Below are 69,803 nucleotides of genomic sequence, written 5' to 3' on the forward strand. Positions count from 1 at the left end.
CTACCTTGCGTCTTCATCGTTTCCATGCACGTGTGGTGCATATATTGCGGAACAATAATTTTTTATTTTAAAAAAATTGTATCTCCAAAACTGCTTCTCCGACATCGCTAAGCTTATGATATGTTATGTAAAATTAAATGATCTTTCAATAAAAAATACTAAAATAAGAAGTTGTTGAAGACCCTCGCAGTCAAAATCAAGAAAAAACATTTGTAACATATTTTTTTCCTACAAAATCAAATATCTCTGAGTGTTTCATAATTTTTCTTAAAACTACATTAAAACATCTTTCATTTGAAGGGTCAATCTTAAAAATCGGTTAAGAGGTTCAGAAATTTTTGAAAAAAGACATTTTTGAAAAAAAAAATATTTTTTGGACCACCCTAACACGGAAATGGTCACCCTAATGGCGCAATAAAAAAAAATACGAGTCTAATATTTTTGATAAGGAAGAACTATACCAATTTTCATGAAATTCTGAGACCCACTATAACTTTTTTCTATGGAATTGCTGTATATATATATATATATATATATATATATATATATATATATATATTATATATATATAGAAAGAGCAGGAATTAAGGGCGTAACAGCTTTTGTAAACAATGACTACCATCGATGATTTCTAGGAATTCAAGGCATGTCCACGCAGACCAACCTAACCATCGGATAAGGGAAGTCTTTCCCTAGCCGATGAGGATGTTGGTTTGCGTGGGCGAGCCTTAAATTTCTAGAAATCATCAGGAGAAGTCATTGTTTACTGTCTTCTTCAAATTCTTCGATTGAATTCGCTGCCTTAAAGTGTTCCGTAGATATCCCTTGGAATGGGCCCAAAAAGCTTCGATTGGCCGGGTCTCCGGACAATTCGGATGATTCATCTCTTTTGGCACGTAAAGGGAGGGTGTACCGTTAAATCCGCGCACACAGAATTCAAACTTTATCCGATTATCACCAAATTTTCAGGGAGTAAAAAGAAACAATTAATGTTAGTTTGGAATCATTCATTTAATTTATTTCGCCAAATGCACGAACCTGGGGCTTTTTTTTTTAAAGGCGTTTATTTTTCCAGGCTCATTTGCCGTAGCTTTGCGGAGACGATATTCATCGTTGGGGTACAACAGTCCGCATCGTGCTCTCTTGCCGTGCGGATCTATTTGCTTTTTGCTGAAGGAAGTGTTACTACTACCTAAAGCTACAACAAATTTTAACAGCACTTTTCAGTGCTCAACTTGTAAAAATTTTCTACCTTGTTCAACTCTTATTCTCTTCGATCCTTGTTTGGACCCTACCCGAGGTAATCCTTCTTGGATATCGATTTGGAAAATTCCTCTTCGATCCTTCAGATTCTTATATGTAGTAATCTGCTTGGAAGTCGATTTGGATAAAAATTTACTGCCGCCATGGCGCCTAAACGCAAAAGAAAGGGGCAAACTCTTGACCCCCCTTCTGATGAAATTAATTTGAGTAATCAATTTGATTTGCTCACGGATGATGAGAATGATCCATCATCCAAGAAAAATTCTAGTAAACTTTCCCGGCTTAATGCCAAGAAGGAAAAGATTCCCCCTATTGTGATAACCACTACCGATTTCCATGCTCTTCGCATGGAACTTTTGAATTTCGTGAAAGTTAAGTTTTCACTACAAATTGGACGTCGGGGTGAATGCCGTGTATTGGCTGAAACCTTGGACGGATTTAAATGTCTTCTCAAGTATCTTACTGAGAAGAAGCACAAATTTTTTACTTACGACACCAAAACTGAACGTGTGTTCAAGGTTGTCATGAAAGGACTGCCCAGTGGTGAATCCCTGGATCAGATCAAAGATGAACTGGCAAAATTACTTGGAGTTGTGCCACTCCAAGTAATCAAAATGAAAATGAAATCCCGTCCTGGCGATTCGCGCAACGGGATTTTTAATGATTTTTATTTAGTTCACTTCAAGTCTAGCGAACTAAACAACCTTAAGGCCTTAGAAAAAGCTAGCCTTATGCTCCATGTCCGAGTGAAGTGGGAACACTTCAGGAAGACTGGAGGAAATTTCCAAAACCTCACCCAGTGCCGTAAGTGCCAGGGATGGGGTCACGGAACTAAAAATTGCTACATGCCAGCTAAATGCATGAATTGTGGTGATTCCTCTCACGCAAAGGACGACTGTCCTGTGAAGGAAGATCCTAAGAAATTTAAATGTTCAAATTGTGGTGAAAACCACAAATCCAATTTTTGGGAATGTAAGACTCGCAAAGCGATCCTACAATCTCGTTCTAACCGTCAGGTAGGAAACGCTCCACGTTTCCGACCAGGTACAAATTCCTCTGCTGTTAACAACGGTCAGCGAGGAACAAATTCTACATTCGTACCCGTAGGTACAAATATCTCCCCTGCTTCAAATGTTTCATCTGTACCTACTCCCCTCGCTGCTAACAATGTTCAGCGAGTTAATGGAGCTACCTATGCTGCTATTGCAGCGGGTAGAAATCAAAATACTAACCAACGTTCTAATGGAAATTTTGACAATTTTGACTTAGGAAGCATTACTGCCCCCAAAATGGAATTTTTACAGAATTCATTAATTGACATGATTTCTGATATGCTTAAATCTAACTCCATGTTTGATGCTATTCAAACTGGAGTAAAATTTGCAAATAATATTGTCATGACTTTAAAATTCAGTAATGGATTTTAAAGCATTAAATATTGTAAATTGGAATGCTCGATCTCTTAAAGATAATGAAGACGAGCTATTTAACTTTTTAAGAGTTCATAACGTGCATATTGCCGTTATAACTGAAACGTTCCTTAAACCTGCCCATAAGGTTAAGAAGGACGCAAACTACTTGATTTATAGAAATGATCGTCTTGATGGACCCTGTGGTGGCGTTGCCATCATTATTCATAGACGAATCAAACATAAAATTCTTTCTTCATTTGAAACCAAAGTTTTTGAAACTTTGGGGGTTTCTGTTGAAACAAAATTTGGACAACTTACGTTTATAGCTGCCTATTTGCCATTCCAATGCGTAGGCCAGCAAAATAATTTTCTCAAGGGTGACCTCCAGAAACTTACCCGTCATAGGTCTAAATTCTTCATTATTGGTGATTTTAATGCAAAACACCGCTCATGGAATAATGCTCAAAGCAATTCCAATGGTAATATTCTGTTTGATGATTGTTCTGCAGGTTATTACACTATTCAATATCCAAACAGCCCAACATGCTTTTCTTCTGCAAGAAATCCCTCCACTATTGATTTGGTCTTAACTGATTCATGTCAACTTTGTAGCCAATTGGTTACCCATGCTGACTTCGGTTCTGATCACCTTCCAGTAACTTTTGAAATATCCCAAGAAATAATTTGTAATCCCAACAGCTCTACTTTCAATTACCATAGAGCTGATTGGGAGCAGTATCGAACATTTATGGAATATAACTTCGATCCAAACATTCCTTTGCAAACCAAAGATGAAATTAATTATGCTCTTGAATCTCTGACTACTTCTATAGTTGAAGCAAGAGCTGCCTCAGTACCAAAATGCGAGGTTAAATTCGATTCAATTATAATAGACGATGATCTTCAGCTCTTGATCCGTCTTAAAAATGTCCGTAGGAGACAATATCAAAGAACACGCGATCCTGCCATGAAAGTTATCTGGCGGGATTTGCAAAAACAAATTAAAAAGCGATTCTCTGCCCTGAGGAACAAAACTTTTGAAAATAATATTTCTAAATTAGACCCGAGTTCCAAACCCTTTTGGAAACTCACAAAAATTTTGAAAAAACCTCAAAAGCCAATTCCAGCGCTTAAAGAAGGTGGTAAAATTTTGATCACAAATTTGGAAAAAGCTCAGAAACTTGCTAAGCAATTCGAGAGTTCCCATAATTTCAGTTTGGGTCTTACTAGTCCTATTGAGAATCAGGTTGCTCGGGATTTTCTGAATATTTTCTCTCGGGAAAATATTTTTGATGATTCCTGGGGGACTGATTTGGACGAAGTAAGGTCTATAACTAAAATTTTTCAAAATATGAAAGCTCCAGGTGATGATGGAATTTTCTATATCCTCATCAAAAAACTCCCAGAGAGTACCTTGTCTTTCTTGGTACAATTATTTAACAGATGTTTCCATTTGGCATACTTTCCTGATAAATGGAAAAATGCAAAAGTTGTTCCAATTTTGAAGCCGGATAAAAATCCAGCTGAAGCTTCTAGCTACCGTCCAATAAGTTTGCTTTCTTCAATAAGTAAACTTTTTGAAAAGATAATTTTGAATAGAATGATGCTTCACATCAATACGAACTCAATTTTTGCAGATGAGCAGTTTGGATTTCGCCATGGGCATTCAACTACTCATCAACTCTTAAGAGTTAACAATTTAATTCGTTCAAACAAATCTGACGGCCACTCAACTGGAGTTGCTCTTCTAGACATAGAAAAAGCATTCGACAGTGTTTGGCATGAAGGTTTGATTGCTAAACTGAAAAAGTTTAATTTTCCACTTTATATTATGAAATTAGTTCAAAATTATTTAACTGACAGAACTCTTCAAGTAAATTATCAAAATTCCAAATCTAATCGACTACCTGTTAGAGCAGGAGTTCCTCAGGGTAGCATTCTTGGGCCTATATTGTATAACATTTTCACTTCGGACCTCCCTGATTTGCCTCAGGGTTGCCACAAATCTTTGTTCGCTGATGACACAGGCATTTCCGCTAAAGGAAGAAGTCTTCGTGTTATTTGCAGCAGACTGCAGAAAAGTTTAGATATTTTCTCTTCTTATTTACAAAAATGGAAGATTTCTCCCAACGCTTCCAAAACTCAACTTATAATATTTCCACATAAGCCTAGAGCTTCGTTTTTGAAACCTAGTAGTAGTCACATAGTCACTATGAACGGAGTTCCAATTTCCTGGTCAAACCAAGTGAAATATCTTGGATTAATACTTGACCAAAAATTAACTTTTAAAGATCACATTGAGTGCATTCAAGCCAAATGTAACAAATATATTAAATGTTTGTATCCTCTTATAAACAGGAAATCCAAACTTTGCCTGACGAATAAACTTCTAATATTTAAAGAAGTTTTTAGACCGGCCATGCTTTACGCTGTACCAATATGGTCTAGTTGCTGCACTACCAGGAAAAAAGCACTTCAAAGGATTCAGAACAAAATTCTGAAAATGATTTTGAAGTTGCCTCCCTGGTACAGTACAACCGAAGTACATAGAATTTCGAATGTTGAGACTTTAGCACAAATGTCCAACAAAATAATTAATAATTTCAGGCAAAAATCGTTGCAATCCTCAATTGCAACGATTAATTCCCTTTATACTTAGATAAGATTTAGTTTTAGTTTTTAGTTTTAAGATATCAATTGTTATACTGACATGCAGGTTAAAAAACCTGTTTAAAATACTGAATTGCCAAGACATGAACAATGTAAAAACACTTAGATATATATCATAACAATTAAGGCTGGTACGTTACTGCAGTAACTGGAGCACCTAGGTTAAAATGAAATGTAATTTATTTTGAATTTGGAACAAATAAAGAGTTAAAAAAAAAAAAAAAAAAAAAAAAAAAAAAAAAAAAAAAAAAAAAAAAAAAAAATCGTTTGGGTACAAAATTACTTAAAACTAACGTTAGTAAAGCGGGGGCCGATTACTCGCGGCTTTCTCGAGGTTAGGGGTAACAAATTGTAACAAACGGGTGGCAGGGTAGGGATTGAGAACACAAGGTTTTTTAGAGCAATGTGCTCTTGATCTAGAACTAAGCGACATACTGGAGAAAAAGACAAACATGGGGGTACACCGATGGAGACCTAGCAACTTGAGAGAACACAACCATGATCAAAGCACGCATGACCAAAGCACGTGGTCGATATCGTGATAACCACTACCACAAGCGCACAAATTGCTGCCTGCGAGCCCGATTCGGAAGAAATGCGAGTCTAACGAGTAGTGATTAGACATGAGCCTTGACATGACTCGTATAAAGTCACGGCTCATGTCCAATCCTTTGAACCATGGCTTGTTCGACACCTGTGGGAGAATAGAATGTAACCATCTTCCCAGATCACTCTCATTCCATTTTTGTTGCCAGTTGGTGAGGACGTGCTGACGGGTAATTGAAAAAAAATCCGCAAAGGTGATTTGTCGATCAAAAATATCGCCTTCCATAGCGCCCACCTTAGCTAGCGAGTCCGCTTTCTCATTACCCGGAATTGAGCAATGAGATGGGACCCAAACTAAGGTGATAGGTATAGGAGCAGCTAGACAAAGTACTCAATTTAGCTCGGATTTCGGTCAGGAAATACGAGGAGTGCTTCATCGGCCTCATTGATCGAATAGCCTCCAACGAGCTAAGGCTATCTGTAAAAATAAAATAGTGATCAGATGGTAGTGAGGCAATTTGCTCTACTGCGTAAAATATAGCTGCGAGTTCCGCAACGTATGCGGAGCATGGTTTCTGCAGTTTATAAGAGGCGCTATGAAATTGATTAAATACACCAAATCCAGTGGAAGCATTTATGGTTGACCCATCTGTGAAAAATCTTTTATCGTTACTTACATGGTGGTACTTGATTGCAAAAATTGAGGGAACAACCATCGACCGATGGTGATCTGGTATTCCATGGATTTCTTGCATCATGGTCAGATCAAAATTTACAGAGGAACTATAGAAGGCTTGAAAGCAATCACGATTGGAGATTAATGAAGAAGGACCAACCTCCAGCGTCATGTACTCATAGTACAAACTCATGAATCTTGTTTGAGGATTTCGGTCGAGCAGCTTCTCAAAGTGTTCTATTACCAAAGAATTCAATACTTCACAACGGATGAGAAACCGGAAAGACAGCTCCGCGAAACGATCTGTCAGTGGGAGAACACCCGCGAGTACTTCGAGGCTCATCGTATGCGTCGAGTGCATACAGCCAAGCGCGATTCGGAGGCAACGGTATTGAACCCGTTGCAGCTTAAGGATGTGTGTTTTTGCTGCGGATTGGAAGCAAAAGCTGCCGCACTCTAAAACCGAAAGGATGGTTGTTCGGTACAACCTGATCAGATCTTCCGGGTGTGCTTCCCACCAAGTTCCGGTAATTGTAGGAAGAAAATTAATCCTTTGCTGGCATTTTTGTTTCACATACGCATTATGTTTTCCCCATGTGCATTTGGAATCGAACCAGACACCTAAATACTTGAAAGATATACTTTGAGTGATTGTTCTACCCTTTAGTTGAAGCTGTAACTGTGCAGGATGATGCTTCCTAGAAAAAACAACCAACTCAGTTTTCTCCGGAGAGAATTCGATACCCAGCTTCATAGCCCAAGTAGACAAATTGTCTAAGGTATCTTGCAATGGTCCTTGCAGGTCCGGTGCACTTGGCCCTATAACGGATACAACGCCGTCATCTGCAAGCTGCCTTAGCGAGCAATTTTCATCAAGACAACCATCAATGTCTTTTACATAAAAATTATAAAGAAGGGGGCTTAAACATGAACCCTGGGGGAGACCCATGTAACTAATTCGTGAAGTTGTCGAGTTTCCATGAGAAAAGCTCATATATTTCTCAGACAACAAGTTTCTCAAATAGTTGTTCATAATTGGTGAAAGCTCACTATCGTGGAGTTTATCCGAAAGGACATCGATACAAACAGAATCAAAAGCCCCCTTAATGTCCAAGAAAACTGAACCCATTTGCTGTTTTTGCGCATAGGCCAGTTGAATTTCAGTTGAAAGCAACGCAAGACAGTCGCTCGTTCCTTTGCCTCTCCGATATCCAAATTGCGTATCTGAAAGTAAACCATTCGAATCGACCCATTTGTCTAGACGAAAAAGAATTATTTTCTCCAACAATTTCCGTATACAGGACAGCATCGCGATGGGACGGTACGAGTTATAATCCGACGCGGGTTTACCGGGTTTTCGAATGGCGATAACTCTTACTTGCCTCCAGTCATCCGGAACAATGTTGTGCTCCAGAAATTGATTGAATAAGTTCAACAAGCGTCTCTTCGTGACGTCTGGGAGATTTTTGAGTAAGTTGAACTTGATTCTATCCATTCCTGGAGCTGAGTTGTTATATGAGAGGAGAGCAAGTGAGAATTCCACCATCGAAAACGGAGACTCTATTTCGTTACTACCCGACGGACTATCACGAACGTTGGTTTGAACCGACACCGAATCCGGGCATACTTTCCGCGCGAAGCTGAATATCCAACTGTCTGAGTACTCCTTGTCTTCGTTGACCGGTGATGACGCGTTTCGCATTCCCTAATAAAATTGTTATGGTTATTTTGCTTAACGACGTGTTCCGGGTATCATCCAAACCATTTGGGGAATAGTTCTATTATTTGGGTTATCGTCTGTTTATGGTTATTTTTTATTAGGGTTCTCCTGCCGACATTCCAGAGCGTTCTCATGGAAGTCTCTCGTGACAAACCATCGACGAACCGACGCCAGTAACCGCGTTTTTTGGCTTTTATCAAGCTCTTAAAAGTTTTCTCGAGGTCGGTGTACCGCTCGAAGTCCCCGACCTAACCGTGTTTGCGGAAGCGTTTAAACGCGGCGGACTTCTCGCTGTTTGCGTCGGTGCAATCCTTATCCCACCACGGAGAGAGAAGTCGTTTGCGAACGGAACCACCCGGAACGCGTTTCGTCTGTGCTTGAAGAGCGCAGTCAACGATAAGTCGTGATAAAAAGGAGTACTCGTCCAGCCGAATCAGTACCACCGAGAACCGCGGACGCAAATTTTTGCCAGTCGATGTTTTTCGTGAGGTCGTACGCGATGTCAACCGAGCGAGTGGAAGATGAACCATTGGTAATAGAAATTTTTATTGGCAACTGGTCACTACCGTAGGGATCTTGAATTACTTTCCACGAGCAATCCAACGATAGTGAACTCGAACTGAGGGAGAGGTCTAATCTACTTTCTCTAGCTGGAGGTTTGGCCACTCGTGTTACTTCCCCAGTGTTTAGAATTGTCATATTAAAGTTATCGCAAAGGTCGTATATCAGGGTTGAGCGGTTGTCATCGTACAGTTCCCCCAAGCCTGAACCGTGGGAGTTAAAATCTCCTAAGATCAACCGAGGCTCAGATAAAGCTAAGCAGATATCAGAGAAACCTTGGCGAGAAATCGCAGTTCTTGGAGGAAGATATACTGAGGCAATACTGAGGCTTTTACCTCGAATATTTACCTGACATGCGACAACTTCAATGCCTGTCACGGAAGGCAGATCGATTCTATGAAAGGAATGGAGCTTATAAATCCCGAGAAGCACCCCTCCATACGAATCTGCTCGATCAAGGCGAATAATGTTAAAATCGTGGCAAGTAGTCAGATTTGACCTCCTTGGGTCCGGCAAGTACAAATCATTTGCCAATTTAAGAACTTCTTGACGAACTTCGACCTGTGTCCAGAGGTTCTCGGGAACATCACACTTATCCTTGGCAGTCACGTACAGGTTCCCTGGAATCTGGTTGAAGTCCGCCTTCACATATGTCTCGTCATCCATTACGCAGCAGTATGGTTTCGTTAACTTCTGGTCGTACAACGGTACAACCAACAATCAATACGAAACTAACGATTTTAAATTGGTTCACTACTTGACTAGCCTATTGGTCCCAAGCAAATCGACTAACGTACCCCATTCTAGTATAAATTCCAGTACTACACTATGTTTGTTTTGATTCGCTATGAAAGTTTGACAGATAAAATGAGGGGTTAGTGGATCTTCCTATGTTTCGAGGGGTGAATCGATTAGCTTGGGACCGAAGATAGTACCAGAGCTGAGCCAAAAAGTTGAGCTCGTTTCTTCGGGACCTTCTGGTCTTAGAGTTACCTCTATGGTACAACCAAAGATGAATACTAAGATGAAACTGTCGGAAGAAAAACTTTCTATTTTGGTGTTCTTTTTCACGGTCCCTTTCATCCAATGAATACCCCCCGTATGCAAGGTAATTTTGTGGTTTTGCTGCCCCCTCAGTAGAGATGAAATTTTGCGCACTTTTTTATCAAAACAATCACACCAAAATCAGAGATGTACCATTTTTTAATTACTAGATTAACAACTAATCGGTTATTTTTTGTTCGCTCTGCTGCCATTTTTCCACCAATGAGAGTGCAGCACATGTTTGAAACGATCGGTGATGATCCTCTGGAGATGTTAATGCTTATATCGGCATGATATAACCGATAACAAATATTTTACTTCTCGGTGCGTTAATCGATTAATCGACTATTCGAATGAAAATCGGCCATCACTAGATGAATGTGAAAAGTCATTTCAAATATAAGGACCGTACATAAATAATGATACAATTTGAAAGGGACCGGGGCTAATCGAAAATTACGTCCCCACGGTAACTGAAATAAACACGAGTGTTCACCGGTTGGTACAACTTCCGGGTACGGCTTTTTGCAACCGTATTCTGTTTCTCGTCACGGTTTGGGGACTTCTGAACCTTAAACGTACATAGTCCAGCTCGAGTTTTGGTATTCTGCACGAAAGTCTTGCTCACATACAACTTTTTAGCCACATCTTCGCTTCCGATCAACAGTCAGACGTTCCTCGAGCCGTTTTATGGTACCAGACACCGTTGAATTCACGATTCCTGACTCACATCCTTATTCTCAAAGTACTCGTGCCAAACTTTTTCGCGCACGCACTGTTCTTTAGTCGCCATTTTGAAAACTTTTGCGCACCTGATGAAATCAACTCACAGAGTGTAAACAATACACATTAAACTATGTCTACGCTAAATTTCAATTAATTTTACCCAATGCTTTGTACCAATCAACCGTGTCTTTCAAGAAGTGTATTGACACCAAGTCGAACCAAAACAGTACTGGGGCATAATGTTGACGGATCATGGGCCGCAGACGCCGATTCAAACACGTAAATTTCAGTGTACATCGTTTCCTTCGTCACAAATGGCTTTGACAACTTGTCACACTCACATATCGCTTGCCAAACCATGGCTGTTCCTTCTGAACTGGTTTTGTCATGGCGAAGTGGACTGTACTGGGCGGGAGCGAACGGAGTTGGCTAGCGTCAATCGAAGTTCTAAACTTAGGAGCTGTGAAAAGAGCTGGGGGGTTTTGACGCTGCTCTCCGGGACACCAATGGACATGCAGTAGAAATGACGAATGCTGTCGACTACACTAGACACTACCAAAGAGGTAACTCTAAGACTAGAAGGTCCCGAAATAACGTGCTCAACTTTTTGGCTCAGCTCTGGTACTCTCTTCGGTCCCAAGCTAATCGAATCCCCCCTCGAAACATAGGAAAAACCAATAACCCCTCATTTTATCTGTCAAACTTTCATAGCGAATCAAAACAAACATTGCGTAGTACTAGAATTTCGACTAGAATAGGGTACGTTAATCATTTGCTTGGGACCAATAGGCTACTAAAGTGGTGAGCCAATTTAAAATCGTTAGTTTCGTATACTTAAACTTAAGCACGCTACTGCGGGGATTTTTATAGAACGGCACCGACCGTTTGCTCGTTGCTGATTGGTCGATGTTTTCTCCTGTCTTTCGGCGGTAGGCGGAACAATGGCCTTCTTACCAAATTTTCTCCCGGAACCGTTTCATCGTCCATGATAACACACGCCAATTTTCCACACAGCAGGCTTTCATATAGCTTGCGAGCTCTCGGTTTGACGGGTGCGGCTTGTTTCAGCTGCTTCTGCTTCTTGAACGTTTTCAACCCGTTTCTTGCCTTGGTACGTTGGACCTTACTCTCCGATGTTCTTAGTTTTTTGGCCAAATCTCGAACAGAGGAACTTATCTTATCTAGGATCAGCATGGTGATCTTCTGGTCCATTTTACCATAGAGGTAACTCTAAGACCACTGGGTCCCGAAGAAAATCATTATTATTTTTGGCTCACTCAGTACCAGAACAACGGTCCCAAGCAGTCCCAAGCTATTTCACTCACCCCTGCATGTTCTGCATGAATCCACACACCCCTGATGTTATCTGTCAAACTTTCATAGCGAATCAAAACAAACATAGTGTAGTAATAGAATTTCAACTAGAATAGGGTACGTTAATCGTTTACTTGGGACCAATAGGCTACTAAAGTGGTGAGCCAATTTAAAATCGTTAGTTTCGTATTGATTGTTGATTTTACGGTCGACCGGTCATGTTGACATGGCTGGCTCTTGGCAATTTGGTTACCAAATTTTAAGATTGAGCCACTTTTTGAAAAGTATGACTATCTACTTTAGAACGGGATAGACAGGAAACCAATTGGCTAGTCGAACTAGTAAATCCCGTGAGAGGTGGCTCTGCGGAAATTCGGATTCACTGGGAAAATGGTCAATTCCTGAAAGTACCCCTAAAGATCCGCGATTTTTTTTTTCTTAATTGCGTACAATCATGTGCATAGAGGAAATATGGCATCACCATATCAATTCTGCTCCCGAGTGGCCAGAAAAAGGATATCCGCAATCACCGGGAAAATGGTCAATTTCTGAAAGTAGAAAAATGTATTACATTGAATGTTAGTTACATTTCCTACTATCCCCCGTAGTGAACGATATAAGTTCTCGATGAACAATTCAAAAGGTCCTATCTGCTTTGATCAATTCTTTCTTTCTTCATCGATTTTCTCTTTCTTCAATATCACAGCTGCAAAAACATTCTTTGATGTGTTTGATGTTCAGGATGCTAAATAGGAACCTCCTTTATCAAACTATGCGGCAAAAATAGCACCACATCTGTTTGTGTAGACGTGTTTACCAAAAAAAAAAGAGTCGATCGATCAAACCAGATAGGACCTTTTGAAATTTTCATCTAGAGTTGATAAGTTTCGTGTTCTGTCTACGCTTTCGACTAAAGGCTGACTAAAAGTAAATTGGTACGCTCCTCGCGCGCCGCTAGCACGCCTCTAGTGTTGGGAATCGAAAATCTTTGACAGTGTTGTGTTTACACTTTTATAGCGAACAACTGGTGCAAGTTTGATCAAAGTAGTCGGTCGCGTTCAGAAATAACGTCAAATCAAACTCGAAAGAAGAAAAAATATTGTGCACTTGGAAAGTCCGGTTTCAAGCTGGCTAAAGTGCTGAAGATGCCGAAATAAACAGTTTGTCGAGTGCTTAAAACCTACAAGGAAACCCTGAGTGTAGAAAGGAATCAGCGTACCTGCGAAAAAACTGGAACCAGGGATCGTCAGCTGCGCAGCAATGTGTTGAGGTGCGTTAAAGCCAACCCCCGTCATTCGATCCGAGATGTGGCCAGAAGCTTTAACGCCAACTTTCAAACGGTGTGGAACATCCTTGCCAGGGAAGGATACAAGTCGTATAAAGCCAGTAAACATCCGAACCGGCAAATGAAGCAGAATTCCGTGGCCAAAAAGCGTGCAAGGCTGTTATACGACTGTGTTTTGACGAAACCGGGCCGTTTGGTGAGTATTCCGGATACCTTATCGGTAGTATCGGAAGATGCTCGGGGTCTAACCGTACCGTATGTCAAACGACGGACACTACGGGGTCTGACGACGCCGTAGATGAATCTCTAGCGGTAAACTACGGGGTCCTGTGGGCATAATGGGGAATCATGATGGCGGTTATTGACGACCGATAAAGTCCCAACAAATATTGAAAGCTTGTTCATGCAATATTAGGTTCTTCAGCAATTTTTCAGCTTATTCAGCAGCTCAACTTTTTTTGTATTTCTCTAGAAGGGAATGTTACCTGGATGGTTCTGCACTTCACTCTCCGTCTTTACTTTTTTCCAGTCCTCAGGGTTCTATTCAAGGCTCTTGCCAATTTATAATGTATGTACTGCCGGTGGTAGCATAACTGTCCCATGTGACATTTCGATTTTTTTGGGATTATGATGCTTAAATATGGGATAAATGGGATAAATCAATACATATTTTTGAAATATTATATTCAAACATGCTGTTTATTTTAGAAAAATAAAAATAAATGTGAAGTCGTTTTGCCCCATTGCTAAAATGGACGCATATCTGTCCCACTGCTCCAATTTTTAATACGTATAAGAAATTATTCAAAAATGATAGGCTGTTATCCAAATAAATACATCGTAAACATATTACCAGCTCCAAACGATTGCCCAAATGGTAAAATTAATCTTTTAATTAATTGGATGATACCTCGATAACGTCGTAAGCACATTAACACTTTTTTAAGGAAAATTTGAGCTATCATTCTCAGTTCTGTTACTATTAACAAACAAATAAAATAAAAAGCTACTAATCAACTTGCAACACCCTATTTGTACTTTTTCGTGACACATATGATTATTTGGTATTGAAAAAAAATTATGAGATTTATTTTAAAAATATAAGAAATGCATACAACGGTTTACCTTAAATAACTATCATTCCGATGCATGTTGCTTGGTCGGAAGACCAACTAAAAATGATGTTTCGTCTTCTCCAATAACAGGTACGACAACTGACAACAGAGAGGCCTTCCTATCTACCTACTTCAATTCAACGAGGAGACCTTTGCCAGAGTACATTAGCTTCAGTAGAAAACGTATCCTTTACGATCAGCTGGAGTTGTTTCTTGGAAAACAGTTTGCAGTATTTAAGGTCCTCACTGTTGATGTTGCTTGCGTATCCTAGCTCATAACTTCCTTTTTGAAAAACCAATTTTCTCATGATGTCCACGATGGCTTGAATAAGTTCAACGTGTACTGTGAGACATTAAACTTGGATTTTTGTCAACTGCTGCGTGAAATGATTGAGCGGCCATAAAAGTATGGCCTGATTAAAAAAAACTTGAACAGTATTTGCTCAGCTTGAATTTCCGTACTGTTTATCAGAAGGATGATGTGTTGAAATAAATTCCAATTCTTGTTTTGGGATGAGCAACTGTCCAACCAAAATGTAAGTTTGTTAAGGTGAGCATGCTTATTAATTACTCTGAAAAAAAAACAACAACGAATGTCATTGGCAGTGCGACCACTGATCTACTCGGGCTTAATACATGCAGACACTGGAAATGATCGTGCGTATGCGCCAACAGGAGCAAATGTCTCGTTAAAGACTAATAGCTATCACTATCACTGGAACCACCGTACTGCTTTAAATATTCTATGGCAGACGTTTCCGGCCCACATGTAAATCAGTGTCAACATTTCTAAGGGGCGTAATTGCTTTTGTAAAAAAAAATCGCTTTAGCCGTCGATGTCTCGCAAATAAATGCTCACCCCTCCAAATTAACATTGCTAGCTGGTAGATGAAACATTCCTTAGCCTGTGTCTCTGTGGTGTCATTAATTTTAATGAGTGAGCTTTTTTAGTCGCGAGAAATCGACGGCTGAATCCATTGTTTACAAACGCAATTACGCCCCTTTGAAATATTAGCACTGAAATAAACAATTCAGTGTCAACATTTCAAAGGGGCGTAATTGCATTTGTAAACAATGGCTTTAGCCATCGATTTCTCGCGAATAAAAGCATACTCATGAAGATTAATGCCACCAGCAGGTAGAATAATGTTTCCTTTACCAGCTAGCATTGTTAATTTGAAGGGTGGGCTTTTATTTGCGAGAAATCGATAGCTCAAGCCATTGTTTACAAAAGCAATTACGCCCCTTTGAAATGTTGGCACTGAATTTAAAGAAAAAACTCCAAACATAATAACAGCAGCAACTGAGAAGTTGTTGACAGTGGGACAAATATGCGTACATTTTTCAACTCGTCAGAGAAATTCGCGGCATAAGTGTCGAAGAAGATTTTTTAATGGAAAAATGTATTTTTTGGCAAAATTTTGACAAACTTTCTATGGAATAGTTATATTACGTCAGTTTTTCGAAGTAGAACCAACAATCAATACGAAACTAATGATTTAAAATTGGCTCACTACTTGACTAGCCTATTGGTCCCAAGCAAATCGACTAACGAACCCCATTCTAGTATAAATTCCAGTACTACACTATGTTTGTTTTGATTCGCTATGAAATTTTGACAGATAAAATGAGGGGTTGGTGGATTTTCTTATGTTTCGAGGGGTGAATCGATTACCTTGGGACCGAAGATAGTACCAGAGCTGAGCCAAAAAGTTGAACTCGTTTTTTCGGGACCTTCTGGTCTTAGAGTTACCTCTATAGTAGAACGTGAAATTTTACGATAGCAGCAAAACGTCTGTTCAAACTTTAACTGCAGTTTTTTTTTCATTTTTGTGTTTTGTAACATGGGACAGTTATGCTTCCACCGGCAGTGTATGTATTGGCAAATCAAAGTTGGCTCCCGTGGAGAATAGAAGAACTATGAAAGTGATGATGGTTTCAACACTTTCCACGCTTTTATGCTTTTATTTTGCAAATGGAGCATTTTATTTAAATTTACATGAAAAAAAAACCTTGCTCTAAGGGGTACAGATGCAGCCGGGCTCGACAATAGATCTATTAATTGTTCCCAATCGTTCATGGTGGTAGCCGAATGTAAAACGCTCTAGTAAAAGTATGGACGACTGGCACCACAAAACTGCAAAAAGTTGTTCCAATCGAGCAAAGTAGTGCATTTTGAACTATAGCCGAATGGCAGTGATATTTAAGTTCCCGACATGATTCGAAACTTTTTCATTATTGTATCTTTATTGTATGCGTCAGGGACACTAATAAATAAATATTTGGAAACCAGACAGGTCTTTGATTGTTATATCAACGTAAAAGTTACATGAGAGCGAAGTACTGAAAAAATGTGTCTCATTGATATGATACAAATTTAGTAACGAGACTAACGAAACACAATTTAAATTATTCGAAACACATGAAGGTATTATAAACGTCTACCTGTTTCCAGGACGATTGTCTACGTAGCGGTGGTAACTGTTTCCGTTTGTTGTACTTCTTCCATAGGCTGTTCTTGCTCTTTCAACTCTGACGATTCAACGGCATCGACGACGACGACGGGGGGTTTCTCCTCCTCCACAATTACCAGTTTGATTTCTTCTACTGGAACAACCGCGTCAGCAGTTGCCACAGTCTTCGTTTCCTCTTCCAATGCAACCGGTGTCGTGGCTTCAACGGTTGGAACGACCACTTTGTTCTCGGAACTGCTGCTCTCAACTACCTTGGCCTCCGGTTTGGCTTCTGGCTCCGGAACCTTTGCAGTTGTTTGTCCACCCTTTCCCTTTTTGTCCTTCTTGCCCTTTTTGCCTTGCTGTTGTGTCTGTCCATTGCTGGTGGTAGCAGCGGCAGCAGTCGAGGTTTCGCCAGTAGTGACCTCTGCGTTCGCTTCGGCATCCTGAATCGCAATCAACTGTCCCTGCAAAGCGGCCAGGTTTTCTTTGAGCGCCGAACAACTCTTAGTCATAATTTCTAAGCGGTCTTCTTCCTTCTTCATCGGAACGGGGAGGAATGTTTCCGGTTCGGGCATTTGGCAAGGAACTTCAACAATTGTGGGAATTTCAACTTTGTTTTCCTCCAAGGCTTTGAAATAAGCCGATCGCTCGTTTTGCAGAGTTCGGCAGAGTTTTTGCAGCTGGAACAGCTGGCGAGCTGTTTTCATGATGTGCTCATCGCGGACCTGCTTCTCGGACATGAGATCTATTAGGCCAGCGTTGCTCCTTTCCCACTTGGTCTTCCAGATGGTAGTTTCCTTTTCCAAGGCTCTGATCTTTTTGGACATCTGCAATGCAAAAAATGTAGGTAACAAGCTCTTGAATAAAAAAAAACAATGTATTACCTTTTCCATGTCGCCTTTGTATCCCACGAAAATGTTTTGACTCTTTTTGAGTGAATCCTGGAATTCACCGTACTTATCCGAGTACATGTTGACTTGTTCGCGCAGATGGACTTCCACCATTTGCAAATCCTTCAGTTGTTTTCTCACCTTGGTCAGTTCGGTGATGATGATTTCCTTTTCTCTATAAAATAAGGTACAGGTCTTTGAGAAACGAGCATCGATTAAGGCTTGGATTAAGGCAGAATAGTTACGCTAGGAATTTCTCCTTCTCTGCAGCTGTTTCCATATTCGCCTTGGCTAGCTTGGCTTCGTTAAGTTGTGTCACTAGATCCATCTGTTTGTTCATCTTGTCCATCTGTTGGTCCCTCAGCTCGTACTGCTCTAGGATAAATTTGAACCTGTGAAAAGAAAATCACGATGAATATTTGCAGAGGTTCAACAAGATAAAGAAACTACTTCTTGGCCATCTCCGTATTGTCGTCCTTCAATTGTTGGTTCTTTTCGTTGTTCTCGTTCATAACGGCCTGAATTTCGTTCAGCGACTTCTGAAACTTTGCCTGCGTTTCCTTACGCTTTTCCTCTTCTTCCTTAATTTTGGCAAAGCTTTCGTCCTTGATCATCCGGTTTTGCTTCTGCAGCTCCCGGCAGAGCTGTTCCAGTTTGCTTTTGGTGTTGGCCACCTTGCTGTGCTCAAGAATCATGTTTTCGCGTTCCTTCTTGCTCGCCTCCATACTGCGCTCATACTGCTTATGAAGCTGCACCAGACGTTTGTTCTCCTTCTCTGCCTCCACCAGCCGCTTGTGAACCAGATTAAACTTTTCCTCCAACGATAAGCCATTCAGCTGTTTATTCAACTGCAATGGAAGAACGATATCAATCTATTTTAATAATTTTATCGCATTAAGGCTCATACCTGGTCCTGAATCTTGGCCTCTCGCTGTTTATCCTCCCGCATCTGCTTCTTCAACTCGGCCGGATGCCGTTCTCCATTATTGGTTGCTTCCATCTTGCTGCTAGTCCGATACCAAAAATATTCAATTTCACACAATCACAAATCTCCCAAAGATAAAAATGGAGTACAAATGCAATGTCTCTCAACGCTTTATTAAATCGATATCGAGAATATTTGCCACTGTCGTCGTCGTCTGGAAAAACTATCACACTGATCTAAAATACCTTCTACTGCGAATACTGATGCGATGCGAATAATGATGGCCCACAAGTAGACAACCAACGCGTCTGTTTTTTTTGCCTGGGGTGAGATAGTTTTCTCTTTTTTCTTCGTCTTGCTCGGAAAATGCCTTTATGAATGGGGGGTGGTGATGCAGAGAATGGGAAAAAACACCCGGTCAAAACTCCGGCTGGACAAACAACAAGCACAACAAAACGTTTTCCTTTTGTTTTACGCTTTCGAAGCTGCTGCCACTGATGGATACGCTGAAAATTTGACGCAACTTTGTTTGGGTGCGGGAGTGTCGTTTACAGTGCCGAAAGCACGTGAGTGTCAGTGTTTCCAGATATTCGGGTCAAATTAAAACCTAAATGCGGAACAAAAAAAAAGAAAAAGTCCGCGTAGTATCGTTCGCTAGACGGAGAAATCGTGGAAAATTGGTTGAAAAATTACATCCTACGGGAATAATTATACGCAAAATCGGTGCGCATCGTCCGTGGCTTGCGTTCGGTGTGGAAAAAGTCAAGAATTTCGTGAATTTGAGTGTGAAATCTTGCGATTAATATCTCGTCATCCAAGTCGAAGAAGAGTGATTGGACGTGACTACTTGGGAAGCCGTTTTGGTTTTACCTATAGAGCTGGGACTAAGAGAAGAAAGTGATTTGTACATATGCGAAAAGAAGAGGAAAAAGTGGAATAGTATAAAGAAACAGCAAAATATCAAAAATATAAATTAGTTCATAAGTGAAGAGAGAAAAATAAAAAAAAGATAGATTTAAGTCATGAGTCAGACATCAAGCAACAGGCAAGGAGAACCTATCACACGGTCACAAATACCAACCAAAATCGTCAGAAAGGGGAGTACTTCGGGTGGCAATCCCGGAACACGGAAAGCGTCCCAACAGGGACCCAATGCAGTGGTGGTGGAGTTAGCGGTCGTAGCGTATCTGGAGCCCATTGATTTTGAAAAAGAAATGGCAAAACACCCAGCGGAGGTCGGTCGGATTTTATTCGACGCAGCATTCAAAAGCTTCAAGGAGATAACGAAGATCAGAAAATTCAAGTACAAGATTGAGTTGACTAGCAGAAAGGACTATCCAAAATTGTCAAGGTTGGATCTGGAGCATAAGAACCTGAAGTCCTTCCTGCCAAACAGGAGCAAGGAAACGATATGCTTTGTGGACAACGTTCCGTTGAATTTCGACGCTAGTGATTTGAAGGACTTCGTATAGGAAAGAGAACAGGAGCAATTGCGAAAAGGCGGGAAAATAAATCGAAAGTTGTCATTCGTAATGGGAGACGTACGTACAGCGAAGCACTGACGGGATCACAAGGAAACAAGAATCAACAAACATATAGAACAACCACAGAATCAGAATCAACTTTGTATCAAAAAGAAGACCCCAAGGCTACGGGGGCGTAGGAATTTTGGGGCATAGAGATTTGGAGTTCCAGGAAATAGACATACCAAATGTAGGGTCCGTATAAGCAGTAGGAATCAAGGTAAAAGGAGGATTGGACCCGATAAACTTGATCTCAGTATACCTGGCCCCTGCAACTGAATCGAACGTTAGGCAAGATCTAGAGGACCTTTTCGTGTTTTTGAGCGGTTAGATGGAGAAACCATAATAGGAGCTGACTTGAATGCGCATCATGTTAGCTGGAGCCCCAACGTGTAGTCCAGAAAGAATTTCGCACGAGAACATCGAGGATTCGAAGTATGTTTTGCTCAACGATGGATCACCCACGATGATAAATACTTTGCGAGAGAAGGAATCTGCAATTTATGTAGGCTACGCCAGGAATTGGTACACAGGTGACATGGAAAACAGCAGACGAAGAATTCGGTAGCAGACTATGCTGCTGGAAATCGGAGGACAAATCCCAGTTGTCAAAAGATCCACTAGGCGTATTAACATGGACATTTTTGAGGAACAATAAGAAAAGGCGTCGTTTGTCGTCAAGAACAAAAAAGGGAACTACACAACTAACATTTTCAGCTTTGTAAGACAACTTTTCCAGCGTTGTACTGTAAAGTAGCTGAAAAGAAGCTGCAGATACAGCTACAAGCAAAAGCTAGCAAAATAGTTTTGGAGAGCGTTTACTCAACTTTCTCACAACCATTATTCAATTTGTCAGTCGCACTGAATAGCATCAGCCAATAAACGCTTATGTCACTTCTATACACACACTAATCAACTTTCAACTTGTAGCTGTAAAACAAAGCTTACAAAGTGAACATGTTACTCATTTGATGGCTTCTACGCAACCAACCACTCTTGCTGAATAACATAAACATCAAAAGTGCTTTTTCATCAACTAAACAACCTGTACTCAGCTTATAAACTTTGTTTGAGCAACTTCGGAAGCATTTTCACAGTCAACTAGGTTTATTTTTAGACGTGTGCAGTTTTACAGCTTTTACTCTGCTCTTTTATAACTAGTCGAGAAAAGTGATTCATGTGCACTATTATAAAGCCTCTACTCAGCGATTTTGCTGTAGAAGGGAATGTTGATTTGTTCACATATGTTCAAAGTGTTGGCGTAGCACAGTTGGTAGTGTCAAGGTTTGCCAATCAGGTCGTCTCAAGTTCGATTCCAGGTTCCTCCAGTGCAGGGTAAATAATTTCGTAATGATTTGTAACTAATTTCGATTAATCGCCTACAATTCAAAAACGGAAAGAGTTTAGATAATAGATATTTCAGGCATAACATTTGATAACGGCACCAACAACATCATCGCATAGGGGCAACTATCACCTTTCCGAAAGTGGTATTGGTTTGCGTAAGCGTACTTTACTTCGCGTGTAAAGGGCCTTAGAATGTTTGTTTACAAATGCTTTTGTGCCGTTATCAAATGTTATGCCTGATTTAATCAATTAAAAGAACTTAATGCTCTACACATGTATTCCGTCCACTAGCGGTCCTACGTCAAGCTTCCGTTTGTGCCCCTAGGCACAGACCTTTCTACTTTTTTTCCAATTGAAGAAACTGAACACTCGGACAACATAAAATCGAATTTCAAATCAGCTGCACATGAAGGATGTAAACAAACCACATAGGTCCAACCATCATCATGCGTAGGTCCAACCATGATCATATTTATCTATTCGAATTTCGTCAATTATTCAAACATTTTAGTGAAACCAATGGATAAATGGCGTACTAACGTGTTGTTTACACCTTAAAGCAGTATTTTACTGCATGAAAATAAAAATAAATGTAAAAAATATTCCTTTTTTGTATGTTTGAAAGTAAGGCATGATGACGAGCAAATGCATGAAAAGTGAACTGTTTTGAAAACACATTGAAACTCAATTGTTTTGAAGTTTTTTTCTATAAAACACCCATGCAAATTGAAGAAAAAGAGTTTTTTTTATGATAGTAAAGTGGTCTTTGAAAAAAAAAAAATAGCGAAGATTGACTAAACTAGCGATTGAAAAAATAGGTCCAACCATCATCAGTTTTTCGATAGGTCCAACCAGAATCAATTACCCTAAAATGAAAAAATGAAACCCAAACCCAAAATTTCATCAATTTTGGTACACTGGAACTATTTTAAATAGGTACGATTACAAATCACCTTATTAGCGCCCCTCGGTGTCACTTTGTATGGGAGCGAGCTGTCAGTTTGTCAGTTTAGTGTCAAACAGTGAAGTTATTATTTTGCTTTAAATCTTGATTTAAAATTCGAGATGAAAACGAAGCTCTTTCAGATGATATATAAAAACCGATATATTTTTCAAAATTAAAGAACCCAATAAACAAAACGTTGATTGTTCTTTCCTCGCCAATCGAACGCAAATTACCAGCATCATCGGATAGGGGAAACTTTCACCAACCCAACGATGTTATTAGTTTGCGTAGGCGAGCCTTGAGTCATTTAGAAAAGGGTTTCCGAAGTTTTGTGCGCAATAGCTGATGTGCTCTTTTCTGTTGTTGGTCGTCATCTGCTCGATTGGTTCCGCTACTTGACAGCTTAATCGGTTCCCGAGATTCTATCCGTCAGACTAAGAGTATAGCGACTATAGATAATATAACCTAATATTACTAGAGTTGATGATAGAAGAGTTACGCAGAGTAAAGCTTGCAACACTGTTGTCGATCAATGGGAATTTTTTTTTTGGTTTTTGTTTACACCTCGGATGACTTCACCTGGGTTGTGAAAGTTTCCTCTAGTTTCGATAACAATACTTCCACACGCAACAGAGTCAGTTTGTCTACACTCGGAATTTTTTTCACTTAGATGTTACATGAACATACATAGATAGATTCTAGTTTTTCAAGAAAATTTTACATTTTTCATATGAAGACCGCTTCAAAATTTTTGAAGGCCTTTTGAAGTAACTTTCACTTAATTTTCATGTAATATCTCATTGAAAATTACTCAGAGCAAAAAAATCTCAGCCCAACCCACTAGCAAGCAACATAGATTTTTTTCCATCTAGTTTTTCAAGAAAATTTTACATTTTTCATATGAAGACCGCTTCAAAATTTTTGAAGGCCTTTTGAAGTAACTTTCACTTTATTTTCATGTAATATCTAATTGAAAATTACTCAGAGCAAAAAGATCTCAGCCCAACCCACTAGCAAGCAACATAGATTTTATGGTACTTTATCAGTGAATTTTATTATATTTCCATTTGAATTTTAGTAAATTTCTTCGTAATATACACATTCCCCCTTATTCTGCGAGTCACGTGACTCTCTCTCACCGGTGAGGTGACAATAGTCACCTCGTGTGAGGTGACTCTCCATTTGATTTGCATGGAGAGTCACCTCACACGAGGTGACAATTGTCACCTCACCGGTGAGAGAGAGTCACGTGACTCGCAGAATAGGGGGGATTGTTTTTAGGTGTTATAAAATTATTTTTTTCTAAGCCGTACGCTGGAAAGCAGATTTTATGTCAAAGATATCCGGTTATTTATTTTATTGTTTATTAGAATACATATTAGTTCATATATCTATATCTTATGCCTTATATATTTAAGGTATTTTTTCACGGAAATAAAACTTATTGTCAATGCAACCGGGATGCTATCAAACATTTCAATCTCCATATCTGTTTTGTAGATATTACCTTTAAAATAAAGCATATTACTAATAAATTACAACTTACTTGATAGATAATTTAATAATTCCAATGGAATTTTCAAATTCAGCAGCAACTCGTCAGCAATGCACCATTCGGACGCCATGTTAGATTTTGTTTGTGCCATCACCACTTATAAATTTCCACACTATAAATTCATGTAGAATCTAAGTGAATTTATGTTATACATATAAATATCACTTGAAATTTATCTATATTTCATCTAAGCTTCAAAGTTTATCACATTGCGTTTAATATGATTTGTAATTAATGTTATTAGCGTCATGTGTATTACAGATTATTTTTAATATCAGAAGGATACGTATTTTTTCCAGTGAAATTTGTGACAAATTGTTTGAGTGTACTCTAGAGATTGCTAAAGTGTGATTGTGTCAGTGATTTGTTTTCATCAGGAAAATTTTCCGCTTTGAAGTTTTTCTTTCCTGATGTCGACGTCAAAGTAGCTTGATCAGGGCTGATAGCAGTGTTAAGCAATAAAAATAGTGAATTAGTGACTAAAATCATTATAAAAAGTGACCAAAATCATTTTAAAAAGTTACCAAAATGTGACTAACATTATCAGAAAACTTTCAGAAATAGAATTATGCAAATTGATTTGTCAGTCACCCAAAAAAATGTAGGCATCGATTTTCTATCTGTACGAATTCGTCAAAAGTTTATATTGCAAAATCTTGCACAACTAGATTAAAAACTAACAACACTGTGTAACACGACGTCCAATAACAGAGATATTTTACCATATTTGAAATGATTATGGTCTCCTGAATTAAAGTCTAGAGTAAATCTATTCTCTAACACGTCACGCGTTTTAGATATGAACTATGATAATCTTTATGCGATCTGCGAACTTGCATCACGAAGGTGCTCCGCGTTTGCTTGGTTACCTAATAAGAAGACATTACCTAATTATTAGAACTATTTACGAAGTGAGGAATAAAACGTCGAGATAGCGTTTTAAAATATTAAATAACATAGTTACGCAGATCTAATTCTTGAATTACTAAAAAAAACAGAATTCTTCTACAACAGGAGTTGCTATTCATGTGCCGAACATCTACTGGACCGAACAAGGCTGAATAAGTCATTAGGTCGTCTTGGGACAGGTTTTTCCGAATGTTTCTACAATAAAGTACCATAGTTTCACTAACCTATGATCCTAATTTCACGCATTTTTCGAAAATACAACCCAAATGTATAATGGAAACATTTTAAATTGAGCTAGAAATTCTGATAGGTATTATTGACTAGTGTAAAGGAAAAAAATATGATTTTAAAAAAATTTACAACATCTTTAGAGAACTATTTTAATTCACTCTGCAATGCTCATTACATTATTAAAATTTTTTGCTAGGAATTGCCTGAAGAATTCTCCTGAAAATTCACTTGGATTTCTCCTCAGCATTTACTTAATATTATGCAGAAATTCCCATGGAATTATCTTAGGAATATTTTTTTTAGTTCTGCTAGGAAATCCCAAAAATTCTTCGAAATGCTGATAATGATGATGATGATGGTCCCATCTCTTACCCCTACAAAGGTTTGAGCTGGACGATTTATGTTTAAGATTATTAAATATGACATTTCAACCAGGTTAGCAAACAAAATCGATTACATCTCAAAACCAAACGCATTATTTTATTCTGCATGCGCTGTAATCTCGATATTTGTGTTGCATTGGCCAGAAATAAAAAGGAAGGGCAAAAGTCTAGATGAGGAGAGATGATTGATTTGTATAGCTGTATTTGACTGGCAATAGTTAAATCGTTTTTCAGTGGACATAGAATTCCATTCTTCTTGGCAATTTTCTTGATGAGATTGTCAATGTGAGAGTTGAACTTAAGTGTGTCATCAATAATCACGCCAAGATATTTAATCTCCCGAACGCGATAAAAAGTCTCATCATCAATAACAACAGAGACGTTCTCATTTACTCGTTTCCGCGAAATTTCCATAAATTTAGTTTTACTTGTATTCAATTTCAACTGCTTATACTTCAACCATCTACTTAGAGAACGCAAATCTTCATTCAAGTGTAAAATGGCATCATATAAATCCTTAGCTGTATTGAATAACACAGTATCATCTGCGAAAAGATTAATATCGCAAAATCGTAAAACAAGTAATTAATATACATAATAAATAACAGGGGCCCTAATACACATCCCTGGGGCACTCCAAGGTTATTCCCCACGGGACTGGAAGCAGAATCATTAAAAACAGTCCGCTGAGTTCTGTGAGACAATTAGCTTTCAAACCATTTATATGCAGTACTCGTAATTCCAAAGCGCTTGATTGATCTTAACAATAAGGGCCTAGAAATTGTTTCAAAAGCGCGTTTAAGATCCGAAAAAAAACAGCAACAATCGTATCTTTACACTCCAAGTTATTTTTCCACTTCGCTAATACCAAATTCAACGCGGTTTCACAAGAATGACCTTCCCGATATCCCGATTGTTCTGGTATCAACAAACTATTACTATTTAAATACTCCAACAGCTGGCCTTTAACAACAAGTTCTAAAACTTTCTCTAATGTGTGAAAAATGTTGATGGGACGAAACTCTTCGGCTTTAATCGTTCCAGCAACTTTTTGAATAGGGACCACTAAGGATTCCTTCCAAATTTGTGGCACATGTCTAGTTTATAATGATTCATTAATAAGGTCCAGCAAGATGTGGCCAATGACAATGCTGCTGGGATTCTCGTTTGAATTATCTGAAAAAAATAAAACCAAAATATCCTTAGAATACTCTTCGAAATCCACTTGAAATTTAGCTCAGAATTTTCTAAGGATTTTCTAAGAAAGCCGTTGGAAGTATTCTTAAAATTCTAATTGAATATATGTTGGAATTACCGTTGAATTTTGCTCCTTTCCTTGGTATTCAACTCACAACTATGAAATTTTCACCTGAAAAATTACTGTCCGAAGTACCATGGTATTACATATCTCTAGAATCTATTCTAAAATCTGTTCAAAACTGCTTTGGTTAAGAGTTCTCGATGAACATTTCAAATGGTCCTATCTGCTTTGATCGATTCTCTTCATCGACTTTCTCTTTCGTTAATAACTTAGCTGCAAAACCTTTCCCTGTTGTATTTGACGTTTTGGACGATAGATAAGAACCTCCTTTATCAAACTATATGGTAGAATTAGCGCGAAATCTGTTTGCATAGCAGTGATTATGAAAAGAGAAAGTCGATGAAGAGAATCGATCAAAGCAGATAGGACCATTTGAAATGTTCATCGAGAGTTCTTTTAATAGTTCTTTAAAGTAACTGTATCCAAGGGTCTTGAGATTTTTTAAAGAGAGGAAGAAGCACCTTTTTTTCTATTTAGCATCGAAGTTCACGAGTTTATTCCGGTGACATCGAATTTCCGGCATTTTCCAGTTATCCCGATTTTCCGGTCACACTGATTATTTAATTTTACAGCTGAATTTGGACTCCTACAAGGTGCGAAATCTCAAATAAAAGTGTGCTTTGATGATGCATCGTCTTGGTTTCTTCTGCGTACTTTTTCGTAAGTTAGTTTAATGAACTTCCAACTAAGAACTAAGCATAGTGTAGCACTGTTACAATTTTTATTTATTTTTTAACAAATTTTACATTGCAATGCAAGCGGGAATGGCGAAAATAGTGACTTTAGTGACTTTTTGTCGAAAATAGGGACTTTTTAGTGACCACCTTCAAAAAAGTGACAAAGTCACTAAAAAGTGACCCGCTATCAGCACTGCTTGATATACTTGAATCATGCGAGGATAATACCGGTTGGAGCTTACCACCATAACAAGAGCAAATTCTCATTATGTCGTAAGTAACATTCGCACCAATCCGAGAAAAATAAGGTTTTGTTTTGATGACCGAAAAGTTATTCCTATTTTCAAGTTAACACATATAATCTCATAGAGATAGCAATGTTTAACATATTTAGCAGGGTTTTAATCATACAAATGCAAATCGCTAGCTTTCATGCTAAAAAATACTGGTTTTTTGAGTCAAAAGTTATTATACGTCGTTTGGTGGCCCCTATTGTTACTTAAGTCAAAGTGTATTTACCAGGATATTCGGGAGAATTATCAATTACGTCTCCTTACGTGCAGCCCATTCATCATTTTAGGACCACCGAAATCATCTTAGCAACAAACAGTTCGATTTATTCACTTTAATAATGAGAAAGCGAAACGACGAACGTACACTTTTCACGGGTTTCTCAGCGCTGTTACTTAAGTCAAACGGCATCTCCATAGAAATTGGGTGACTTAAGTAACATCGAAAACTATTTTGATCGGAAGGTGGGTGATTACGTCGAAAAGTAATTTGACTGGTAAATAAATTTAAAAATGGGGTTTGATCCTATATTCGGACAGTAGGGGAATTTACGTATTCTCGTCAATCTAAGCAGCTTCCGCACTTCTATTAGCATTTTCTCAGTGTCACGCACACATATGACGTGTCTGTTTGTTTACATTCATCTGCTGCTAGCTACTCTATCCATTCCAACCAACAAAACTGTCCAAAACGGTTTGAAAACGTTATTAAGGCGCTCCAAACTTCTCAGGTGAGTGTGACTATTGTCGGCAGCCTCTTTTACTTCGGCAACCTTTCCGTTCAAACTGCGTGTAAACCAGCTGTTCTATTATCGGCAACTCGAAATCAGCCGTATTTTGATGTGCTTATGTTTCTTTTGCAGAAACACCTGTCATAACAGGTTTGCTCAGTCGTAAAAATGTATTAGGATGGAAGTTGAAAGACTAAGGAATCGTTTAAATACATTCTGCGAAGTGTTTTAGTGAGAAAATACATCGAAATTAAAGTTTAAATTGTCGTTGCCGAAAACAGTTGATGGCTGCCGAAGCCATCATTTACCCTATATAGTGTAATAGCAGGAGAATCGATTGACACTGATAGCTCGACTTTGTTTACCTTTGTTACATTCGACGTAATGAAAATTTGCTCTTGATAAGAGAATTACAAGAAATCGGTTACTTTTTCAAAGGGACGTATCTGCTTTTGTAAACAAAGATTCAAACGTCAATTTGTCGAAATTTTAGCATACCCACGCAAAATCTCCATCAGACAAAAGCATACACCGAGAAACGTTGGCAACCTACGATACAAAACTGACAGCGTAAGTAAATATATACATCTGAAGGAAAAACCAAAACATTCCCACACAACCCCAACTGCACGAACACTCTCTTCCATCGATCACACTTCCACCGAGGTGTCGATCACGATCACCACCTAAGAAGACAACACTGCGAAGATCGAGACTGAACTCAATACTATAAATGTGTGAAAATTGCAGCACGAGGTAAAATCCCATACACTTTTCGATCGTTTTTAGCCGGTGTGATAGTTTTCCACGACCATCTACGCAGACTTTCCCCACTTACGAGTTTTCCGCACAGTTTCCAACACTTTTAAGTAATTTTTTACAACTTTTCCGGCTACTAAATTGCACTTTTTTATTCACTACTACCGCACAACCGAAAGGAAAAATGCGCACGAAGAAAGGAAAAGTTCTAATGTTATACCGGGAGGCAATTTAGAGAGAAGAGAGAGATAGAGAGAGAGAGAAAAAGTGGAAAATGAGCGATGAAAATGGTCAAGGAGGTAAAAATAGCTCAGGCAATGGTTGATCCCAGCGCAAAGGTTGTCTTCAAAGTTCGAATCGATTACGCATGCGCGTCTGTCGTTTTTCACCGATCAACTTTTTATTTATTGATTCATAAAAATTACTCTAACCAACTACAGAAAGGTATATTATAAACAAGTTTTCTCTTTCTTATTCTGTCTTTCAAATTGTTGTTCTCTGTTCCTTATACAAAACCGTCGACCCTTCGGGATCGTTTTTAAATGTTTTAATTTGATCTACACATTTTTATTTGTTTGTTCGGTTAATCTTAGATTGCCGGATTTTGGTTTCTGTAGATCACGGTGAGAAACGTAACTGCAATGCTAAGAATTCACTTTTCCTTGCGATCTAGAGTTATCCATTTAGTTTGGAGAATGTTAAAGATAGTTTTGGATGTTTTTCTTTCCTTTTTTGCATGGATTTTCTTTGTGTGAGCTGGATAAAGAACGAAACACGAGACGAAAAAATGTATCACCAACAACAGTTATGTTGAACAGTATTTGTGGTACTGCTACGAAATCTCCAATCGCACCGTTTTTTATCAGTTCTGAATGCTCCCCGCTTGGTTTTTGGATCAGACCGCAAAATTGTGGTTTTTTTTAACTAATATTCAGCTTATGTTTTCTTAATAGATGGCATCGTTCGCGGCGAGCTGTTGCAGTAGATTTCGGATGTTTCAGATCAGAAGAGCATTCGTGGAAGGTAGATGTACTTACGTTCACACTTTACATGCTCAGGTATCCTCGGGACCGGGTGCTGCGGCGTCCGGCCAGATAGGCGATCAGGACGATCACAATCAGCAGGATCAGGGCACAACCGACGGCAATCGGGACGATGTCGGGTGTATCGATGGCATCGCAGTCCTTGGCAATCGAGAACTTGGCGTTGTGTTTGTTGTGGAACGCCTCGAACTGCAGCTTGGATACGGTGACGGTCGAGTTGTATCCGGTAGGATCAACCGAGGTCAGGTTCAGCTGCTGGGGACGGTTGCAGTGGTAGGACATGTCCGTCGGGGTCTTGAACAAGGTCTGAGCATTGACTAGCCGGATGGTTTGGTTGTCTGAAATATAATAGTTTAGTCAATAAGTTCATGAATATGGCATTAAGTTGAAAATATGCCTTGTTGGATAGAAGATGAACAAAATCTCCCATGGTATGGCACCGAAATCTGTACACCTAAGATGTATACTGACGCTATTCGCATAACAGTTCTATGTCCTGTTCAATTCCTATTAATATGGGCCTTTATTTTTATTTTTATCATTAGAGTAAAAGGTGCTCAATTTAGGGCCAAATGATGCACTGAAGCAAGATCTATCCACACACTGACAAATGACCGCTCAGGGACTTTATTTACCCCCTGACGATAATAGGTTAAGATATTGCGGAAGCTACTCTTGGGTCATTCGTGACTTGTCCGGGGCTGAGATTTAAGCTCGTGATTTTGGCGTGACCGTTAACCGCTACGACGGGGCCGTCCTAGACATGGGACTGTTATGCGAATAGTGACAGTATACAGTTTACTACATCCCCTAGCCCCTATTCCTTATTTCGGTCGAAATACGTTTCCTATTATTATAATACCTGTTATATGTGTGCGAAATGCGTTTCGATCGACACCGGGAATATTGGTGACAATTTGCATGAGGCTTCCGATAAATTTCTTGGGTGTACGGATTCCAGTCCCATCAATATCTTTGATTACATTTTTATGAAATTACCTAAAGTTTAATACCGTTTAACAGTAAATACTCACCCTTAGCATTGGGGAACTGTTCGCCGTAGACCACCAGGGTGAAGTCCAGTCCGGCCAGGGAAAACTCGTGCTCGGTGGTGTTTAGCATGAAGCTGACCTGAAGGAGGCTTGGCACGGTCGATTCAGGGCCCCACCGGAGCACGATGAACTGGGATTCGCTGCCGCAGGAACCGTTGACGACTTGAGCGTTCTTCGGGACGTCGTACAGGGCATGAGCTGGCTTATCAGCTGCAATTGGTAAGCATTAGAAACGGAAAAAAAGTCAGCTTCAATTTGTTATGTAAAAGGTGCAGAGATACGGTGCACATGAAAAATATTGGAAAAAGAGAAAAAGACGAAGAAGAATTCAATCAAATACATATGGGCGATAGGAACAACAAAATAAACAAGCAAATCGATAGAGCTGTACGTTGCTTTCCGGGAACTGATAGAACGCTTGCAAGAGGTAGCAAAAATCAATGGGGATTATAAATGTTTTTTTTACTCGATGTCAGTTTATGCACATTGCAAAATTTGTTTGAAATGTTGTACGTCGAGGGTTGAGTAGAACCCATTCGAAAATGGCGCGAAGCGGAAGTGAATTGACTACTACAAGCGTAATAGAGGTTAAATATGCTTTATAGACATAAGCAACGTGAATATCAGCTATACCAGAGACATGTTATAATTTTAGTAGTAAATGATAATGATGATCCCACCTTTTACCCCTACAAAGGTTTGAGCTGGACGATTTATCTTTAATATAATTGAATATGACATTTTAACCAGGTTAGCAAACAAAATCGAACTGGTTACACGGCGAATGAGAACGACCCAAATTTGAGATTAGTTCACTCATAATCGCCAAAAGTGCAGGAACTCAGCGATGAGTAAAATTTGTCTCATGGTTTCCTGTGGCAAACCTAAAAAATCTTCCGGAAAATGAGGAAATTGACGAAAATTTTATTCAGTCTCGGAGTAGTACCAATAGACTGAGTGAATCCAATCTTTAATTTTCTCAAATTCGGGAATTTTCCCTGGAAAATCCTGGGAAAACATGAGGCAAATTTACAATTCACTGCGTCCTAGCAAGAAGAACGGTCGACTTGTTTCGCGCTCCGTTAATTTGGAAGTTTTCTCGCTATTATCTGACGTAAATAATCAGTTTTTTCTCGCTTAGTGATTCTTGGCATAATTCCCGATAAATTTATCAAAAAGTGAGTTTTTTTCTGAGAAGAAAGTGTGTTTTCGGCATCATCGGAAGGAAAATTGTTTTTGCGATTGCCAATTCGCCAACCATTTTGCGCACCATCGGTGCGTGGTCACGCATACCTGTGCACACGGATCATCGTCATCGAGTGTCAGCATCTGCCTCCACATTCAAACCGCTCATCCATCTCGTGTGTTCAGCTGAGTGCCGAGCTTCATACAAGCACACACCAACGAAGACCGCCCGCACACGCGGATCGAAGATCATCAAAGCTGCGCGTCGCTCCGCTGCTGCTGTGTAAACGCTCGGTGGTAGTAGTATAGGATTATCAGATAAGTTTTTGTTCTTGTTTCTTTCTTTCTCCCATCAGTTAAATTTTAAGTTTGTGTTTCTGTGTTTGTATTTTTTTTTTCTCGTGTATTGTGTCCGAGTAATTTTGATTATCGTTGCAGTGGTAGAGCGGTTTTCGCTCCCACTAGTACGGCAAAATGGACATTTTGTCGGAAGACGAAATGGACGTTTTGTCGGAAGATGACACCACTTTGCCACGCGATAGCAAGAAGGGTCGAAAACGTCTGTCATCCCAGAAATCAGATGATGCCATCCCTGCTTCGTCATCTCAGTCTGGTAATGGACAGGGACAGATAAGCCCCCGATCGCGAGCCTACCCAGAAGACTCGACTGGCCCATGGGTTGTTTACTTTCAGCCCAAAAAGAAACCTTTGAATGTAATGCAAATTACTAATGATCTGACGAAGCGGTTCTCGGCCGTGACCGAAATCTCGAAGGTGAGGTACAATAAACTTCGCGTTGTCGTCTCTAACCTGAAACAAGCTAACGAGATTGCTGCCTCCCAGCTCTTTCAACTCGAGTATAGAGTGTACATCCCAGCTCGTAATGTGGAGATCGAAGGTGTGGTCACCGAAGCGAGTCTGACCCCCGAGATCTTGGCGAAGCAAGCGGTTGGCCGTTTCAAGAACCCCTTGCTTCCCACGGTTGAGATACTGGAAGTCCAGAAGCTGAACTCAGTATCTTTCAGCGAGGGTAAAAAGAGCTTTACCCCCACAGACTCGTTTCGAGTGACCTTTTCTGGTTCAGCCCTTCCTCACTACATCGAGTTGGGAAAACTTCGGCTACCTGTGCGTTTGTTTGTTCCTCGGGTCATGAACTGCCAAAACTGCAAACAGTTGGGACATACGGCCTCTCACTGTGGCAGCAAGGCACGCTGTTCCAAATGCGGGGAGAAGCACGAGGATGGCGCCTGCACAGTCACTGCACCAAAATGCGTGTACTGTAAGGGAACTCCTCATGGTCTCTCATCGTGCCCGGCGTACAAACAACGCGGGGAGAAACTAGAACGCTCTCTTAAGGAGCGTTCCAGGCAGTCTTTTGCAGCAATGCTAAAAACAGCCGCACCATCAACCAACGACAAAAATCCCTTTGCTGTTTTGTCTGATGACGAGTCTGACTCTGACTTGGCTGAGAAGGGAGTTTCTTTCAGTTTTCCGGAAGGTTCTGCACGGAAACGAAAACGCATCCGTTCGCGGAAAGTTGCAGATAAGGAACCCCAAATCAGCTTGCCCAAATCAAGGAGTGATGGAAAAAAGGAAGTTTCAACTCCTCCTGGTTTCCGCGGAACTGACTATAACCAGAACTTTCCATCTCTCCCGGGGACATCAAAAACCCCTGATGGCCCATTTTTAAGAACAGAAGCCCCTTCTTCATCCGGGTTGTTCTCATTTGATAAAATTGTGGACGATATTCTCAAGTACCTCAATATTTCTGATCCTCTCAAAAGCATTGTTCTGGCAATGCTTCCTTCTGTGAAGACCCTCTTGAAGCAATTGACATTGAAGTGGCCCCTCATTGCAGCAATCATTTCCTTCGATGGATAATTTTCCAAACGAGGTCGGGGATTTGATCACTGTTCTACAGTGGAATTGTCGAAGTCTCATTCCTAAATTAGATTCTTTTAAGTTTTTAATTCACAATAATGATTGTGATGCATTTGCTGTTTGTGAAACTTGGCTCTCTTCAGATATCGATCTTCCTTTTTATGATTTTAACATTATTCGACTGGATCGTGAGGATTCGCGTGGAGGAGGGGTACTTTTGGGGATCAAAAAGTGCCATTCCTTCTATAGAGTGAATCTTCCACAATTTCCAGGTATTGAAGTTGTTGCATGTCAGGCTATTATTAAAGGTAAGAGCCTTTGTATTGCTTCTGTTTATATTCCTCCTAGAGCCGTTGTTAATCGCAAACAACTTTCAGATATCTGTTCGGTACTTCCTGCTCCACGGTTGATTATGGGAGATTTGAATTCCCACGGTACAGGCTGGGGGGAACTGCATAATGACAACCGTTCTACTTTGATATATGACCTCTGCGACAGCTTTAATATGACAATTCTTAACAATGGAGAAGTAACACGTTTGGCTGGCCCATCCTCGAATGGAAGTAGATTAGACCTCACACTTTGCTCTAACTCATTATCGTTGGATTGCACGTGGAATGTGATCCAAGATCCCCACGGTAGTGATCACTTGCCGATCAAAGTTTCAGTTGCCAGTGGGTTCAATCCGTCGGAACCCGTTAACGTCGCGTACGATCTTACCCGTAATATCGATTGGACAAAGTTCAAGAATGTGATAGAAGATGCCCTAACGTCGGTAGAAGGGCTTCCACCGTTGGAGGAATATAACTTCCTCTCCAATCTGATCTTGGACAGCGCGCTTCGAGCTCAAACTCGGCCGGTTCCTGGAACGTCTTTGCGTAGGAAACCTCCTTCCCCTTGGTGGGACCACCAATGCACAGAGGTTTATCGTAAAAAGTCCGACGCGTTTAAGCTTTTCCGGAAACGTGGAACACCCGTGTATTTCGAAGCGTACTCGGCTCTTGAACGCGAACTCAAGAGCCTCATCAAAGCCAAGAAACGCGGATACTGGCGGCAATTCGTGGACGGATTATCGCGCGAAACGTCGATGAATACGCTTTGGAATGCGGCGCGAAGGATGCGTAACCGGTCTTCAAACAACGAGAGCGAGGAGTACTCCGATAGTTGGATTCTCAAGTTCGCGCGAAAAGTATGTCCTGATTCTGTGCCGGCACAGATGATTCCTCGCGAAACGACGAATTCGGTAGACGAGATCAGCCAGCCTTTTTCAATGCTGGAGCTCTCACTCGCGCTCCTTTCGTGTGGCAATTCGGCTCCGGGGGCTGATAGAATCAAGTTCAACTTGTTGAAGAACCTCCCAGACGTCGCTAAGAGGCGCATGTTGAACTTGTTTGGTCAGTTTCTGGAGCTAAATATTGTTCCGGATGATTGGAGGCGGGTGAGAGTTATAGCCATTAAAAAGCCTGGAAAACCCGCGTCAGATCACAACTCGTATCGTCCCATTGCGATGCTATCGTGTATTCGAAAATTGTTGGAGAAAATGATCCTTTTTCGCCTGGACAAATGGGTTGAGTTGAACCACCTACTCTCAGATACTCAATTTGGTTTCCGTAGGGGCAAGGGAACGAACGACTGTCTCGCGTTGCTTTCCACTGAAATTCAGTTGGCTTTTGCTAATAAAGAGCAAATGGCTTCTGTCTTCTTGGATATTAAGGGGGCTTTTGATTCAGTATCGGTTGAAGTCCTTTCAGACAAACTCCACGGTTGTGGCCTTTCTCCATTAATTAATAACTTTTTGTACAATTTGCTGTCAGAGAAACATATGAGCTTTTCTCATGGAAACTCTACAGCTTCACGATTTAGCTACATGGGTCTCCCCCAGGGCTCATGTTTAAGCCCCCTTCTGTATAATTTCTACGTCAGAGAAATTGACAATTGTCTAAGGGACAACTGCACGTTGAGACAACTTGCAGATGACGGAGTAGTGTCTATGACAGGACCCAGAGAGGCCGACCTGCAAGGACCCTTACAGGATACCTTAGACAATTTGTCTACTTGGGCTATCCAGCTAGGTATCGAATTCTCCACGGAGAAAACTGAGTTGGTCGTTTTTTCTAGGAAGCATAGCCCAGCACAACCGAAGCTTCAACTTTTGGGTAAGCCGATCACTCATTCCATGTCTTTCAAATATCTTGGGGTCTGGTTCGATTCCAAATGCACCTGGAGATCCCACATTGAGTATCTGAAGCGGAAATGCCAACAAAGGATCAATTTTCTCCGAACAATTACCGGAACGTGGTGGGGAGCCCATCCGCAAGATCTTCTAACGTTGTACCGGACAACGATTTTATCGGTTTTAGAGTACGGTAGTTTTTGCTTCCAGTCGGCGGCTAAAACGCACATCATCAAACTGGAACGGATCCAGTATCGCTGTCTTCGTATCGCGTTAGGATGCATGCACTCGACTCATACGATGAGTCTCGAAGTGTTAGCGGGCATGTTGCCACTCTCTGATCGGTTTTCGGAATTGTCCCTCAGGCTCCTCACCCGTTGTGAAATTATGAACCCACTGGTGATTGCAAACTTTGAGAAGCTTCTTGAGCTAAACCCTCAAACTCGTTTTATGTCATTGTACTACGTGTACATAACACAGGATGTCAGCCCTTCGCAGCATAATCCCTATCGTGTTTGCTTCTCCGACTTCGACAGTTCTGTTCATTTTGATTTATCAATGACGCAAGAGATTCGCGGAATCCCAGAGCATCATCGTTCCATGATTGCTCCGTCAATTTTCGCTGCAAAGTTTGGCCAAGTTGATTCCGCAAGATCGTTCTTCACAGATGGATCACTAATAGAGGCGTCCGCTGGTTTTGGTATTTATAACGAATTTCATAGCGCCTCTCGAATGCTTCATGCTCCTTGTTCCGTATATGTTGCTGAACTGGCGGCAATACATTATACGCTAGAAACGATCGCCTCACTTGCACCAGATCATTATTTTATTTTTACGGATAGTCTCAGTTCTGTCGAGGCTATTCGCTCCATGAGGCCGGTAAAGCACTCCTCGTATTTTCTCATGAAAATACGAGAGCTTCTAAGTGCTTTATCTTTAAGATCTTTTGTCATCACCTTTGCATGGGTCCCATCTCATTGCTCGATTCCGGGCAATGAGAAGGCGGACTCGCTTGCAAAGGTGGGCACTATGGAAGGCGATATTTACGATCGACAAATCGCCTACGACGAATTTTTCTTCATTTATCGTCAACAGTCCCTCGCCAGCTGGCAAAATAAATGGAGTGAAGGGAGTTTGGGACGATGGTTATATTCAATCATCCCTAAGGTGTCGAAGTGTCCTTGGTTCAAGGGGTTGAATGTGGGTCGCGACTTCATTCGTATGATGTCTCGCCTCATGTCCAATCACTACTCGTTAAACGCTCACTTGTTCCGTGTTGAGCTGGGGGACAGTAATCTCTGTGAATGTGGACAAGGTTACCAGAACGCAGATCACATTATTTGGTCATGTGCTGAGCACCGTGGAGTCAGATCCGAGTTATACGATTCCCTTCGGGCTCGAGGTAGACAACCTAATGTTCCAGTTCGGGATATTTTGGCTAGACGCGATCTGGAGTTTATGCAACTCATATATGTTTTCTTGAAGAATATTAACCATAGATTGTAAGTTTGATAAACCTTGTGTTTAGTTTGTGTTTTGTATGTGTGTGTGTATTTTTTTTTTTTGTAGATTTGTTTCTGTAATAATTGTATAATTACAGAGTTGATATAACGTCGATAGGATTAAGTATTTGTTTTAGAAATAGTGAAATTTTTGAATCATAAATCATATTCCAAATCTCCTTTTCCCTCTCCCGATCCAAACAATTGTCATCCACTAACCTCGAGAAGACCGCGAGTAATCGGTTCCAATCATTTAATTTTAGATTTAAGACATTTATAATGTATAAAGAAAATGATAACTTGGCTCTGTAAAGTTTATTCGAATGAGCCTGTACAAATAAAGTAATTAACAAAAAAAAAATGAGGCAAATTTACACATCGCTGAGTTCCTGCACTTTTGGCGATTATGAGTGAACTAAACACAAATTTGGGTTGTTCTCATTCGCCGTGTAGCTTTATTTTTATGTTTGTTTGAGTGTTTAACGCCGATGTAATGAAAAGATGGTTTACTTTTTGTGAATGCGAACCATTCAACGAGGCGACTAAGTTGTAAGAGCAGAAAGGCTTCAGATGTTCAATGAGAGAGAAAGTTACAATTAGCCAGTGTGCAAAACAGTCAGGTTCATTGAGTCATTTTGATATGAATATGAACTGCCATCTGCCTCATCATTCACTGCCTCGTGAGAGTCTTAATGATTCAGAGGTGAACGCGAGGGTAAACGAGTCACTGACAGCCGAGCACTCAGTCAGTAGCTCAGTCAACACGTTTATTCTGCCGTGATGGTACCCAATATTTGAATGACTGAGCGTACATTTTCTATGGAAAAATGACTCAATTACATGCTGTGTGAGCGAAGGCAAGCGGTGTGCGTCGCCTGCTCGTGAGTGACTGAATGTTTTTGTTGGCCCTTCCATTGTCTCGTCCTTTACCGTTTGGTACAAACGGTCTGCACAGAGCAATGGATTGAATAGTGCAGTGACACTCAGCCTAGGCAGTCAATAATTTTAAACTCTGCAATTAGCTTTATTTTTCCACATCTTTGAGTATTCAATGACGACGATGGCTTCGTTCAAGATGAAATTGAATATGGGAGGTATTCTCAAATCGAAAAAAAAAGCAGTGATATTACTCTAGGTCCGTTTTGCTGAATGTCTCGTTACACACATTCAACTGCTTGCGCAACTCGCCACCCAATCAGAATGTTGCGTATACGTAAATAAACCGTTCACCTTTATCGCATCTCTCATTTCCTTACCCTTCTCTTACCTGCAGCTTTCACTTACTGGTTTTCCCAAAAAGTCAGCAAGTGAGATCACCTCTATGTCTAATTTCATCTTGGCTTCATTTTTTGTGAATGCGAACCATTTAACGAGCCGAGTCAGTTGTGCGAGCAGAAAAGCTAAAGGGCCACCCACATTTGATCCAGGTAAAGTGACAGCTAAATCTATTGTCTGTCATATTTACGTCAACACAACGCAAACGGATCTAATGTGGGTGGGCCTTAATAGATTGTTTGGATAAGGTTTTCAACAAATTCAGTTTTAATAAATGTTCGGCCTTTCTGGCCTTCGACCTTTTTGGATTTCGGCCTTTTCGATTTTCAGCCTTTTGTGGTACCTTAGAATATTTTTGGCCTTCTGTACGGGTCCCCTATTAAGAGAGGTACATACCCATTCGCAGCTTAAATTTTGCAACAACTAGAACTCAAGAAAGTGACAACACCCAGTGGGAGCTGAATTTATAATAGGCTGAAAATCATCGAAATACCCTTTTAATTGAGTAACTTTTGCTAAACTTGCAAAAATGCAACATCAAGTTTTCAACTCTATTTAATTTTTTTGATGAAAAACCATCCTCAAGTGACACATAAAACCTGTCAAATTAGCTTTCATATAACCACAGTTGATGAGATATCCATTTTGGGTGACTTCAATCTACCAGGCGTTTCGTGGAGTCCATCTCATAGCGGATTCCTGTAACCAGATCCTGATAGCTATACATTTCACGCAGGAGCTATTAGCCTTCTCGACAACTACAACGCAGCAACGCTTTTTAAAATTAACCATGCAGTTAACGAAAATGATGGTAGTTTCCACATCACCCTCCTCTAATTGTCATGACTTCCGTAAAGCTGACCACCGTAGCATGTATTGTCTAGCATGGTATGGGAGAACATCCTTGATCCAGATGACGTTGAGGCTGCAGCGCAAACCTTTTCACATGTCTTGGCATATGTCATTGACAGACACGGACCGAAAAGAACTCACCAAAAGTGTCTCAACCTCCCTGGCAGACGAGAGAGCTACGTAGGTTGAAGTCAATCAAGAGAGCAGCATTGAGAAGATTTACGAAGTATTGTACGCTTCCTCTGAAACTACATTATGTGAGGCTGAACCACATGTACCAGCAAGTCAGTCGTGAATGCTTTTCAAGTTTCCAACGAGGCATCCAGTGCAAACTTAAGCTACACCCGAAATCCTTTTGGAACTATGTACGTGAACGAGCAACGCAGGGAATCTCCCATCGTCTATGGAATTCAACGGAGAAGTTGCTGAAACCGTTCAGGATATATGCCGCCTTTTTCCAGCAAGTTTGCCAGTGTATTCACTAATGAGATACTAACTGATGGCCATATTAACCTGGCTGCCATGAACGTTCCAGTAAATGATCAAACGCTGGGTGCAATTGATGTTAATGCTGAGATGATTTCTAAGGCCGCGAGTCTGCTCAAGTCATCGTTCAATCCTGGATCTGATGGAGTTCCATATGTATTTTTGAAGAGACATATTGCTAGCTTGCCGGCGCTGGTGGTGTAGTGGTAAGCGTGACTGCTTTCTAACACCCCAATGGGTCTGGATTCAATCCCAGCAGAGATCGGTGGGATTTTTCTGAGGCATAGAAGTCTCTGGTCACGTCTTCCTTCGGAAGGGAAGTAAAGCCGTTGGCCCCGCCCATGTGAGTTGAATGAATGAGTGCGATATCCTACGCAGGTGTGGAAGCTGCCTTCCTGCACATTCGATTGTCGTCAATGGATGGCAATCGATGTCCGTCGGTGATTGGCACTAGATTGCGGAACAGAGACCGACGTTAAATAAAGGAATGAAGACATATTGCTAGCTTGTTAATTCCGCATGTCTCTCTCCAGTGGCAAATTTCCATCCTGCTGGAAATTTGCGCACATGTTTCCCGTCCACAACAAAGAAAGGAAACGAATTGTGGATAACTATCAAGGAATTACATCGTAAAGTGCCGTTTCGAAGCTATTCGAGCTAGTGATTATGGAACCGTTGCTGTCCCATTGCAAGCAGTATTTGAGTGCTGATCAACATGGGTTTACTGTCAGCTGTTCTACAACCACCAATCTGCTGTGTCGCACATCGTATATAACCGAAAGCATGTCGGATCGGGTTCAAACGGACGTTATTTATTCAGACCTATCCGCAGCATTCGACAAGTTGAACCATGCTATTGCGATTGCTAAACTCGGCAGGCTCGGTGTATGCGGTAATCTTCTGAGTTGGTTTCGATCATATCTTACCGGTCGCTAACTAAAGGTTGACATAGTAGATTACAGATCAGCTAGCTTCTTCGCCACATCAGGTATACCTCAGGGAAGCCACATGGGACCGTTGATTTTTATACTGTACTTCAACGACGTGCATCTGGTCGTCAAAGTTCCTCGGTTATCATATGCAGATAGCCTCAAAATCTTCTTACGAATCCGCTCCATTGTTGACTGTCACTTTTTCAACGTCAGCTGTGCAGTTTAAACAGAATGGTAGTGAACCCAGCCAAAAAACAATATCCGATAATATTAAATTAGAACCAGCTTGGCTCGACAATCGAATGCGTGAATCAGGTGAAAGACTTGGGTGTGATCTTGGATTCGCAGCTATCATTCAAGCAACACATTGCACATGTTGTCCATAAGGCGTCAACAACTTTAGGGTTCATTTTTAGGACAGTTAAAAACTTCACCGATATCTACTGTCTAAAATCTCTCTATTGTTCGTTTGTTCGATCGACGCTTGAGTATTGTTCAGCGGTTTGGAACCCAAACTACAACAACGGTGCCGAGAGAATTGAATCTGTTCAACGTCGCTTTCTTCGTTTTGCGTTGCGTAGATTGCTTTGGAATGACCCGTTTCGATTACCCAGTTACGAAAGCCGTTGCCAACCTATCGACCTAGAACTTCTCCGGACTATTTTGTTTATTTGTTATGGTTGCATGAACAGACTAGAAATAGTCCCAATGATGTGTTGTAAAAAAAGTACAGATTATACAGACGACATACATATACTACAGTTACTACAGTTACAAACGAAAATAACTAGGAAAGCATTGTCAAGTTACTAAAAATTTATAAGTCTTAAATTTTACACTTAGCTGTTGGGCATCAAGCGCCTTCGGTCAGCAGAATAGGCAGAGAATCTTCGGCGAAGCATATTCCGTGTCAAGTGGAAATCGAACATCGACGATACTCGGTTGAACACTAGCTGCAAGCCGTAAATAGTGCTCCCTATGCTATAATTAGTTCGAAGAAGTGGAAGTCTCAGCATAAGACTGTTGCGTAGTGATCTAGGTTGAACATTAATGTTCACTTGTTGCAGAATTGCTTCGCAGTCGATTCTTCCTTGCAGAGTATCGGCGACGGTTAAAGGCTCTGAAAACATCTCTTCGGATATGTAAGGGCTCGATATTGATCAATTGGCAGCGATTCTCGTAGCTTGGAAGACGAAGTGGGTATCTCCAAGGCAGCTTACGGAGCGCGAAGCGAAGAAAACGTCGTTAAACAGATTCAATTCGCTCGGCCCCATTATTGTAGTTCGGGCTCCAGACAGCAGAGCAGTATTCCAACGTAGATCGTACGAGAGAGCAATAGAGCGATTTCAAGCAGTAAATGTCCGTGAAGTTCTTAGTAATCTTGAAGACAAAGCCAGAACGCTTTGTCGACGACATACGATATATGGTGTGAGTTTGTCAGCTTTGAGTCTAGAAAAACGCCTAAGTCTTTCACGCAGTGCACCCGTTCGATAGTCGTGCCTAGTAGTTTGTAGTTGAAAATAATCGGTTGTTTCTTGCGTGAGAAAGTAATAACTGTACACTTAGCTGGGTTGACCACCAGTCGGTTTAGACTACACCAGTCAGCAAAGATGTCAATCTGATTTTGGAGAGAACGGCAGTCGGCGAGTGAGCGGATGCGCAGAAAAACTTTCAGATCGTCTGCAAACGATAATCGTGGCTCTGTGATAACATGGTGAACGTCGTCGAAGGAGAGGAGAAATACCAATGGTCCCAGATGGCTGCCCTGAGGTATGCCGGATTTTGCGCAGAAGCTTGCTGAGCGACAAGTACCCAAAGTTACTGTCAATTGGCGCTCCGTGAGGTATGAACGAAACCATCTCAAAAGATTTCCACCGATCCCTAGCCTATCAAGCTTAGCGATCGCAATTTCGTGCTTCAGCTTATCGAAGGTTGCCGTAAGATCTGTGTAGATAACGTCCGTTTGGGTCCGAGCAATCAAACTATCTGTGATGTAAGACAGCAGGTTCGTAGTTGTGGAACGCCCAGTTATGAATCCGTGTTGATCTGTACTTAGATATTGCTTGTAATGCGCATTTAGGGACTCTATGACAACCAATTCAAAAATTTTTGATACAGCACTCAGCGACGTGATTCCCCGGTAGTTGTTTACGTCGCGTTTGCTTCCCTTTTTATGAACAAGAAACATATCCGCAGTCTTCCAGCAAGACGGAAAGATGCCGCTGGAAAGAGACAGCTGGATTATGCGGCGCAGTGGATCTAAAAGACAAGTGATTTTCTTTTTAAGAATAATCGACGGAACACCATCGGGTCCAGCCTTAGTTGAAGTCTTAAGTTTAGATGCTGCTCTAGAAATCGTATCTGTAGTGGCTTCGACCATGCTGAGCGTTTGGTTGATCAAAGGAACATTACTGGCCGCGGAAGTAATGATATTAGCGGAGAGTTGCTCGGCTTCAAACACACTAGCAAATTTGGCTGAGAACAGGTTGCAAATGTCTTGTTGATTTCCAGCAGTTTCACCATTAAAAATCATGGAAGAGGGTAAGCCGACTTCCCTGCGTTGCTCATTTACGAAGTTCCAGAAGGATTTCGGGTGTGATTTTAGCCGCCGTTGAATCCTCCTTTGATAGCGTTGAAAACAGAGACGACTTAACCGCTTATACTCGTGGTTGAGTCTGACATAGTAGCATTTCAGTGGCAGTGTGCGGAGTTTAGTAAATCTTCTGAGAGCAGCCTTCTTAGTTCTTTTCAACGAGCGAAGATCTTTCGTCATCCACGGGACGCGAGAGTCGATATGGATGATCTTTTTGGAAACGTGTCTGTCAATGACATATGCCAAGACGTGAGAAAAGGTTTGTGCAGAAATGTTGACGTCTACAGGATCTAGAATATGCTCCCAATCTAGGTTAGACAGCACATGGACGATACTGCAATGGTCAGCTCTACGGAAGTCATATGACACAGCGTTTGGAGTGCTGGTGAAATCATGGACAATATTATTTTCGATCACGATAACTAAAGCAGGGTGATGATGCACTACCTTGACTAAAGGTTCGGGTGCCGTGGAGAGGAAAGGAGCTGTATCACGAGCACTCACAAAGCAGAGATCCAGGGTGCGGTTGTTTTCATTCAACAGGCCATTGATTTGTGACAGAATTGCGGTACTATAACTGTCCAGGAGCTGGATGGTTCCTACGTGGAAAGATGAACGCTCGTGACTAGAAGAGATACAAGTAGAGCCCTAACCGTATCCGATATCCTGCAAGGAAGGACAGATTGCGAGGCTATCATGAGGCAACTTGACCTGAATGTTCAACTCCGACCGCTTCGTAACAACCTTAAGCTAAGACATCTCAAACTTTTCGTTCATTGCCTTTCAGTCTTTTTCCAAACTGAGCTGCGAAACAGTTCGATAGCTATTCTTATAGAAAATTTTCTCAGCTACAACTTTGCTGAAGATCGTTTCTATGTAAAACGAGACAGGAAAAAGTTATTAATTATTTAAGAGATTGGTAAACTTATGACATGATCAAGCAGCTGCTCTGTAGGCAACACTGTATTTTGCAGTGTGACATAGTAGCCATAATTTTTGTGTCCTATTCAACACCCCAGAAACGCCAATGTTGCCTGCTGAGCAGTTGATTGAGCATGATCATAAGACATCAGTGCATTGAACCATTAATAACTTTCGATCCTTGCATTTAATCAAAAAGTGGTCTTTAGCAAAGTTGTAGCTGAGAAAATTTCCTACAAGTAAAATTGAAAGCTTTTGAAGCAGACCGATATGGTGAATTATTAGATAGACATGAACAAAAATCTTGGTTTTACCATAGTAATTCCCATACAAACTTCAAATGGTTTGTGCCATTTCAGTTTCTCACCAAATGGGTTCAAATTTTGAGAGGTTAGTCAGGATCCGATTTGGAATCGTTTAAGTATTGTGGAGCGAAAATTTCAAATTTTGCATCACTCTAATGACCATGCTTGAATGTATTTATAGTTGATAAGGTTAACATCATTAGGGCTTCATCCAGCCTGTGGATGTAAAACAACAATAAACACAATCAGCGATTTTACGAAATCTGAAAGCGAAATTGACAGGTTTCAAATGTCAAATGTATGTAGTCATACATACTTTACAACCTCTTTTTTTTAACTTACAAGCACAAAACATCATAATAACATCTAATGAATTTATAATTCCGTAAAACTTGTTTTTTATAGTAAGTGAGTGGAAGCAACCCTGGTCATAATTGGTACACCTCCCCTACCTCATTACTTTTCCAAAGTAATATGGTACATCGACATGCTCTAGACAAAGAACTCGGACATATCATGTGTTGGTCGCAGTGATTATGACCGAAAGAAAGGGGTCAATACCTATGGAGATCTTCTCGGAAATTTGCTTGGAATTCAGATCACAGCTTATTTGAAATACTAATTAAAATTGGTCCTGGAACCCTCCTCACAATAGTCATGAAATTCTCCTCAGAATTACGGTAAAGAATGGAAGCTGTTTACTAAGACGAACATTCCCTCGACTTGAACGAAGAATGAACAGATTCCAATAAAATCGTGGTGATCTTGAACGATTCCTCCAGATTACGGAATACATACTTGGCATAGAACTTGTCAGTCGTCAGTAATAAAATCACATTGCTTTCTAGAATACTGGTCCAGCTGATAAGCAGGGAATGTGAAACTTGACTAACGGACTGCTGATGATGATGTCGGTTGAATCATAAGAATTCATTGGAATAAAGGCGGAAAACACTCACCGGCATCCTGATAGGTGACGTTCAACTGCAGGGCCATCTGGGTCAGCACGCAGGTCTGATTGGTGGTAGCATTGGTGTAGGTCCAGCTGCCTACTTCGGGCTCTGGCACCGGCGTTGGCTTCGGAGGCTCAGTAGTGCTAGTTGTTGTAGGCGCAGCAGTAGTTGTCGGTGCGAGTGTTGTAGTAGTTGGTGGTGGCTCTGTTGTACTTGTAGATGTCGATGGGCTAGCAGTCGTCGTTGTTGTTGTTGTTGTTGTTGCAGGAGGTTCGCTCGTTGTCGTTGTGCTGTCTGGGATAGGGGCAGGAGTATCTGGATCATTTTGAGCTGCCGGGGAAAAGGAAAACAAAACGAAAAAAAAATGAATCAGCGTTAGTATATTTTGTTTTGCTTGCTGCTATTAGCGACTCAGGTTTCGTATTCAAAAATTGTATACAATTTGACTCAGACAAAGTGAGATGCTGGTGCTGCTGACATAAGCGAGTTCTCTGGTTATCGCACTTCCAGTAGAGCACTGATTATTTATATTATAGCTACTTAGCCGATAGGCATTTCATCTCGACACAAAGCCAGTAAAGTTAAACACAGATAACGACGTTGTTGGGAGCTATTTCAGATTAAGCCATGTGTCATCAAGCACGGGCATGGGCACTGGAATGGAATAGTTTGCCTCCCACGTTATAGCTGAAATAAGTGCAATCACTTCCTGCTTGTCCAAAGTGTTGGTTGCAACTGTTGTTGGGGAAATGAAATTTGGTTACAAAACACAACATAATAATAGACAAATTTGATCGAAGCCCCGCAATTGACCGTCACCTTGACAAACGAATATTGGGCAATGCAAAAAAAGACCGAAACTGTAGCAATTATTTGCCACTGCGCCATCCTCCGTGTCTAGTTCGAGCTTCATTTTTCGCGGTAGATCGCATATGCACCACGGTATAGTGGATAAATTAATCGATTATCAGTTGCCTGTATATACTACCCGGATATGGAACAGAATAGTTAGATAAGAAATAAATCAGGATTGCGAAGGTCATCGAAAATTTGTAATGTTTTGCGTCACATCTAGCCTAATATTGAAACAAGGGCTGTGAGCTGCAAATCCTTTGCTTCGTAAAGTGTGTCAGTTTTTTTTTTGCAGAGCGGGGTGACAAATCATATTTATTCGCTCGACAGAAGCAAAATAAAAGAAAAATGGCAATGCTCTGCGTGCGAGTTGATAACGGAGCAAATATGTAGGTAAACTCTGTTACTAACGTCGTATGTAGTATATATGTAGTGAGAAGGTACATGTATATAATCGTCACTTTCTGTTGCTTGAAATGAGTAATGCACGAGGTTTACTGTTGGATATACACATTTAGATTATAGGTTGACAGTGAGGCGCAAATACGCAACAACGTTGCTGTATCACAAGCAGAAAATCAAACCTACGAGATAGTGTAGGATTGGGTAAAAAATCAGAACCCTCTATTTTGACTCAAAAAATTCACTGCTTTGCTCGATTGGAACAACTTTTTTCAGTATTCTGGTTTCAGTCGTCCATACGTTTACTACAACGCTTTAGTAAAAAAAATCCAATGCGGGGATTTTTTGCAATTTGCAACTGGAATCAAGTATGGCTTTTAAGAAAGTTATATCTTCAGCAAACCGGTTTCTATCATTTATGCGGTTTTCTCAATTTTGTTGAACTTTATCACGAAGTATGGGCAGATGTGCGATGTTTGGATTTTCATAGAGCTTCTTACACACTCAGAATTTATTGTCGTGTTCGGTGATTGTTTACTGACCGTTCGATAAAACGCTCAAATATAATGTCAATGCGGAGAGGGGTGACAGTTTCTTACGGAAAAATTAATGGTAAGAAGAAAATAATTTTTATCTATACCGCTTATATTGCAAAAACCTGCACTGCCTATAATCGCATATCAGTCCCATATGGATTTTCGTCAATTTTGAGATAACAACGCTATCCACTATCAATTCTACTATTCATATTATGTGATAAAACTATGGACTTTGATCATGAAACAAATGAAAACGACATCAAGTCAGTTTGTCCCATCAAGCAAAGTAATCGCATATCAGTCCCATCCTGAACTTCAATCGTCCATAGTTCAAGTTAAAGTTCTCAATAAATTTACTATGATTTTTCAAATATTTACATGAGAATTGCGCTTCGTAACTTCGACTGCCATTTTCTCAACGCCTACTTTTTCCATATGGGACTAATATGCAATTATAGCCAGTGCATGCATTGGGTAGGTAGAAAATTTTACTAGAGGGGCCAGTGGCATTTCTTTTGTTTTGTCAAAATACGGTTAAATATAAACTCTGGAACTGCCATTCAACCAAAAGTCGTCAAGGCTATTTGTTATTTTGTTTTCCTGTTGGATAGGGGTAGGCGGGGCATAGTGAACAGGTGGAGTATAATGTGCACCCTGTATTTTAGCCATAAATTTCTAATTATTCAAAATAGAAAATAAAATAGATTAATTCAATACCGTCACTGCAATTAATTTCAAGAGAATTATTGTATGACACGCATTTAAACTTTGAAAAATGTCGTAAAATGTGTAAGTTAGGCATATATGTAAGCAGAGCGTGGAATAGAAACAACTGATCGCTAAGGATTGTAACAGTGGAATGAATAAATTTTTATTAACCGTTCTTTACAGGCTACTTTGATAGGTTTAGGTTTCAGCTGGTTGCTCCTCGAACTACACAGGTAGCACACCAGCCGATGTTCGATGTTTTGATATCTTGAGTTTGTTCAATGGTTTGGTGAGCATGTCGACAACCATATACTCCGTTGAACAGTAGATTACGGACAGCATGCCTTGTTGAACAAGATCCTTGGTGAACTAGAACTTGGTGTCAACGTGTTTGTTTGGACCGGCGTTCCAGTTTCTCCGAGTCCAACTGTCGGATGGCACTCTGGTTGTCCTCGAGTAGCAGGATTTGAGTTTCCGGCTCGTGGAAATCCTTCATCAGCTTTCGAATCCAGAGAAGTTCTTGACATGCGTCTGCAGCAGTAATAAACTCAGCCTCCGTTGAAGATAGGGCAACGCAGGTTTGCTTCCTTGCCGCCCAACTGATCGCACCTCCACCGAACATAATCAGAAAACCGCTATTGGATTTACGGTCCCGATGGTCCCGATGATGCATCCGCTTAAGCCTTCATGTCAACATTCTTGCCGCCCAAATGCAATCGAAAATTCTTTGTCGCCCGGAGATACCGCATAGTGCGCTTTGCTTCAGTCCAATCTGCTGCATTCGGGGCACTCACCTTTCGCCCAAGTAACGAAACGCTGATCGCTATCGCTACATCTGACCTCGTATTGATCGCTATGTAGAGCAAACCACCAACCAAACTGGAGTGCGAAGTATTGTTTGGTAGCTTGCTGGACTCCTCCTCCTTTGCTCTCCACCTGTATGCCCAGGTACTGCCGCACATCGCCAAGGGTTTTGAACTTCCTCTATAATGCTTTCAGGATCGCTCCATATTCCGCATATCGTCGACGTACAGAAGGATGAAAGCTTGCTTCTCACCCTTGGTTCTTACGTATAGGCACGCATCAGCAGTTGATTGTAGAAATCCCAGCTTCTTGAAGCAATCGTCAATCGTCTGGTTCCAAATTGGACCGGATTGCTTCAGACCGTAGAGGCTTTTCTTCAAATGGCAAACTTCTGCGGGACTCCCAGTCTCGTATCCTTTCGGTTGACGCATGTATACAGCCTCGGTAAGCGTCCCATATAGGTAGGCCGTCTTGACATCGACGTCTTTCACTAGAAGTTGACGACGGGTGGCAAAGAACGAAATGTTACCTGTTTTGCCACCGGAGCGAACACCAATTGAGCTGTTAAATAGCGGAACCAATCGAGCAAATCACGACGACCAACAGAAAACAGCACATCAGCTATTGCGAACCAAATTTCGGAAACCGGTTTCTCGTGACTCAAGGCTCGCCTACACAAACTAACACCATCTTTAGGTTGTGGAACGCTTCCCCTATCCGATGATGTTGGTAATTAATCTTCGATTGGCGAGGAAATAATAATCAACGTTTTGTTTATAAAAGTTGGTAATACCGTTTCAATTGTTGGTCTACAATATATTGAATTGGTTCAGCTCTTTGATAGATCGAAATTCTTTTTTTTTTCCTTTGGTTTGTTTTTTTCCGTCGATCTTGTTTTCCGTGCTGAGCACCAATGCTACCGACGTGCCAGGAAGGCAGCTCCCACACCTGGACCCTACCTATCGACCCATCAACTCATGAACCGGGGACCAACGGCTTTACTTCCCATCCGAAGGAAGGCGTGATCAGAGATGTTATGCCTCAGAACATTCCGGCGGCGCCGACTGGGATTGAACCCAGGCCTGCTGGGGTGAGAGGTAATTACGCTTACCACTACACCAGATCGGAATTCTATCCGCCAGACTATGAATATAGCGACTATACTACCCATAATCGCATATCAGTCCCATCTTTGCATGATTTCATATCCATATGGGACTGATATGCGATTATGGGCAGTATAGTAGTCAGTGCCGAACTTCTGACTAAAACCTTGTGCGACCAGTCTCGCCTTGTAGCGTGTCACGTTTCCATGCTCGTCCAATTTCCGCTTGTACAGCCATATGCAGCCACCCGCCTTTCGTCCATCTGGATCTCTTCTTCCATCGCAGCTATCCACGATTCGCTCTCTTGTCCACTTACTGCTTCTTCATACGTCCTCGGTTCAGTAGCTGCTGCCATGTTGCTTGCTTCATGGTACCGCTGTGGGGCGACACCTTTGTTGGACCGCTCTGATCTTCGTACGATGGTTTCATCCAAATCTTCATGAAGGGACTCGTCGCAAGAATCGAAGTCCGTGTCGGTTAGGTCCGACCTTTCATCGTCATTTTCTTCGTCAATCTCTAGATCGTTTGGATCCGGAACTTCTTGATTTGCTTCAGCCATAGGAGGTAACGGCTGTAGAATTTCCTCGTACGGCTCCTCCTCCAGATAAGGAACATCGGTACCGGGTACCGTACTTCTCCTCAAAGAAACGAACGTCTCGACTGATTATCAGCTTGTTAGTGGCCATATCAATGAATCTGTATGAATTGTGGTTACTGGAATACCCGACGAACGTCATCTCCTTCGACTTATCATGGAGTTTGCCTCACTTTTCCTTCGGCACATAGACAAATGCTCTGCACCCAAACACTTTCAGATGTGAAACGTTCAGTTTATGTCCACACCAAAGCTCGTATGGTGTGATCTCCATAGCGCGAGTGGGGGTGGATTCCATGCTTGCGGTAGAACTCCAGCAGTACTTCGCTCGAATACTCCCCTCCCCGATCAGACCTGATGCGCTTGGGGTACTTCCCGAACTACGTGTGGACATAATTACAGTATTCCACTATGCGTTCTGCGACCTCGGATTAGGAGGGTGTCTCCAGTTGTCCATACACGTCCGAGTAGATGAAGTCTAATGGTGCGGAGGTCTTGGGGAAGGGAGTTCGAGCCTGCTTTCCTTTCACACAGCGTTTGCAATCTTCACATATTCCGCAACCTACAACTTTCATACCGGTAACAAGTTTCTTTTTCAGCAGACCATCCAATGCATGAGCTTCCCGGTGTCCAAACCGTCGTTGCCATTTGTGCTGGCAATCTCGCTTGTGAGATGCAGTTACCCTCGCGGCGACTGCTTGTTCTTGCTTATTCAGCCGGTATAATCCTCTGCAATTTCCTTCCCATCGACGATGATTTTGCACTTCACGTCATCGAATTCAACCTTCGCCTTTCAAGTTGTCAAAGTAAGCACAGACAAAAGACTTGCTGACAGCTTTGGCACAAACAAAACGTGGTTGAGACGAATTTTATTCGTGCTTCCAGAACCGTCCACACATTCGATCACACCAGTTTCAGTACCAGCGACCGCTACTACACACCCGTCAGCCAACTCCACTTCGCCTGTAGCCGGTTCTAACTCCTCGAAGAAATCCCTGTTAGAAGTCATGTGCGTTCATCGTTCGCCGTGTCGCCAGTTCAGTACATGTTGCTGTAGCCTCCATCCCGCGCGGTCTTCGCCTTCTGTTTCTTCGATCGCGTAGCTGCTTGCAGTCCCGTTGTTTGTTGCCAGGCTTCTCGCAGAAATGACACACACTCGGCTTTCGTCCCGCTGCTTTCAATGCCGTCCCTTCGGTTGCGTTACGATTTTGCTTGCTTACCTCGTCCAGTAGCTTGTCCCGGATCAGGTTCAGCGTCAAGGCATCATCCGTACGTGTTTCGAGGGCAGTCGTCAATGCGTTGAATGATTTCGACAATCCTCACAAGATAAAGGCCACCATGGTATCCTCTCCCAGGTCCTTTCCTGAGCTGCACAGCTTCGTGTACAGATCGTTCATCTTCGTGAGGTAATCGTCCATATCCTCACCTTCCGTGTACCGGGTTTCAGACACCCGTTGTAGTAACAAAACCCTAGTGGACAAGGTTGCCTTTTGATGATACATGGCCAACGCCACCCACGCTTCCTTCGCCGTCTTCGCCGCTCGAATCACGCCAAACTGATTTTCCTTCAGCATTAGCAGAATCGTTGCACGGGCCTTTTCATCGCCTTCTACCCACGCCACCGAGACACCCGCCGCCGCTTGTTGTAGGTTGTTCTTGTTGTAGGTCCACAAACCTTCCCGGATCAGCAGCGCTTCGGTGCGAAGCTTCCATGCTTCATAATTTGCTTTGTTCAGCTTCGTAGAATTCTTCAGATCCATCCTATCGCAGGAATTGTTATGTTTGAAAAATTTCAGTTTTTGCTCCGATCAACGAGCATACGAGGCAATATGAGCACCCTAGTAAAAGTTAACGTTTTGACAGGTTTTCACTAGAAAATAACATTCAGGAATCATGTGTAATAGAAACATAAGTTCTTTTAGCAACAGTTACGTGTATTGCTCGCTGTAGAATCAGCAGATCAGTAAAATGTAATATAGTGAATGCAATGCTTGTTTTCTTGACTGCATATCTTATAATATTCTAGAGATTTTGAGCTAATGTTACATTTCCATTATTATCTTAGACATGTAATTGAATTTTGATACGGTTTTCATGGAGATGCATATTAGAAGCATTTTCAACAAGTTTGTAAAAAAATTAGATTTAGTTATTAGGTATTATGCCCAACCGAAAGGTGGCCCATCTCACCCCATATGGTCTTCTTGCCCCCATCCCCCCTACCGCAGTTTGGTGAGATTTTCAGCTGGTGAGTTTTGTTAGCTTGATGTTCCGAGCTGCGATATCACAGCTTGCAATATCGACCGCAGTTTGCTTGTTGATTTTTGCATACGAAAATCGAACGTGATCTTGATCTTTGGGGAGATTTGATTTTTTTTTTATATTTGACCCCGTATATGGCCTATATTTTGCAGCACTGGTTCCAGCCACCAGACTTCTCAGATACCACCAGGGAATTGGCAAGAATATGTCTATAACCAAAACCCTCTTCATACGACAAGTTAAATGACAATAGTGGTCATATGAAAACGGTCGTTCCAGAGAATTATAATTTCATATTCAGATCCCGCGACCTAAAATACCAATTCCAGCGCCGCCGAACAAGAGCAGAAATAAAATTTACTCATTTAAGGCTATGATGTTGAAGAACGAAAAAAGGAGAAATCGAACTAAAGTTCTCATTGCTTTTGAGGAATTTTGAAGCTGTGGAAATTAATATTTAAACAAATCCAATACCTCGCTATCGCGCATCTCCATAGAATAAACCTCGTGGACAGCAACATTTGTCGGTGTGGAAACGGTTACGATGACATCGATCACGCAATTTGGTAATAGACGGATAATGACGTCGCCAGAGAGCGACTTTTGGCCCAAGAAAGACAAATCCCTATCAGAGACGTGTTGGGAACTCGCGATCTCTGCTATATGCAGTCGATTTATGTGTTTCTGCACATGTCTAGTATAAGAACTTAATTCCTTGTCTTTTGTGTCTCTTGATTAGTTTTTTTGTTTTTCATTTCCCCTTGTCTCATCGTCGCCTACTGGTCACCACCGGTCGAACTCCAGACGAATCTAGAACCGCACTACCGTTCATACTTGTGATAACTAATGGTGCGGAGGTGCGCCCAAGTTCCTGCCCTGATCCTATCCTTCGACAATGTACCCTTCTAACCTCGGGTAAGCCGCGAGTATTCGGCCTAATCTCTACTGGACATAGAAATAAGTGATTTTTTTTTACAATCAATGAACATTGAATTATCGGCTCCGTAAAGCTAACGCGATTGAGCCTTCCAAATAAACGAACAAGATAAAAAAAAATACCTCGCTATCGATAAATAACGCCTAGTAACTTCTGGCAGCACTGATTAAGTTATGAAAGGAGAATCAACACAGCGACAAGTGAAAAATGAAATGATTCATCAATCTTTCGATGTTGAAAAATAATTACTCATGTTTAGCGTAAGAACATTCTTGTTTTTTCTAGATCAAGGGTCCCCTTCCCTGCACGGGTAATCTCTCGACATTTGCCAACATTGTTTATCTTCTTTGCTGATCCGGCCTTGTCGAAATTACGTTTTGGATATTCGTTCAATATCGTACACCACCAAAAATTTTCCCAACACAAAAACACAGCTGTTCGTCATTTTTGGAAGTGGATCAGTAATTTACACATTCCCCTTGCTTGTTATTGGGAACAAATTTGAGGCGTAAATGACGGCATTATCAGCTGAAGGAACGCTCTCTTTGTTCTTCCTTCAGATATCGCTCATACGGGCGGAAGCCATGTTAAAGTTGCTGCTCTTTTGCAAAAAAAATGTATAAAGGTAATTAGATGAATAATTGTGCGAAAATTTGCTCCTGGACTAATATTCCCTGACTAATTAGCATAAGAAAAGCATTTGAAACGATTGTCTAAGCAGCTTTCCAACCCGAACTACAAAGATAAGAGTGGCGACGAACTTAAACGCTAGGTTACACAATATTTATACAAAATAGATGGCCACTTCAAGGTACTACTCACCACTGCATATCACCAATCCGGCCACTAGCAGGAGCACACAGGTTTGCAACGCCTTCATCTTGTTTTCTAGCTTTGTGTTCTCACTTATTCCAAACTTTAGCCACCAATAATAATGAAGAGGAAACGAGTTTCCAGTCGGATGATTTCACCAAGAATAATTCACAGTAGATAGAGATCACAGGCAGCCAATAAGGTTTCCGTTCTTTTCACTTTTGTACTGAATCCGCGAAGCACACAGCACCAACGGATTATGGAAAGATGAGCGGAGAAGTTTCGACACCGTTTACCTACCGCGAACTGCGACTGATTGATAAATAATACAGAGTAGTCTTGCTGTCTTGCTGTGAGCTCGCAATCGCAAATAAAATTCTATCAAACTGATTGTCATACCACCAGTGTTGCCAAGTTTTCCTAGATGTTTATGTATGTTTTGAACTTCACAATATTCAATTCCATAATCCATTATTGTAAAAACTTCCATAACTCAATAAGGTTTAACAATTTGTTTATAATATATAGGTAAATGTATATTTCTATTCGACAATCTGTATCTTCTTTTTTTACAGATATACAGTAAACAAATTGTTATATCGATCAACGTAATTCAAGCTGATGTATCATACATAAACTCCAAATACGTTGATCGATATTACAGCGCTTGATTGGTTGATGTGATTGCAAAAATCAGATACAATTACATCGATGCATGCAAAAACTGGTGTACATAATGAAATATAATATTACACAACTTGGTTGCAGCAGTTACAGTTACGCACGCACACTTAATCCCATTTTCCAGTCGAAAGTTTGTTGTCCTCACTTTCGGCTCCAGGTATCCCGTAAAAAAAATCCAATAAAAATACAATGATTTTCATTGCCATTGTAACCATGATATTTATTTTCACAGCATTGGGCAATTTTTTTCGTTTACCATAAAATCACAACGAAATTTATGATTCACAACAATGAAAATCATGGTATTTGATACATTTACGGTAAAAATGAGGGTTGTTTAGCATCTTAACAATTAAAAAACTGATTTTTCTAGAATAAATTTGATCTAATCACATTAATTTTCATTGCATCGTTTAAAAAAAAAAATATTTTTTTCTCCCGTACAACAATTTAACATTAAATTTAAATCGAGATTTAAATGTACTCGAAATTCAACAGTAAAAAATATTGAAATTTCGTAATTTTATTATAATAATTTATTTTCGGTTTTTCATTGTTATCCTCACTATCGGAATCTCGCGCACATAATGGACTATAAATCTAAAAGATCTACAAGCAAAAAAAAACATTTTTTTTAGAAGAATCTGCTTATGTGGCATCACTGCCAACCACTGGTCTCACTAACACAAACTCAACAGACTGCGGGCACTTGACAGAAATAGGTGACAGATGGGGGATGCACAAAAGTTCATCTTCGGGTGCACAACACGCTATTTCAAAACTAACCCAATTTGGGTAGAATCCATCCAGATCGGTCAAAACTGAACCTTCCCGCATAAGCGCGAACCATAAATTGACCTTACCGATAATGGTTATAAATTGTTTATAATCCCTGCTAAACTTCAACTGAAATGGTTATGGAACTTTACATTAACGTTTAATGATAAAGTTTTAACCTTAAGTATTATAGTTTTTTAGAAGTGGACCTTACAAATAATGGGTTGTTAAGAACCATTACCATTCAAAATTCTTGTTTTCTCCATACATTTTCGGAAAGAAAACTATACTAAAACCTTTTAACTTATGGTTTGAGAACATTAATGGTAATGGTTATGGTAACCAGTAAGGTCCATGAATGGTTTTGTAACATCAATCAACTTTATGTGGAATATATCGCGAATTGGTTGCCTGTAAATTACTGATTACCAATTCACGATATATTTCACGTAAAGTTGAGTGATAATACAAAACCATTAATGGACCTTACTGACTACCATAACCATAACCATTAATGTTCTCAAACCATAAGTAAAAACGTTCTAATATAGTTCTCTTTCCGAAAATGTATGGAGAAAACAAGAATTTGGAATGGTAATGGTTCTTAACAACCCATTATTTGTAAGGTCCGCTTCCAAAAAACCATAACACATAAGGTTAAAACTTTATCACACAAACGTTCATGTAAAGTTGCATAACCATTTCAGTTGAAGTTAAGCAGGGATTATAAACAATTTATAACCATTATCGGTAAGGTCATGTGATGGTTCGCGTTTATGCGGGTTCCCTAAGATGGTTAAACCACAAACGAAGTGACAGACGGAGCGGCTCGTAATTTGATTTGACGCACTTACATTTGAAATTTTCGAGTGTACCTCACGGCAACACTATCTACTCATACGTACTAGCTTAAAAGTAGTTGATGCTATTGGGGTACCGCCTGTTATCTCTTTTTCTCTAACGAAAATTGAAAGGGAGAGCCTGTTGTCAAACAGCATGTCATTGTGCATTTTCGTTGTTATCTGCACTTCTTTTGGGGGTGAACACTTCAGGTAAACATTTGCTTACAAGTAAACGATGTTGAATTATCAATGACTCACGCTTATCGTCAGCAATTGTTGGTACAGATTTCATCAGTCCGTGCTTCTAACCAAAGCCATACACGGTAGCCGCAAAATACCCAATAATGACTAAAAAGTAAACATCAGGCATAACATTTGATAACGGCACAAAAGCATTTGTAAACAAACTTTCTAAGGCCCTTTACACGCGAACCAATGTACGCCCACGCAAACCAACAACATCATCGGATAGGGGCAACTATCATCGTTCCGAAAGTGGTATTGGTTTGCGTGTGCGTACTTTGGTTCGCGTGTAAAGGGCCTTAGAAAGTTTATTTACAAATGCTTTTGTGCCGTTATCAAATCAGTGCCAACATTTCAAAGGGGCGTAATTGCATTTGTAAACAATAGCTTTTTCCGTCGATTTCTCGCGAATAAAAGCTCACTCATGAAAAATAATGACACCACCAGGTAGAGGAATGTTTCCTTTACCAGCTAGCATTGTAATTTTGGAGAGGTAAGATTTCATTCGCGAGAAATTGACGGCTAAAGTCATTGTTTACAAAAGCAATTACGCCCCTTTGAAATGTTGGCACAGAAATGTTATGCCTGACATGTTCGAGGGAAACTGGAACTACTCATTTAAGAGTAATTACAACTACAAAAATAAGTAGTAAGTATTCATTTGTGAGTATCAAATCAAGAGCAAATTTTCATTACGTCGAATGTAACAAAGGTAAACAAAGTCGAGCTATCAGTGTCAATCGATTCTCCTGCTATTACACTATATACTGTCCGAATATAGGATGAAATCCCATTTTTTAATTTATTTACCAGTCAAATTGCTTTTTGACGTAATCACCTTCCGATCAAAATAGTTTTCGATGTTACTTAAGTCACTCAATTTCTATGGAGATGCCGTTTGACTTAAGTAACAGCGCTGAGAAACCCGTGAAAAGTGTACGTTCGTCGTTTCGCTTTCTCATTATTAAAGTGAATAAATCGAACTGTTTGTTGCTAAGATGATTTCGGTGGTCCTAAAATGATGAATGGGCTGCACGTAAGGAGACGTAATTGATAATTCTCCCGAATATCCTGGTAAATACACTTTGACTTAAGTAACAATAGGGGCCACCAAACGACGTATAATAACTTTTGACTCAAAAACCAGTATTTTTTAGCATGAAAGCTAGCGATTTGCATTTGTATGATTAAAACCCTGCTAAATATGCTAAACATTGCTATCACTATGAGATTATATGTGTTTACTTGGAAATAGGAATAACTTTTCGGTCATCAAAACAAAATTTTATTTTTCTCGGATTGGTGCGAATGTTACTTACGACATAATGAAAATTTGCTCTTGAAATACTCATAAATGGGTATCTTTTTTACTCATTTAATGTGTAGTCCCAGTCTCCCTCGAAAATGCTTACTTTGTAGTCATTATTGGGTATTTTGCGGTTACTGTGTAGTCATCGATGACCAAGAAGACATCGTTGTTGGACGCCACGCCAAACAGGACTCGGCCATTGGAAGATTGCCGTAAAAGCTCAACGCAGATGTCGCCACTGCATGATGATGATAATGTTGACAGACTGCATATAAAATTCGTGAAAATTAGCGTTAAATCATAATTTTCATCAAGCCTGTGTAAAATTCTTCCAATATAACATTCGAATTGCAGAAGAAAACGTTTTTACGATCAGACTGATGTGCAACTTTGACTTTTCCAGTTGAACTTTCATAAGATATATTCATTTCATTTCGCGGCTCTAACAATGCTGCATCGTAAATATGATGTAAACAGAAGTAAATTGCTCAATTACTCAAAATAGAGATGATTTGTCATCTTGCTATCACTTTGAAGACCATCTAGCACCATTTTATAGTATGGTGCGTGTTGAGTAAAGCAAGTTCCGTTGCGTTTTCCGTCGAAAATTGTGAGCATCAATATGTTTGCTAACAAAAGGCCAAAATGAACATTTATTGAATATTGGCGTTCTATACAACCAATCTCCATTACCATCAGCATGATACAACCACAGACAAACAGACATAACACATTGAATTTTTCTCATTGTAAAACATCGTCGCTAAAACATTACCGCCATCTGTTGAGCACACTGCGGTGGGTAGTACAATGAACAGATGGCGGTAGTGTGTAAACGTCAAACGCAATGGAATTGACTATGCGCGCCACAGGTGGCGGTACTACCAACTGCGATACTTTTAAATTAACCGTTAAATGCTTGTTCGATGAACAACTTGCTAGTGTTATGTCTGTTTGTCTGTGATACAACCTTTCCTAAGTAAATTCACTTAATTTCCACTTTCATCCTAGTGGAAATCGCACATATTCACCATTTTCCGAAAAATGCCGCTGCGCAGGAGGTAACCTCTCCCTGTGGGTGCAAACTTGTTATGCATAATTTTCCATGAAAACATCTCCGATCCATACCGAAATAATAACAATTAGTTTGCAAACACATTTTCTTACACGATTCAAGCAAAAGTTTCCACGGGAAATTACTAGGTTTTCTTTATGTACCAATTTGCCCCAAAAATCGTCTGTTTTACTTGAAGAATTTGGAAACTATCCTCCTTCTAGTAGTTCTCACTTCGAAATGTAGGTGGCGAAAGCATGGAAAAGTTTCACTGCAAGACGCCAATTGGCGTTGGCGGCACCGTCGAAAAATTTGCTCTTTCAGTAAATATAGACAGTTTCTTATGGGAATTTTCGGTGGAGTGAAAGGATAGTACAAAGTCCGCCATGTTTCACGCACAGTCTGACGTTTGCTTATGGATTTTCTCATAGGAGTAAAGAGCTACAGAGTCGCCGTCAACGCCAATACTCGGTAGATTTTGCAAGCTAGCACGCAGAACTCGTGATGGTACTTCGTCGGTGATGGTACTACATCAAGAGCAAATTTTCATTATGTCGTAAGTAACATCCGCACCAATCCGAGAAAAATAAAGTTTTGTTTTGATGACCGAAAAGTTATTCCTATTTTCAAGTAAACATATATAATCTCATAGTGATAGCAATGTTTAACATATTTAGCAGGGTTTTAATCATACAAATGCAAATCGCTAGCTTTCATGCTAAAAAATACTGGTTTTTGAGTCAAAAGTTATTATACGTCGTTTGGTGGCCCCTATTGTTACTTAAGTCAAAGCACAGAGAACAGACATGGAGGCTCGAACAAAATTTCTCTAAAAACTTGTGTAAAGATTACTATTCGACTTAAGCGCCACTAACGGCGACTTCCCCACTTAAAAACCCTCTTTGACAACATGATGGCGCTGGCGTTGCACAAATTACACTAGACACTAAGTGCTAGTAGCGCCAAGTGGCAATTTTCAACAGAAAATTTATCGATACTAGCGCCAAATTGGTTGAAAGTGGAAAATTTATAGAGAAAATCAGGAGATGCTAACACCACGTAACGGCGACGTTCCCACTTATTTTACACAAGTTTCTGACCGAGTTTGAACGTCTGTTCTCTGTGGTCAAAGTGTATTTACCAGGATATTCGGGAGAATTATCAATTACGTCTCCTTACGTGCAGCCCATTCATCATTTTAGGACCACCGAAATCATGTTAGCAACAAACAGATCGATTTATTCACTTAAATAATGAGAAAGCGAATCGACGAACGTACACTTTTCACGGGTTTCTCAGCGCTGTTACTTAAGTCAAACGGCATCTCCATAGAAATTGAGTGACTTAAGTAACATCGAAAACTATTTTGATCGGAAGGTGATTACGTCAAAAAGCATTTTGACTGGTAAGTAAATTTAAAAATGGGATTTGATCCTATATTCGGACAGTATATAGTGTAATAGCAGGAGAATCGATTGACACTGATAGCTCGACTTTGTTTACCTTTGTTACATTCGACGTAATGAAAATTTGCTCTTGAGTCATCTTCATTTCGTCGTTGCCGGTAAATTCGAACGTCCGGAACCTAAACAAGGCCGAAATTGTCTTGCGTACATGAGTTTTCCACAATGTCAAACATACTTCGGTAGCATTGAAATAGGTAGATGAAAGATGATTTTTTAGTAGGTCCAACTGAGGCCAGTAAATGAATGAAGTAGGATGCTTGATTGTTTATTTTTCAAAAAGTCTGTTTTCTTTTGGACGAGGGACGGGCTTGGGGTAGAGGTTGACATCACCTTATTGCCTCTCACAATAAAGGTAACGAGTTCAAATTTCATCCCCGGACAAGTCCGAATAATCTTAAAAAGTAAAAAAAAAAATCTATTGTTGATTAAAAAATCGATTTACTTTATTACTTTGCTCATTTGCTGTAGCCTGAGTGGTGAATGTGCAAAATTAATAATAATATTGAATATTGGTTTATTCCAAAAGAGTGATTTACGGATTGGAAGTATAACATAGCCAATATATAACTCAATGGGGACGGATTGATTTGCAAGTTAGTCAATTTTATCCTCGACGAAAAGAGACAGGACCGATTCAAAAAGTAGAGAAAAATAAAAAAGAGAATAATCATATTGAAAACTTCAAGACCAACAATTGAAATGGCCTTAACTCCATTTTGTAAACAAACCTTGTAAGGCCATTTTCTCACAAACCGAAACCTTCATTCGCAAACCTAAACCACAATCGGGTAGAGGAGAATTTGGTTTGCCTTAGCGGACTTCGGTTCGCGAGAGAATGGCCTTACAAGGTTTGTTTACAAAATGGAGTTAAGACCATTTCAATTGTTGGTCTTGACTTCTGAAATAACAAACATAGACTGTATCGCGGTTTCTGTACGATCATGCGTAAAAACACCGTGAGAACGAAAGAGTCGACTACATTCCTTCTGCCGTACCTATAGCAACGCGCATGGTTCCCGCGCTGACTGTTCCTTACTTTCTCACTCTAATTAAAATTTCCTTCGATGAGTGAGAAAACAGCACCCCGAAAATGCGAGCGGGAACGCGAGTTGCCAGATCATTGCACACAAAACTAACTTAAATTAATTCGAAACAAAATACTAGCGAACCTGGCGGTTAGCGGCGGAAGGTGGACTAAAATTCTATTACAGAGGACCACATTATTTTAATTAATTTCTTCGGAGAAAGTCGTCTGTCACTTCGTTTGTGGTTAAACTATATAGACCTTTTTAATGTATTACGAACGTAGAGGGCACCACGTGAGTTCGAGAGGAAACATCAACAGTTTGTTTACACCAGAAGAAGGATTTTTCACAACACAAATTAAAGCATTTTTCATTGAACATCTTGCTAATTTCCATCAGTATTGCGCGTTTCACACCAAATTGGACTAATAAGCGCGTTTTCACTTATTAAAAAGTGTGATAAATCTGCCAGTTTACGTCTAATCGTCTTGGTGTCTTCGGTGCACTTATTCCTTATGATGCAAGCAATAAGTGCTCCGAAGACACCAAAACGATTTGACGCAAAGGTGCACTTTTATTACACTTTTTGCATTTTTGGGGCAGTCCAGTTTCAGATGCAATCAGCAATAATTGTCTTATTTTACGATTTTCCACACATCTGAACTGATTTGCACCTAAATTATTCACACACAAGAAATCCGGAAGATCATAACCACTATTGGAATTTTGAATTTTTCTCAACACAAATATTCCTGAACACTACACAGAAAAAAAAAGTTGCTGAATATTACATCCAAACATGATGTACATCGATTTTGCGAACAAAATTACATCCATTGATTGTATCTGCTTTTTGCTATTACATCATTATTTCAAACATCAGCTAAAATTACATTGATCGATATTACATTTTTTTGTTGCTGTGTAGCAGATCTGGATTCGAATCCTTGCAAAAATGATACAGAATTAATTTTTTTAACTATGGATCAAGTTTTCGAGCATCTCAGATAAATCAATTTATCAGGAAAAGTGAAAAAATGTTCCGCTTCCAATGTCTCACGGTAAAAGCATAGAGGTAACTCTAAGACTAGAAGGTCCCGAAATAACGTGCTCAACTTTTTGGCTCAGCTCTGGTACTCTTTTCGGTCCCAAGCTAATCGATTCACCCCTCGAAACAAAGGAAAAAACAATAACCCCTCATTTTATCTGTCAAACTTTCATAGCGAATCAAAACAAACATTGCGTAGTACTAGAATTTCGACTAGAATGGGATACGTTAATCGTTTGCTTGGGACCAATAGGCTAGTCAAGTAGTGAGTCAATTTAAAATCGTTAGTTTCGTATTGATTGTTAGTAAAAGTTTCTGCTCACAACACTCTTTTTGACGTTCTCATATTCACCACCAGAGGTTGAATCGATCGCTTGGTTTCTATTAAAAAGGCGTATTGGCAGTGACAAGTTGACAAATGGACAACATTGACATGAATCCGATTGGAAGATTGCCGTAAAAGCTCAACGCAGATGTCGCCACTGCATGATGATGATAATGTTGACAGACTGCATATAAAATTCGTGAAAATTAGCGTTAAATCATAATTTTCATCAAGCCTGTGTAAAATTCTTCCAATATAACATTCGAATTGAAGAAGAAAACGTTTTTACGATAAGACTGATATGCATCTTTGACTTTTCCAGTTGAACTTTCATTAGATATATTCATTTCATTTCGCGGCTCCATCAATGCTGCATTGTAAATATGATGTAAACAGAAGTAAATTGCTCAATTACTCAAAATAAAGATGATTTGTCATCTTGTTATCACTTTGAAGACCATCTAGCACCATTTTATAGCATGGTGCGTGTTGAGTAAAGCAAGTTCCGTTGCGTTTTCCGTCGAAAATTGTGCGTATCAATATGTTTTCTTAGAAAAAGCCAAAATGAACATTTATTTAATATTGGCGTCCTATACAACCAATTCTCCATTACCACCAGCATGATACAACCTTTCATAAGTAAATTAACCTAATTTCCACTTTCATCTTAGTGGAAATCGCACATATTCACCATTTTCCGAAAAATGCAGCTGCGCAGGAGGTAACCTCTCGCTGTAGATGCAAACTTGTTATGCATAATTTGCCATGAAAACATCTCCGATCCATTCCGAAATAAAAACAAATAGTTTTCAAACACGTTTTCTTACACGATTCAAGCAAAAGTTTCCACGGGAAATTATTAGTTTTTCTTTATGGACCGATTTGCCCCAAAAATCGTCTGTTTTACTTGGAAAATTTGGAAACTATCCTAGTAGTTCTCACTTCGAAATGTAGGAGGCGAAAGCATGGAAAAGTTTCACTGCAAGACGCCAATCGACTTTGTTCATTCGTCAACTTGTCACTCCCAACATAGTTTACCCATTTTTGGGTTGGGAACTAATTGAGCTGTCAAATAGCGGAACCAATCGAGCAAATCACGACCAACAACAAAAAAGAGCACATCAGCTATTGTGAACAAAACTTCGGAAACGCTTTTCTCGTGACTCAAGGCTCGCCTATGCAGACTAACACCATCTTTAGGTTGTGGAAAGTTTCCCATATTCGATGATGCTAGTAACTTGCGTTTGATTGGCAAGGAAATAACAATCAACGATTTGTTTATAAAATTTGATAGTACCTCTTCAATAGTTGGTCTAAAATATATTGAATTGGCTTCGCTTTTTGATAGATCGAAATTCTATCCGCCATACTATAAATATAGCGACTATAGGATACACACGGCCATTTGCACTCATATTAAATATTTAACTTTTCAACTCAAGTTTTGAGTTGTATTACACAGAAAACAATCATTAATGAATAATATATAATGATGTTCAGACATATGTAAATTTTAATCATTTTGTATTATTTTCGAACAATAATGGTTAAAAAAATCCATACAAACATAATAAAAATTTATTCTATGCATACAAGCACAAACGAAGTGACAGACGACTAACTGGCGAAGAAATCCATTAAAGTAATGTGGTTCACTGTAATAGAACTTTCTTAGAAGCTTGTGCCACCAGATGGGCTAGTATTTTTGTATCGACTTGAACAAAGTTGATTTTGTGTGTAATATTCTTTGACAGTGTGCAAAGAGTGTATCATTTCAGGGAACACATGTCAGAAGTGTCTAACTCAAAACGTAAACAATGACTTGGATCGTCGGTTTCTTACGAATGACAGCATACACACTCAACTTAACTAAATCATCTGAAAGAGCAATTTGTTCTATGAGCTGGTGTAGTCATATTCCGTGGGTGTGTTGTCATTCAAGAGAAATCAACGTTCCAAGTCAATGTTTACGTTTCGAGTTACACCCTTTTGACATGTTCCCCCAGGTTTTGTAATTTTTTATGCATTTCAGTTTTGATTAGAGTGAAAGAACGAATACATTCTAGTTTAAAACGAAAATATTCTAGTTTAGTGTTGCCATGTGGTACAATATAGTAGTAGTGTTGCCATGTGGTACACTGAAAAATTGTCATAGCAGGTTCGTCACCAAAGCTTTCGAGCCACTCCGTCTGTCACTTCGTTTGTGATACAAGTAACGTAATTTTTTTTTGAAAATGATTATTTATATAAATAATTAACGATTGTTTTTTTTTTGTTTTCCGTGCACTCGCTAAAGTGAACACTCCATTTCAAAACTACCCAAATTTTGGTAGAAACTAAAGAGCCTGAATTTATAAAGAGACGACATCTTATCCATTTGACAGGTCTTCTGCTCGATTGGAATGACTATTCCTATGACTTTGACAGACAATCGATTGTTCCAATTATGACATTTCGCCTCTTTATAAATTTAGGCTCTTTAGTAGAAACCACGCCAATCAGTCAAAACTGCACGGAGATGAAAAACTACCCAACATTAAGTACTTTTCCCTCAATTCGCGGATTCAGTCCCATAACCCGAATTTGAGTAAATCGCAAATAGTAGTTTTCATTTAACACCCGCAAAAAATACTTACTCTTAAGGATTCTACCCAAAATTGGCAAAATTAAGTTTATTACACGTAAATTTGAGAATATGCAATTTACTCAAAAGGAACTTTTTGGGCTGAACTATATCGTTGGGTCGAATCTCTCGTTCCTTTTTGGGGAACTATATTAGAACCTTTTTATGTGTGGTCCGGAAACATTAATGGTTATGGTTATGGTAGTCAGTAAGGTCAAAATCAAGGAATGACCTACGTTTTTGCTAATTTGAGTGAACGAGCCTCATATATGAGGTAGTTTAATTTTCCGTGTACGTCTTTGCAAATTTGAGTGAACTCAACACGGTAACCGCAAAATACCCAATAATGACTACAAAGTTAGCATTTTCGAGGGAAACTGGGACTACCCATTAAATGAGTAAAATTTTACCCATTTATGAGTAATTACAACTACAAAAATAAGTAGTAAGTATTCATTTTTGAGTAACAAATACTCATAAATGGGTAATATGTTTACTCATTTAATGGGTAGTCCAGTCTCCCTCGAAAATGCTTACTTTGTAGTCATTATTGGGTATTTTGCGGTTACCGTGAACTTGAATATGAGCTACACGCTATTCCAAAACTACCCACATTTTGGTAGAATCCACCCAGATCGGTCAAACTGAACCTACCCAAAAATGGGTAAACTATGTTGGCAGTGATAAGTTTACTACACGCTAACTTGAAAGTACCCATTAATGGTTGAAAAAAAAAAACCATTTTGAAGAAAAGTGGCTTAACTCATTAAATGAGTAAAAATTTTACCCATTAATGAGTATCTGTTACCCATTAATGAGTAATTGTTAATCATTAATGGGATTACAGATACTCATTAATGGGTAAAATTGTTTAATCATTAATGAGTTAAGCCACTTTTCTTCAAAATGGGTCTTTTTTACTCATTAATGAGTACTTTCAAGTTAGCGTGAAATCGACAACATTGAAAATGAATCCGTCGACTTTGTTCATTTGTCAACATTTCACTCCCAATACAGTTTACCCATTACGATTCTACCCAAATTAGGGTAGTTTTGAAATAGCGTGCAGATTCAGTGGCCGTGTTTTTTTGCTGATGGTGCTGCTATGTGGTTCGTATTAGAAACATGTGGCTAGATAGGACTAGATAGTACTGCTTTAAAAGTACAGATGCTGCTGTAATCGATAGTGTACTGCCGTTCACGGCTACTGAATCTCACCCATATTCGAGTTGCGTTCACTCAAATTCGCAAACATGTACACTAAGAAAAAAATTAAACTAATTACTAATAAAAGTCACACTAAAACCGAAGACAACATATCAATGATATGATGTCTTTGCTAAAACTCTATTCGCCTGGTTGCCCGTAAAACAATCCAATAAAAATACAATGAATTTCATTGTCATTGTAACCACGATATTTACTGTCAAAACATTGGACATTTTTGTTGATTACCATAAAATCAGTAAAGAAGAAAATGGAACAACAGCTAGAGTCAAAAAGCCTAGCGAAAAGCGCAGTGGAGGATATATTTATGCATACAACAGGCCGCCATTACGGAGCATGGAAAGCTGGATAAGGTGATACATAAGAGGTTTCTCAGTTAACCTGACAGCTAAAAAGCTGTGAGTATGTGAGTGATCAGTGTTGCCGATACAAGATGTTTAGGTGTGTGAACTGTGAACTGTCAAAACTTATAGGTAAACAAAAAAAAAAACAAAAAAATCGCTGCTGTCTCATGGAATGCCTTATATACCGAAGAATAAACAGGGATGTTCAAGAAATGCAAAATATAGACAGGGTTGCCTGGGAAAGAAAAATAAATTCGGATGAGTATGTGAATGCAGATTTTAGGTTAAAATGGATGTGGTATGAGGATGTATGAGGATGTGTCATTTCCCCTGGTTTACTGCGGTTTAATGTTATTGACATGAAGACATTTTTCAAAGAAATTTTGTGGTTTTTCGCCACAGAATTCCAATGTAAGGTTGGTTGGCTGGTTGGTTGTCTTTATTAAGGATATTTTCAGCCAGACGCTGGTTCATCTCTCCAATGTAAGAGTATTATGGTGGTAAGCTCCAACTCGGATTAACTTTTAATACCGTCCCTGTTTGGATGATCTGCGAATTGTTTGCATAGCATCGTGTTGAATAACTCTGATGTCGACATCAAAGCAGCCGAACATTCTTGATCGGGATTTAATCCAGGGATAATACCGATTGGAGCTTACCGCCATTATTGTCATGAACCACAGAGAACAGACGCTAAGGCTCGAACAAAATTTCTCTAAAAACTAGCGTAAAGATTCCTATTCGACTTAAGCGTCACTAACGGTGACTTCCCCACTTAAAAACCATCTTTGACAAGCTGTTGACACTGGCGTTGCACAACTTACACTAGACACTAAGCGCTGGTAGCGCTAAGTGGCAATTTCAACAGAAAATTTATCGATACTAGCGCGAAATTGGTCGAAAGTGGAAAGTATATAGAAGAAATCAGGAGATGCTAGCCCCACGTAACGGCGATGTTCCAAATTATCTTTACACAAGTTTCTAAGCAGAGTTGGACGTCTGTTCTCTGTGATTGAACCTGATGGGTGGATTACACTGAAAAAAGTTTTCACTTAGTTTCTATTAGGAACGCACATAGTATTTTTCCAAAAACAAAAACAATGATTTTTACCTGAATATCACATAGCATTAGAAATTCTATATGAGAAATCATATAGATTTCATTGAACACACAACGGTGCCGGTGGTGTAGTGGTAAGCGTGATTACCTCTCACCCCAGCAGGCCTGGGTTCAATACCAGTCGGCGCTGCCGGGATGTTCTGAGGCATAACATCTCTGATCACGCTTTCCTTCGGATGGGAAGAAAAGCCGTTGGTCCCCGGTTCATGAGTTGATGGGTCGATAGGTAGGGTCCAGGTGTGGGAGCTGCCTTCCTGGCACGTCGGTAGC

General features: G+C 40.0%; 2 protein-coding genes across 2 annotated transcripts; both read right to left on the reverse strand.

Annotated features, from left to right (window-relative positions):
* Nucleotides 1–16,560: 16,560 nt before the first annotated feature.
* Nucleotides 16,561–29,475, reverse strand: LOC135709046 (alpha-taxilin). The gene is made up of 6 exons (XM_065231233.1): nt 29,355–29,475; nt 18,586–18,728; nt 18,129–18,526; nt 17,924–18,070; nt 17,673–17,853; nt 16,561–17,615 (listed from the first exon to the last, which is right to left on the reverse strand). Exons 2-6 carry the CDS (start codon nt 18,676–18,678, stop codon nt 16,797–16,799), a joined length of 1,638 nt encoding a protein of 545 aa, XP_065087305.1. The 5' UTR covers nt 18,679–18,728; nt 29,355–29,475; the 3' UTR covers nt 16,561–16,796.
* A 180-nt stretch (nt 29,476–29,655) lies between these two features.
* On the reverse strand, nt 29,656–55,796 carry LOC135709047 (lysosome-associated membrane glycoprotein 1-like). The gene is made up of 4 exons (XM_065231234.1): nt 55,456–55,796; nt 46,435–46,758; nt 31,353–31,580; nt 29,656–30,656 (listed from the first exon to the last, which is right to left on the reverse strand). The coding sequence occupies exons 1-4, from the start codon at nt 55,511–55,513 to the stop codon at nt 30,322–30,324; spliced, it is 945 nt and encodes a 314-aa protein (XP_065087306.1). The 5' UTR covers nt 55,514–55,796; the 3' UTR covers nt 29,656–30,321.
* Between the last annotated feature and the right edge of the window lie 14,007 nt (nt 55,797–69,803).

This window comes from Ochlerotatus camptorhynchus, unplaced genomic scaffold (assembly GCF_037179485.1).
Source record: "Ochlerotatus camptorhynchus isolate MF236.1 unplaced genomic scaffold, CSIRO-AGI_Acam_v1.1 ptg000349l, whole genome shotgun sequence".
In the NCBI taxonomy this organism is placed as follows: domain Eukaryota; kingdom Metazoa; phylum Arthropoda; class Insecta; order Diptera; family Culicidae; genus Ochlerotatus; species Ochlerotatus camptorhynchus.

Bases quoted from the DNA above. Each gene is read 5' to 3' on its own strand.
- LOC135709046 (XM_065231233.1), bottom strand. From the start codon at position 18,678: ATGGAAGCAACCAATAATGGAGAACGGCATCCGGCCGAGTTGAAGAAG. The intron at 18,527-18,585 runs GTATGAGCCTTA...CTTCCATTGCAG, and splicing joins AGGCCAAGATTCAGGACCAG to TTGAATAAACAGCTGAATGG. The intron at 17,854-17,923 runs GTAACTATTCTG...CTTATTTTATAG, and splicing joins GAGAAGGAGAAATTCCTAGC to AGAAAAGGAAATCATCATCA.
- LOC135709047 (XM_065231234.1), bottom strand. From the start codon at position 55,513: ATGAAGGCGTTGCAAACCTGTGTGCTCCTGCTAGTGGCCGGATTGGTG. The intron at 46,759-55,455 runs GTGAGTAGTACC...TTTCCCCGGCAG, and splicing joins CGGATTGGTGATATGCAGTG to CTCAAAATGATCCAGATACT. The intron at 31,581-46,434 runs GTGAGTGTTTTC...TACCAATTGCAG, and splicing joins CGTCACCTATCAGGATGCCG to CTGATAAGCCAGCTCATGCC.